At 38.3% G+C, this 72,089-nt stretch overlaps 1 protein-coding gene and 2 pseudogenes across 2 annotated transcripts; all 3 read left to right on the forward strand.

The window, feature by feature from the left end:
* The first annotated feature begins 6,791 nt into the window (after positions 1-6,791).
* LOC143600723 (ABC transporter B family member 3-like) lies at positions 6,792-27,892 on the forward strand (annotated as a pseudogene). Its single transcript, XR_013147526.1, has 11 exons — positions 6,792-7,162; positions 7,281-7,581; positions 7,676-7,897; positions 7,960-8,198; positions 8,274-8,799; positions 24,764-25,037; positions 25,121-25,899; positions 25,978-26,244; positions 26,366-26,629; positions 26,700-26,993; positions 27,128-27,892. The product of XR_013147526.1 is annotated as an ABC transporter B family member 3-like (transcript).
* Positions 27,893-30,898: 3,006 nt separating this feature from the next.
* On the forward strand, positions 30,899-34,384 carry LOC143600720 (vacuolar-processing enzyme beta-isozyme-like; annotated as a pseudogene).
* A 20,433-nt stretch (positions 34,385-54,817) lies between these two features.
* Positions 54,818-58,071, forward strand: LOC143600721 (vacuolar-processing enzyme-like). The gene is made up of 8 exons (XM_077078331.1): positions 54,818-54,991; positions 55,095-55,259; positions 56,073-56,229; positions 56,319-56,401; positions 56,501-56,688; positions 56,786-56,834; positions 57,410-57,616; positions 57,697-58,071. Exons 1-8 carry the CDS (start codon positions 54,818-54,820, stop codon positions 58,069-58,071), a joined length of 1,398 nt encoding a protein of 465 aa, XP_076934446.1.
* The last annotated feature ends 14,018 nt before the right edge of the window (positions 58,072-72,089 follow it).

Genomic DNA, 72,089 nt, shown 5'->3' on the forward strand with positions numbered 1-72,089 from the left:
AATCCAAAACATAAATATTAAAAAAACGAAAAATGTAAAACAACTATTCTCTCAAGCTATCAGAATGCTTTATTTGTAAATGAAGGCTTCTCACGCATTTGACCCAAATTCACTGGTAAAGGTCTCACCAGACCCAGATAGCTCTTAAACGGGCTATAACATCTCATTATTTTAAAAATTAATCTGATCATTAAATATTTGATATGAAAATCCTAAAAAATAGGAATACACTAAAAATTAATATCCTATTTTATTTAAAAAAGATATTATTATTAATTAAGAAACAATTTTATAATAAAGAAAATAAACGGGTAATGGGTATCACCAAATCCAGATAGCTTTTAAACCGGAATATAACATATCATTTATTTGTGAACCATTTAATCATCAAACCTCAAGTATATTAATTATTAACTTTCTTACAATAAAAAAGTTGAAATCCAAATATACATATATAAATATTAAAAACAAATAATGTAAAACATCCCCCGTAATACGAGGGATAAAATCTAGTTATTTAATAAATCAAATAAGTTCGCATTATGTAGCCTATAAACTGATTTTATATGACCATAATTTATCACACATATGATTTTTCAACAACATTATTTATAATAAGCATGATCTTTTAGATATCAAATATAACAATTAAATCGAGTGAGTAGTTTATGATAAAAAATAAATACCCAAGATACTATAGCTGTGATATAACGACTTATAATTGCGATTGGTCAAATCTCAATTATAACTAAACTAGTTTTAAAGCTCGTGTCATATACTGGATAATTTAAATTATAAAATTATAAGTAAAAAAACTAATTACATAGCGTATATGAAAAAAAATGTATTACATCTATGCTTGTATCTATAAAATATGTACATAAATTGATTTTATTTATGTCATAAAATGATTTTTTTTAAATGGACTTAATAAAAAAAATGTCCGTGCAAAAACATACCCGAGAATGCTTCTTTCTATTGAAAAATTCATTCTCGGTGCATATATCTATAATTGAAAGACTTTTGGTTATGAACCAATTTCGAAAATAAAGTTTCTCATACGATAGTAGTTCTAACCACTCAGCCTAAATACAAAAGGAGCGTTATATATTTATCAATTTACCACCCATCAAAGGAAAGTAGAACATTAAATTGTAACAATGGATGTTCTTTAAGAGTTATGTTTTTCTGAGCTACACCATGAAAAAGATTTTGATAAGTTTCAGAGGGCTTCTCGACTTTGTCATAATGACAACATAAAAAATAACATGTTAACACATTCAATTTTGTGAATATTCATTTGAGCATAGTTTTGCATGACATGCTTCCCATACAATGTTCTAATCACCATTGAAGGAAAAATTAATGTTCACATAAATATTTCAAATTTGATAAAAGTTAGAAGCATTGATAGGCATGGGGGTGGCACGTCGAAAGTGTTCGCAATCTTTTCTTATATTTTAATAGCTGAGGGAAAAATAGTCAGTTTGTCAAATCTCGAACCTTTGGATTATTTCAAAAAAATGCCCTTAAAAATAAATTTGAAACCCAAATCATGTTTAAACTTCTAACTTTCATACTTTTGACATTTTAAAGTCAACATTTTGAACCATAACAAATTTGACGATAAATCTATTTTGCATTCTCATACTATTAAAAGTACTCAAAATTTTCATATTTGACCCGTTACTAATTTTAACCTAAATGCAGTTAACTTATACTAAACAATTTATTTACCAACTTTTGACCCATAAAATCAAATTTAAGTTCCAAAAAAACCCGAAACAATTTTCATTTGAGAAACATGATTTGTTATTGATTTTTGAAATTCACCAAGTATTTTGAAATATATAGTACGTAAAATAATATGTTAATATTTATATTTATAAAAATATATAGATATTACATAAATATAGTGTAAAAGAAAAATAAATCATTATTGATTTATCTACCTATTCTAATAAAGTAAAATAAATGTGGACACTTGTCATGTTTTGGTTAATTCTCACAATTTTTTCCCTCCTAAATTAATATACCCTAATATATGTAATAAATCAATAATTATTCATTTTCTTTTACACTATATTTATATAATATCTATATATTTTTATAAATATAAATATTAACATATTATTTTTACTACATATTTCAAAATACTTGGTGAATTTCAAAAATTAACAACAAATAATGTTTCTCAAATGAAAATTGTTTTGGGTTTTTTTATTGAACTTAAATTTGATATTATGGGTCAAAAGTTGGTAAATAAATTATTTGTTATAAGTTAACTACATTTATGTCAAAATTTGTTACGGGTCAAAAAATGAAAATTTTGAGTATTTTTAGAAGTTTGAGAATGCAAAACGAATTTATCGTCAAATTTGTTATGGATTCAAAGTGTTAACTTTAAAATGTCAAAAGTATGAAAGTTAGAATTTTAAACGTGATTTAGGTTTCAAATTTATTTTTAAGGGCATTTTTTAAAATAATCAAAAATTTCGGGATTTGGCAAACTGACTATTTTTCCCTCAACTATTAAAATGTAAAAAAAAGATTGCGAACACTTTCAACATATCACCCTCATGCCTATTAATGCTTCTAACTTTTATCAATTTTGAAATATTTATGTCTACATTAATTTTTCCTTCAATGGTGATCAGAACGTTGTATGGGAAGCATGTCATGGAAAACTATGCTCAAATGAAACAAAATATTCACAAAATGGATAGGTTAACATGTTATTTTTTTATGTTGTCATTATGACAAAGTCGAGAAGCACTCTGAAACTTATCAAAATCTTTTTCATGATTTAGCTCAGAAAAACATAGCTCTTAAAAAACATCCATTGTTACAATTTAATGTTTTACTTTCCTTTAATGAGTGGTAAATTGATAAATATATCAATAAAGGTAACGCTCCTTTTGTATTTAGACTGAGTGGTTAGAACTACTATCGTATGAGAAGCTTTATTTCCGAAATTGGTTTATAACCAAAAGTATTTCAATTATACATATATGGCACCGAGAATGAATTTTTTCAATAGAAAGAAATATTATCGGGTACGTTTTTGCACGAGCATTTTTTTTATTAAGTTCATTTAAAAAAATAATTTTGTAACATAAATAAAATCGATTTATGTACACATTGTATAGATACAAGCATAGATGTAATTCATTTTTTTCATATACGCTATGTAATTTTATAATTTGAATTATCCCGTGTGTGACACGAACTCTAAAACCAGTTACATATATTAGGGTATATTAGTTTTGGAGGGAAAAAAAATTATGAGAAATAACCAAAACATGACAAATGTCCACATTTATTTTACTTTATTAAAATAGATAGATTTGAGTGACTAATTAAAATATCAGTTCTAAACAACATATCGTATTCAAGAGGTATTGTGTCAATGCCACCCTCGCCAATGACACCACAGACATATAGGCAACGCTTTTTGATGAAGCAATGAACAAACTCATAAATATCAATTGCCACGACATGATTACAACGAAAGGCTACACCTACCAAAGAATCATCCCAACTCCAATGCTTCCAGTAATAGGTGTAACAACTAACAAAGCAGATAAATATAACTCTCAAAATAGACCATTCAATTATTGTCAACAACATAAACGGTCCAGCACCAAAACAGATAGCCAACAGACAGCAGCTTCTGCGAAATAGAAGATTCCAAAAAGGCCATACGACAAACCAACAGGTACTGCTGCAAAACCGAAGACTCAAAAAAAAAGACCATATGGCAAACCGACATGTACTGCTGCAAAAATGGAGATGTTAACAAGACCATATGACAAACCATAACATTTCTTACTTAAGCTACAGATTCAGGAGCAAAGAAACAAAAGATGCAGTGAAATACATAGCTAGATAAGCTTTTGGGACGAGCGCAATCCAAGGCATACAAGACTATAATTTTGGCAGGACCTACATGTTCGGAAGATGAGTTCATAAGGTTTTGTAAAAAGTCCTTGCATTTACTTTGTAAACCCAAAAATACCCTACTAGATGAGAAAGGGCAGGCTGGTATTATGAAGCAGATATAAGCATTTCTAAGACTACAAATGCAGTTTGTTAATGTAACACCGCCATGTAGCACATATTAGCTTAACTATTATGGACACTATCTAGGATGTCACCAATTTAGATCTATGCAGGTGTTGCGTTCGTCACCATTTCATATAGAACACACGGACCTGTTGGCAACCCAACCACGCCGCAACGTGGGTGAGCCCACTAGTTAACATTTAAGAACATATAAACACATTGGTGCATGCATACTAACATGAAAGCAAGGAATCAAGTGTGTCAAATTTAATTAATTTAAGAAGCGAAAAATTGGTTAGTATTTTAGTGGTGTTGCTTAGCATCATGTACTTCGATAAGATCTTAGAACATCGGTATAGGGAAATCATTTGGCCTGATTTAATGTCGAACTCATACTTTGTAACTCATAGAAGAGAACTTCTCGCTCTTTGGTCGGATTTTATATTTCTTTTGACGCAAAATACTTTAATTTGAAAATTAGTTCCATACATGATTCGAAAGATATACATGAGGAATCAACAAAAATCCAACAGGTTATGTTGTACTTACGTTATCTAGTACTTGTTATCACTATAAAACCAGTCACAAAGATGGGTTTTCTTGTGTGTCCAATTTTGAATCTTTTGTCTAGTATGTATCATTTATTTAAAATTAATAGCTTTATTTTATATATTTATCCTACTTCGAATCCATCCGTCTTTTGGGAAAATGAGAGATCTTTTGGGAAAATGAGAGAAAGTTAAAATAATGATTTTTTCTGTACTTATTTTGTTCGGGAAGTTGGCTGATGCTAACATTAACAAGGAATTTTTTACCAAACTAGTGTTGGTGGAAAAAGTATTTACCATTTTTGTGTTCCATGAAAACTATTTACCAAACTAGTGTTTTCCTTCATTTTCTATTAACCTTTTATTATTAAATCATCATATTAGAGTTTCTTTTTTATTATTTTTATATTAGTTAACCTTTTTTTATATTTTATCAACAAAACTTTTCTTATCTTTTTTTTTATCTCGTTGCTATTCTTTTTATTTATTTCTTTTTTAATTGTTTTCAAATGTATTTATTTTTTGCTTTTATTTAAATATACTCATCAAAGTTTCAAAACTAAACCTAAAAAATAAAATTCGTAAATGAGTATATTTAAATAAAAGCAAAAAATAAATACATTTGAAAACAATTAAAAAAGAAATAAATAAAAAGAATATCAACGAGATAAAAAAAAAAGATAAGAAAAGTTTTGTTGATAAAATATAAAAAAAGGTTAACTAATATAAAAATAATAAAAAAGAAACTTTAATATGATGATTTAATAATAAAAGGTGAATAGAAAATAAAGGAAAACACTAGTTTGGTAAATAGTTTTCATGGAACACCAAAATGATAAATACTTTTTCCATCAATACTAGTTTGGTAAAAAATTCCATTAACAAGAAAATACTTTAGACAATGACTAATTTTGTTTACTTATTCTAAATCACAATAATAACAGGCTTATTAAAATGATCTTAAGGACTAACATAGGTAGTATGTCAAATCATTATTACATACTTATTGTAAAATACCAAAATAATTATTATATATATTTATTGTAAATGTTTTGGGGACCAAAGGGATAGGTAGTTTATAAAGATTTTTTTAACACATCCAAATCATACAAATATAAAAAAAGAGTATACATGGATGCATTACTTAATATCGAACGAGTCAGCTGAGAACGAAGTCTTACCACATACAGTTTATTTGACACTCACTTCTATATAATAAACAAAACAATAAAAAATATTAGGAAGCATACCTATTATTTTTTTTGTTTTTCTTACCAACCGAAAGCATGGGACCAAACAAATATAAAGTTTATAGTTGATGAGTGATAAGTTTGTTTCATTGGTACATGTTTGTTCCTTGGATGTTGAGACGTGACCAGTTAAGACAGTTTATGACATTTGAAGATTCAAACTAAAACCTATGGTTACTATTTTTTATTTTGCTAATAGTTACAATATTTAGTATAGATGGAATTGTGTCCGTTAATTAACGTAAGAGGGATATTAGGAGACCACCTTATTAATCTCGTGGTATGGTTGTCACGTTTACAAGGTTCAACCAACGTCTAGGGATGGTCTTGGTATGGGCCCGGAATATTTTTAAAAAAATATATAAATGTAAAGTTTTTTTAACCTTAAGTGGTGAGTTGGGTTAAAAATGGCTGAAAAGAAACCGATAAGCACCTAGTTTTTTTTTTTTTTTGAACAAGTCTATTAAACATTAAAGAATCTAATAAAGTCTAGGCCTAGCTAGTAATGAAGTACTACTATAACTATCGTCAATCTTTTTTGGGATTAATTTTTTTTATATAAGGGACATTTTTAGTACTCATCTTGCAGGCACTCGAAATCTCAGAGACGGCCATGTTTCTGGGAAGAAGGGCTGAAATAAACGTGGTTTTTATCATGACTCTCAGATTACTCCATGCAAATGCTAGTAATATCTTGTAACAATCTTTATATCTCATGACTTGCTTTCAACACCTGAAGATTTTTTATGGTTGTGCAAAAGAGCTGGAACGGTGAATTTGGTAAAGTATATCATGATTAATTAAATAATTTGTAGCTTTACATCTAATCTTTCACACGTAAATGACATATATATTATATGTCCACATTCAGACCTGATATTATTGATCACCTTTGAGTTAGTAATTTATACATTTTCAACTCAAATTTTTAAGAACAAGTTTTTTAATTCAGCCATTATTATTCTCTCACTTGTAAGTGATATTTAAAGCACTTGGATAGTGGCTGATTGAATAATGAATGAAGGGAGTCCAGACATGAAACCAGAAAAAAGGATGTCGTCTGTACCAGTCCCGGAGACAAGAAATAAAAATAATGAAGCAGATAGTGAAAATATAGCCCCATACCACAAGCTTTTTACTTTTGCGGATTCCACTGACTGTGTGCTTATGATCATTGGAACAATAACTGCCATTGGAAACGGGATCGCCATGCCTCTTCAGACACTGATATTCGGGGAGCTCATTGACACATTTGGAGGGAATCAAGATGACAAGGATATTGTTCATCAAGTCTCCAAGGTTTTAAAAGCCTGAATAACTTTTGAGTACTTGTATTCATTGTTTCATTACTTTTTATGAAGCAAAAGCTACAACATTTTGTGTTTTTATTTTCTTATTCTTTTGTTTATATAATTAGGTATCACTTAAATATGTTTACTTGGCTCTGGGGACTGGTGTGGCTGCATTTTTCAGTAAGTTTGTTATTCTTGTCCCACCATACACTTGCTTGGTTGTGTAAACAAATCTGTAACTATATTGTAGATGTGGTTTGCTGGACGGTGAGCGGGGAGAGGCAGGCTGCACGAATCAGAAGTATATACTTGAGAGCGCTATTGAGTCAAGAAGTAGGATATTTTGATCTGGAGAGCAAGAGCGGAGAAATTGTTGAGCGTATGTCTGGTGACACTGTCATTATTCAAGATGCAATGGGAGAGAAGGTACATAGTGGCATAAGTTAAATATCCGCATAATTTACTAGCATTTTATTTCAGAGTTTAGAAAGTTGTATAAATTAATATCCTGATCAAACAGGTTGGAAAATTCATACAACTGATTTCGACATTCCTCGGAGGATTCGTTATTGCTTTTTCACAAGGGTGGCTTCTTTCCCTTGTGTTATTATCTGCAATTCCTCCTCTTGTGATCTCCGCAGCCTTCATGACTGTCCTCATAGCAAAGCTAATGTCTAGGGGACATATGGCTTATTCTGTTGGAGCAGCTGTAGTTGAACAGACAGTTAGCTCCATTAGAACCGTAAGTGAGAATTAATCAACTATTAATCAGTCGCTCTTCATAACGACTCATGATTTATACAGGTTGCATCGTTCACAGGGGAGAAACAAGCTATTGCCAAGTACGAAAAGTCTCTTGAAAAAGCTTACAGGGCGGGGGTCCAAGAGGGTCTTGTCTCCGGACTTGGTGGTGGCATATTTATGTTTTGTTTGTTCTGTTGCTACTCATTGACCATATGGTATGGTGGCAAATTGATTATTGAAAAAGGATATACTGGAGGACAGGTCATAAATGTAATGTTGGCTGTCATGATAAGCTCTCTGTAAGTTATAGCTGCATGTGTGTGTGTGTGTGTGTATGTATGTTGTATAACTGAAATACTTGCCATGATCATCAGCTCCTTAGGACAGGCTTCACCATGCTTGAGTGCTTTTGCCTCTGGAAGAGTTGCAGCTTTTAAACTATTCAAGGTAATAAATAGGAAGTCGGAAATAGACCCATATGACACGAGAGGTATGACACTCGATGACATTCGTGGTGATACTGAACTAAGGGAAGTTAGTTTTAGCTATCCAGCTAGACCAGAGGAGAAGATCTTTAACCGGCTTTCTCTTGTTATACCAAGCGGTACAACCATGGCTCTAGTAGGAGAGAGCGGGAGCGGGAAATCAACTGTAATTAGCCTTATAGAGAGGTTTTACGACCCCCAAACTGGTGAGGTTTTAATCGACGCCATCAATGTCAAAGACTACCAACTGAAGTGGCTCAGAGGCAAGATAGGTCTTGTCAGCCAAGAACCTGTTTTGTTCAATTCAACTATTAAAGATAATATCGCTTATGGGAAGGATGGTGCAACACTTGACGAGATCAAATCCGTTGCTGAGCTTGCCAATGCTGCCACATTTATTGACAAATTCCCCCAGGTTTGATTTCATACTCATTTGCATATGCTAAATTTAAATCTTGATGTTCCACTTATAGTACGTACAACTATATTCATTACAGCGTAACCAACTTTGTTTCTGTTTGTATGTTAAGTAACCGAGTAACCACCTATGCTTGCACTATAGAAAACCACCTATGCCTACACAATAGAAAGGAAAAATTAAGGCATGTTGACCATAAAATATCCAAAATAGGCAAGAAAAGCTCACCTTTTCATATTGGTCATGGAATGAATTGGGCCAATACATATAAAAATGCATAAGCTGGTTAGACACCATCTGGGGCAACACTAAAAATCTGATGTGATAAAACCATTATGTGGCACTTATTGTAGGTCTCTATTCGGGTGGATCTAACAACGTCTTTGGATCAACCTAACTTAGTGCTAGCGGAAATCACACTAAGTAACCAAGAGGTATCGGATCTTGTGTTTATTTTCAGTCAAGGAAAGGTTAGTGAGAGAGAGAGAGAGAGAGAGAGAGCCGAGAGATATAAGAAGAGAAAAAGTGATTGAGTTTTTGCCAAAAGGTTTTCTATTGAATTATCCACCCCCTACTTCTCATGGCATGCTTCCTATTTATAGGGAAGCATGCATGAGAAGTAAAACAAATTTAATGCCCAATGGGCTTCTTTACAATGGACCGTGGCCCAACAACGTACAAAATGACCAATCGGCCCAAATACATAACTGAATCAATACAAAAGACTAAATATACAAACGTGGCCTAACAATCTCCCTCTAGTCTTTAGTATTGAAACCCGTCGGTGTCGTATATCAGGCACTCGTCCTCGGTTAGTGGAAGTTCAACAAGTCTACGCACGAACTTGTTGAAGGCTTCCACTATCCGGTCGGTATTCTGACGTCCCAAATCCTCGACAGTTCCCAGCGGCTTGTTGTAGAGCTTCCTCACATCTTCAATGTGTAGTACCATAAGCTCATACTCGTCAAACACTCTGATCTCGTGCATATCACGGCAGTGAATGACGGCCTAGCCGGTTGTATTGTCAAACTCCCAATCGATGAAGTCTCGGAGAGTGTTGGGAAGATAGGGCTCGCCATGATAAATCTCGTGACATTCTTTTGGCGCCTTGTATCTCCACATAGTGCGAGGCTCTCCGGTAGCCGGGTTTATCTCTTTTGGGTTCTTGTACTTTCGACCCTTATTCGGCTTGAAGTACTTGTAGTTGACTCTCGATTGACGCTGTAGATAAGTCGGGACCCAACTTTCCAGCGTACTTCCAGTAGCACCATGACCAAGAGCTTTCTGTAGATAGTTCAGATCAAGCTCATGTAGAGTCTTCAGCTCGTGATGACTAAGATAGATGAGGTCCCCGCTGTAACGTCTGATGGCCCAAACGCTATTCCGCTGATCGTACCTTGCGTATACAATCAGCGAGTCGTCATGATACGGATAGTTGAGCACGCGGGCAGACGCACAATTTGAGACAATGTGCGTCTTTCACTTCTTCTTTGGCGGGCGAACAATGACAGGATCGGTTGCAGGAGCCTCTGAAGCTTGAGCGGGAGGAGTATCCGGATTTGGCGAGTAGTTAATGTCATCGTCTTGTTCATTTGTTACCTTCTCCATTCCCGTTTCTTCGATGAACTCCTCAAAGCTCATACCTGCATTAATAAAATCAACGATCACACTTGTATTTTCAGTCAGAGAGATGATATCTTTATACAAGCTATCGAGTAGTGAGTCATCCTCTCTGACTTTGCTGGCTGACCGGGGTTAGCAGGGTCTTGAGCATCGTGTTGAGAGTGTGGAGGTGATTGAGTGTTATCTCCACCTCCACCTCCTGCCGCCCCGGCCCCTCCATCTCCACCACCACCGTTGTCACCATCACCATCATCATCATCATCATCATCATCATCATCATCATCATCATCAAAGCTATCATGAACTTCATCATCGTCATCGTTTTCATCATCTTCTTCATCACCATCATAACCACCACCAACACCGCTAGATTGGCTGCCCTGTTGTACTAACCGACCAACAGTCGCCTCTCCTTCAGACACCACAGCCTGTACGCCTCGCATGGTCATAGAAGGACATGGGGCAGGTTGCGAACCACCAACTTGAGAAGTCTCACCAGACTTTCTCCAAGTTCTAAACACAGCGTCAAGCCTATCCTCCAGACCATGAAATTCGTCTTCTTGAATGCCCATGAGGTCTGAGGCCACCTGGTACTTGCTCACCATCTCTTCATTAGTCTTGAGCTGTAGCTCATTCAGACGGTCTTGTTCCTTGATTCTTTCTTTAATGGCCTCCATGTCTGCTCTGAGCGTATCGAGAGAGGTGGAGGAAGCAAGTTGATTTTCCAAATCAGCAACTCTTGAGTTCGTAACTTCCTTTTCAACGTCCCACCTTCTCGTAGCATCTTTAATCTTCTTGTTTACGCTTGATCTGAGAGCACTAGCACTTGGTAAGTCTCTTTCAAGTGTAGCCAGTCTATCTCCAAGTCTAGTGTGATCGGCTCTCAGATTAGCGTTCTCAGAGGCCTCATGATTCATCAACGTTTGTAGATTCTGGATTCGGGTGTGGAAGGTGTTGGTCAATAACCGTTGATTTTCAGGAATTTCATCGCTTGCTGCCTTCTGTTCTTCCAACACCCGGATCCTTTCCCTCAGATCCGCCTTTTCCTTTTCATCCTCAAGAGCCTTTTGCTTCATATCTTTGATGAGCTTGAGGAGTGCAATCTCTCGTTCCGCCCGTTTGGCGTTTGATTCCTCCAGTGCAACGATCCTATCGAGGATAGGATCAACGTACACTGGAGGTGTCGATGACATCCCTCGGGAGATGGGTTTGGGTGAGATAATGGTGGATGGTGGGGTGGTGGTTGCTATGGGTGGTGAGGTTGTTGGCAATGGTAAGGTGATGGCTTGAGTAAGGATTGGTGGAGTTATAGTGGTGGGTGGTGTTGGTCTTATTGCAGATGGTGTGACAGATTGGGTTGGGGAAGTAAGAATGGTTTTGCTCCATAGGCTTGTTGTTTGTATTGGGGAGCTAAAGACTGATAAAGTGAATATGGATGAGGTTGGTTTTGCAGGTGGTGTTGAGGCTTGAGTTGGTTGTTTGTTGTTGTGGTGGTGAGTGTGGTAAGGAAGGTATTTAGGGTAGGAATGTTGAAATTGGTTGGTCTATTGGTGAGGGTTCAGGTGAGGATTCAGGTGAGTCATGAAGTAGGGTCTTGATTTTCTTAGCTTTGGTTTTCTTTCTGGTTTTGGTTGGTTTGTGGGCAGGGATTTTTATTTTAGTTACATCTAGGGTTTTGAGGGCTTGGGCCAGGGCTTCTTTGATTATTTTTGGTTGGTCTGAGGGCTTGTCTTGTGAGGGAGACTTGACATGAGACTTGGTTGACTTCTGGGAGTCTCCAAGTCTCCTCAAACACTTCAGGGGCGGCTGGTCTTCTTCCTCCTCCTCAAGTTCTATCAATTTTCCTTTTTCAGCCGCCTTTCTCTTCAAATCATGCTTGGCCTTTGTTCGATCCTCGGCCGGCTCATCAGATGAATCTTGACCACCTTCAGCTACGGGTTCTTCATCACCTTCACCTTCACCAGACGCCTCATCCCCAGCAGGCTCTGTCTTTTCAAACAAACCAAACTTGGGCCCAGGTCATTGTCCCGTATACTGATGACCTCTGCCCTTGGTGCTCAACAACACACCAAAAACAGATACCTTGATCTTGTGCACATGAAATGGCTCGGGGTGTGACTTCTTGTCCTTTGCCTTCTTGAATCCCAGCCTTTGAATATCTGGAATCAGATCATCTAACAACATCTACACGAATCTCGGGTACATCAACCATGTAGCTTCGCTCTTGATGTTCGCGAGCATGCACAAAAATATCCGTCTTGAGTAATTGAACTTCTCCTTGTTGGTCAATGCGGACATAATACGAACCCAGTCCGTACTCATGCTGTCAAAACCACCTCGAATGTCTGTGAAACAATGAGTGATGATGTGGAAGAGAAATCTCCAGTATGGTGACAGATGACTCTTCTCTAAGCTCTTCCATTCCGTGTCGTATCCCATCTGAGCAACGAAACCTTCTAGCTTCTTTTTGTTTCCTCTCTCATACTTGTAATCGGGCTGGTCATCAATCTTTAACACCCTTCTAATGTCATCTTCGGTGATAGTTAATTCCTGTCTGGCAACGGTTGTTGTAAATGATAGAGAATCATCAGCAACCCTGGCGAATGCCTAATAATCTAAGACCCACTTGTAGTAAATGGCTGGATTTGCAGTGATGGCATAGGCAAGGGGTGATTGCCTGAGCCCCTTGACCATAGGAGTGAACACCTTATCAGCCTTTGCCTTAGGCAACTCGAGAGCACAGAAGTTGTTATGACCCTGAAATTGAAAATCAAAAGATCATGAGAATCATCATTAAGACAAAACAAAACCAACAAGATATGTACGTAGACATTAAGTATTTACATGTTAGATAGATTAGATTTTATACTGTACAATTTAGATTAAATGAGTTAACAAGTTAATTTATAAGTTAATTAGATCATACTGTGCAAAGATCAGGTTCAAAACAGTCCAATGGACCAAACAGTTTATTTGAGTAAAAACAGATCAGTGGCACTATGTTTGAGACTCTGAAAAATTTGCTAAGTATGAGTTTTTCGCATGAGACATTGTTTCGCTTCGCATGGGGTCAAGCGAAGCGAAACAGAAAGGTGTTTCGCTTCGCATGGGGTCAAGCGAAGCAAAACAGAAAGGTGTTTTGCTTCGCATGGGGTCAAGCGAAGCGAAAAAGGGGTTTCGCTTCGCATGGGGTCAAGCGAAGCGAAACAGAAAGGTGTTTCGCTTCGCATGAGTTAAAGCGAAGCAAAAAACCCTTTCATGCGAAGGCCTATACTTAGTCCATTTTGATCCTTCCCTTTCTTTACACAAGGTCGCCTATATGCGAATTAGGTTTCTGGAAAGTTTGAACTTGAATCTCCTCTGTTTACTAGATCAAGTTGTCCTTAGAACATTCAAATAAACAAAACAAAAAAACTTAAATCTACAAACTTTATACAAACAACCCTAATTCTAATAATTAATGATGATATTCAAAATCAATAAGTCCAACAACAAATTGTTCATAACATATGAATCAATTTCATACGAAGATCAGTCATGAATCAAGCCGACGGCTCATCTGAACCGTCGTCTCGATCCACGAGAACCCAGAAACATGAAGATGAAATGATTTGTGGTGTTTTGATGTTGCACCGAAGGTGGATATTCTGGATTCAACGGCATGATTTGTGATTATAAGGGCCGGATTCTTTGAAAAATGAAGAAGATCTGGGTATGAGAGTTTGAAGATTGAGAGAGAAGAGAGTAAATCTCAAAAGTGTTTGGTGAATAGTGAAAGATATTTTAGATTTCCCTTATATATAGGGTCAGCCTATCTCGCGATAAGGTCAAAACATCATGAGTATTCACCGAAAATACACTCTCAGTCCTCGGTTTTTAGAAATATTTGCATTTTCAAACCCGAAAAACATTTACCCACCGAATCCGAGCACATGATTATTTATAAGGTTTTTCTTTTGTCGGTCCTTAACTGTTAACATTTGCACGTTCGATCTCTTTTGTCAAAACAAAATATAATAAAAGAAGATACTAAAATAAAATTAAAAATAGAATTAAAATTAAAGATAAGATAAAATAAAATAAATAAAAATTAAAATAAAATTAAAAATTAAACTATGCAGATACTTAAAAATTTAAAGCATTTTAAAGTTAAAATTAGTAAAAGTAAATTAATTTACATAGAATTTTCTTTGGTTAATTTTCAAAGAATGATCACGATATGAAATCATATTGATTTGCAAAGCCCTAGATCGCGTTTCCATTTTGAAATTATTGTGACACAAGTTCACCATTGACTATAGATATTGTCCTCCTTTTTAACTTGACAAGTGTTTTGATGCCAGAAGTGATACATTTAAAGTACAATTAGGCACGGTGCTTATGTGGTCCCCACTTAATCATACATGTTACTGATTCCATCATATCTCAGGCCTACTTTGTTAACATATCACCTCAACTTGACTTAGACCTTTCTTAGTTGATCACAGTACACTTATTAACAAACTTGACTTATTGTACACTGTACACATGACACTTTGTGCTTTGCACACTTGACTCGATCTAGAAAGATTAAAATAAGGTAGAAGTTCAGGCCATAACAATCAGGTCGGATAATACCATATTATGAAACAAAGCAAGAAAATAAAACAAAGCAGAAGACTCAGGGCCTTAACAATCAGATCTTGTATGACTATAAACGTAGAAAGTCTAAGGCTTGAGTCGAAAATAAATGAAGAAATAAATCAGAAGTTAAAATTCCTAGGACTGACTCTTTTTCTGACTTCTTTTCTTTTGTGTTTTTGACTCTTTTGTTTTTTTTTCTTGCTTTTCTTGACTTTTTACTTGACTCAATGAAAATTAAAATTGACACTGACTTTCATAAGACGACTATGATCAGGTAAAGAGAGGCTTGGGTATGACATGTATAGTTACATTTTTGCCTTCATGAATATGACTTTGTGGAGTCATGCAACTGCTTCATAATTGTATATCCACTAGTACCGGCAAGAATTTAAGTTTATATCACCTGACACTTACTTGTTTGTCAAGCCTACCTAAACATCAGTGTATGACCTTGTAGCCTTATGTTCTATTCTTTTAACGCGCTAAAATCATTACAAACCAATGTACTATCACTTTCCACTGGTCGGATCAATTTCTCAAAATTTGAAAAGTTTAATTATCCGACTCCCTCTAAGCAGGAGCTCCCTCTAAACGGGATAATTCTTTTTGAATTTTCTTAGAATTTACTTTAATAGTAGTAAAGATGAAATCAATATTATATATTAAAATAAAATCTTTTTGTTAAGTCAAGTGACTCAATTTTTGTTTTACTGAAAGTAAATTTAAAATCTTTATGGTGAGTTAAAGTTAGCTCATTTTCTCCCTCTAAAAGTGTGACATATTTGAAAAATATTTACAGTTTTAAATTAAAAGATAGACGATAAAATTTACTGAAAGGAAATCATGCCCAATGACTCAACGAGAAACAAAAATCGGGCATGACTGAAAGCTTTTGTAAAGAGATCTGCAAAGTTAAAATCAGTATGGACCCGTTTTATGTCGACAAGCTTGCGATCATAACAATCACGAATAAAATGTATCCGGATGTCAGTGTGCTTAGTCTTTGAGTGCTGGACCGGGTTTTTGACAATAGCAACGGCCGCCTCATTATCACATTTGATCGTTGATCCATAGAAATTCAAACCGTAATCCAGCAGCTGATGCTGGATCCATATCACTTGAGAGCAGCAGCTGGATGCGGCGATGTACTCGGCTTCGGCTGTGGATGCAGACACAGTAACTTGTTTCTTGCACTGCCATGAGATCAACCGATCTCCTAGGAATTGACACCCACCAGATGTGGATTTTCTGTCCAAGTTGCAACCCCCATAATCATTGTCAGTGTAGGCATGAAATTCCAAGGGAGAATCTTTTGGATACCAAAGACCCAAACGCGGTCTCCCTTTTATGTATCTGAAGATACGCTTGACAGCAGTCATGTGAGATTCTCTTGGGTCAGATTGATATCTGGCACACTGACAAATAGGGAACATGATGTCCGGTCTGCTTGCAGTGAGATACATCAAGGAACCAATCATTGACATATAAAGGTGTTGATCGACTGGTTTTCCTGATGGATCAGGAGGGAGAACAGGACGCGTAGCTATTGGTGTCATGAAATCTGTTGAGTCCTTGAATCCAAATTTCTGAACAATGTCATGAACGTACTTTTCTTGATGAATTAAAGTCCCGTCCTTCTTTTGCTCAACTTGTAAGCCCAGGAAGAAAGTCATCTCCTCTAAGGAACTCATTTCAAATCGCTTCTACATGATCTCAGAAAACTCCTTGCACAGAGTCTCATTCGTGGACCCGAAGATAATGTCGTCAACATATACTTGAACGAGAATTAAATCATCCTTCACTTTCTTGACAAAGAGAGTTTGATCAACAATGCTTCTCTTGTAACCGTTCTTTACTAAATGATCAGCCAGTGTGGCATACCAAGCACGAGGAGCTTGGTGAAGACCATAAAGTGTTTTCTCAAGACGGTAAATGTGGTCAGGATAATTTGGGTCTTCAAAACCTGGTGGTTGGCTAACATAAATTTCTTCTTTTACTTTCCCATACAAGAAAGCAGTCTTCACATCCATCTGATATACTTTGAAATTCATGTAAAAGGCATAGGCCAAAAAGATACGAATTGCTTCCAATCTGGCCACCGGTGCATAAACTTCATCATATTCAAGTCCTTCTTGTTGCCAAAAACCTTGCACAACTAACTGGGCTTTATTTCTTATAATCACCCCTTGTCATCTTTCTTGTTACGGAACACCCATTTTGTTCCGATTGGCTTCTTGTGATATGGTTTCTTCACTAGCCTCCAAACGTTTAGCTTCTTGAACTGTAACAGCTCTTCCTGCATTGCTTCTACCCAAGAGTTCTCTTTCAATGCAACTTTGTAGTCCTTGGGCTCTACCTGTGAAATAAAACAAGCAAAAAGACATCTGTTAATGTTACCAGAGGTGCTGCGTGTTTGGATGCCAGCGGTCGGATCTCCAATGATGTTCTCAATTGGATGTCGGTGATGGATTGGTAACTGTGGAATTTGTTCGACACTCTCGACTGGTGTTGCCTCAAGCTCAATGGTCAAGCTCTCTATGGGATGAAAGACTGCGGTCATATCGACAGCAGCATTTGGTTGGGGATCGTTTGCATCTTCTTCTTGATCAACCAAATGTTCCTGAGCGATGGCGCCTTCCCATAGGTTGTCGTAGAAAGGTACGACGATTGCAAGAACCGACGATGAGTCAGTGCTGCGAGAAGTTCCAATAGGAACGGTGTCATTCTACACATTCTCTTGAATAGCTTCCTCAGCAGATCCATGGATGTCATCTTCAGAGAAAGGTGTAGGAACTGATTCAACTATACTCGGATCATCAGCTTGGGAAGTTTCCGTTTGGTGGGTTTGCTGATCCACCGCTTGATTGGTCTGATTGTTTTCCACATTGTCAGCTGACATAAATGAGTCGGTGTCTGAATCATCTGTGTCTTCGACAGCGGGTATTTCAGTAGAGTCTGCTGATGTTTGCACATTGACTGCCGGAACTGGTTGATTTGCCACGTGTGGAACATTAAGTGCGGGTGCAGGTGCAGCAATCTGAATATCTGTCAGACCTTTCACAACGGCGTGCATCAAGATTGACTGATCAACATTTGTTGGAGTTGGTGCAGAAACAATAGGAGACATCACTGGTGCAGAAGGTGGTACATACATTCCTCGAAACTTCCTGAACAAGCCTTCATAATCAAACATCTAATCAGGACCATTGTGTGCATCGGTAGGGTTTAGTTCTTGCCAATCAATGTTGAAGGATTCCAAAATCACTCGGGATTTCTTGTTGAAGACACGATAAGAACTTTTGTCAGTGGAATAACCAACAAAATAGCACTCATCTGCCTTTTCAGCAAACTTTGAAGTTGTAGCAACATTTGACTAAAGCACTGTGCAAGGATCAGCAAACTTTGAAGTTGTAGCAACATTTGACTAAAGCACTGTGCAAGGACATCCGAATGTCTTGAAGAAATTAACCCTTGGCTTGTTTCCATAAAAGACTTCATAAGGTGTCTTATTCAGTCTTTTGTTCAGCAACACACGCTTCTGAGTGTAGCAAGCAGTGTTAATGGCTTCCCCCCAGAAGAATAAAGGGAGTTTGGAGTATGACAGCATGGTTCTTGCGGCTTCAACCAGTGTTCGATTTCGTCGTTCAGCCACCCCATTTTTTTCAGGAGTGTAGGGTGCACTGAATTGACGTAGAATCCCCTCGATGTGACAGAATTCGTTGATTACTTTGTTGCAGAATTCTGTTCCATTGTCACTTCTAATGCACTTGACTCGTTTCTCCGTCTGATTCTCAACCAACACGATAAATCTGATAAGAAACTGAGATGTCTCATCCTTGTGTCCTAGTAGAAAAGTCCAACTGAAACGCGAGTAATCATCAGTAATAACCAGACAATAGGCTTTTCGACCTATTGCCATTGGTTGAACGGGACCAAAAAGATCCATATGCAACGGTTGAAGAGTGGAATTTATGGAATTGACAGTCTTAGGACGATGAGGGAGTTTGTGCTGTTTGCATTTAGAGCAAGATAAACATTTTTCAACACAATGAAAAGATTTTACTGGCAAGCCCCTCACATGGTCACCTTTAACCAACTTATTCAAGTTCTTAAAGTTGACATGCCCTAGAAGACGATGCCATAAGGATGAGTCGTTCTCCGAGGCCTTGGACATTAAGCAGGAAGCAGACCGCATGGAATAATTGCGTCTCATGTCCAGAATGTAAGCGTCACTGTGCCTTGGAGTACGCAACATAATCCACTCTTCAGGGACTCTAAAGCCTGGTTTAAGAATAAGACATTCATTTTCAGTGAAAAGAGTTAAAAATAGTTGAAAATTTCTTATCACAGATCTGAGAGACGCTTAACAGGTTGTGGTTGAGCTGTTCCACAAGATTGACTTCGTCGAAGGTTAATGTGCCATTTGAGACCTTGCCTTGTTTCGTGATTTCTCCTCCTACGTCACCAGCAAAGGAAACATGTCAGCCATCGAATGGTTTAATGTCAAACAACAGGGACTCATCTCCCGTCATATGTCGGGTACAACCACTGTCCAAGTACCAAATGCTGTTGATAGGCCTTCCAGGCTGACCCTACATACATGAGCAGCTAGTTAGTAGAAGGGCCCCGAGACGAACTTGTCTCGGGAAAAGCAAACAAAAAATCACCCAATTTTATTTTATGTTCTTAAAAATATAATCTTTTGGAGAATCTGAATCTGAAGTGCAATCACTCGAGGAACTTGTGTTAAGATTTCCTCGGTTCTGAAAAGGTTTTCTTGATTGCCTTCGTTTTGGTTTGGGCTTAACTATCAAATCTTCTTTGTTTGCTTTGGTAAACGGTTTAGAGGGGATTTTAGGGTTTTCAGCTTCTGACCCTTGGCTAACCGCTTCCTTTCTCTTGGGTTTGTTGGTTCTTTTAATTTTTGAATCTGTCTTACTAGCTGAGGTATAAGTTTGATAAGACATTTTCTTAGATTGAACATTTAACTCAGCAAATGTCTGACCAAACTTACATTTAGCGTCTCTTTGTTGCTTATGCCAGTTCTTGCAATGTCTTGCAAGATGAGACGGATTTCCACACACAAAACAACATTTTCTTTTGTTACAATCATAGACATGTTGATCACTGAAATATGTGGGGTGAGGTGATGTGGTAGGGTTAACATTTTGATAACCTCTATCTGAGAACACATTTGAATGATTAGATGCAAAGTAATTTGATTGCCTAGGTTTCTGACCAGAGTAGTAATAGGTACTATCAAATTGATCATAAAATTGAGAACTATTACTGTAATCAGTATTTTGTGAAAATGAAGTTTTCTTTGAAGGCACATATTTACACGACGTGCTTGGTTTTTCCTTTTCAAAAGCAGTTTCTTGTTTTCTCAAGTTCTCAAAATTACGATCAGTTGACGAGCAACTAGAACTTGTCTGTTCATCAACTATAGCCTCTTTTGTTTCATCAAAAACTGTTTCACACTCAGAATCAGACGAAGAACATTCACTTTCATTACATACATCATTACAACTGTCTTCACTAGTGGTTTCACAAAATACAGTTTTTGATCCCGACATCAAACATCCTAACATAGATTCACAAACTTTATTACAGACAGGGTTGTTAATAGTTTTTGTTAGACCCACACAAGACTAATCCTCCATTTTGCTTAAAACCTTGATTAACCTTCCCACAATCACCATTGTTTATATCACCTGCTCCACAAGACACATTGACGTTAGATTTATCAAATGATTGGATTGGAGCAACAGTTTGAGATGCTGCGGGAACAAATGTCACATGGTTTGGTATCCTACCAACCCCGTACGCCATTTCTTCATCAGGAGAAGTATTATAGCTAAAGTGGGGCAAATTGGTGTAGTTATCATTGAATGGTGGTGGTACGGCAGTGTAATCGTACCCCAGCCCCGCTTTAACTTTAGTACTTCTCTGGGCTCCAATAAGCTCATCTAATTTCTCAGATGATGCCTCAAATATTTCGACTTGTTTTTCCTTTCCTTTCTTATCAGAAACTTTGAGTTTTAATTTCTTAATTTCTTCTTTTAAATCATTAATTATGCCTTTATAATAAATGACATTATGTTTTTCTCGAAAAATTTCAAGTCTAAGATTAGCTACATCATCGTGATGAGTTTTGATTTTTTCAATGTAGATCTTATCAGCTTTTACATATTCAGTGTTCAACTGACGAAGTTTTGCATTTTCTTTCAAAACTTCGTCTTGTAAGTATCTATAGTATGTAACCTTGTTAACACAAGCTTCCGTGCAAAGATTTCGTTTTACCTCATCAAGGTGTGATGTACTTGAACCAGCAGTAGAAGATGAAGAGGCTTCATTGTTTGAAGTGAAAACCATGCCAACCATATTCAGTGGATTCTGCAGCTCTTGAAACTGTTCGTCCCAATCCATACTAGTGTGGACCTCTGTTTGAGAAACAAGGGCTCTTGAGTTTAAACTTGAGCTGCCCTTGTATGGACGATTCCCGATTCTTGGAGCTGAGTTGTTTGGCTTTTGTTCCTCAGGCCTCTTTCCAGCAGCTTTCTCATTCTCTTCATCAGTTACTTCTGTCACATGAATATCGTTTGCTGGTTTGGGAGGATTTGTGCATTCCCTGGCAAAGTGACCCATTTCTGCACAATTGTAGCATCAAAGCTTGCTCTTGTCGAAACCAATTCGCTTTCGATTAGAATCATTAAAGCTGTCCTTCCCGTAGGTTTTGATGAAGTCGGTGGCCCTTTGCACAGCCATGCCCATCTGGTACTTGATGTCCATTTTCTCAAGATCCTTTTGATTGATGTCTTTCAAATCACCTATCTCAAACTGAGCCGGTAACAGATTCCCTTGCAATAGCTCTTCATGACAAGACAGAAAAGCTTTAACAAGTGTTATATTTGAATCATTCAGCATGGGAATGGCTTCACAATAGCTAGAGGGCTTGTTTGCTTGAGGTTTTGTTGCAGAAATTCCATGTGCCTTCAGAGCTTGAGCAACTGCACTGTCAACTGCCTTTTGAAACGAACTTGCACTGGATGGAGTTGCTGGTGGAGATGAATGCTGTTGATTGTGGGGGAACACTTGGTGAGTACTTTGGATTGGTTACAGGATACATATTCTGTTGGGTTTTGCTGACAAAAGCAGATGGCACACTTGAAGATGTAGTACTCACTCCGGCTTGATTCAGAGAATTCATGTGATTGTTCATTCTCATCTGTTCATCCATTTCAAATGATTTGATAGTGGATATCAATTCACTGTTTGTCATCCTATTCAGATTGGTGGTTCTATTGATCGTTATTGTGTTTACACTCCAACTGTAAGGAAAAGAGTTCATCAACTTGTGATTGACCTCAGTGTTGGGAATGTTAACACCTGCAGCTCCATGAGCTTCTCAAACCTCTTCACTAAATCTAGCACAGCTTCACCTTGACGATGGTTGAACATGTTGAATTCTTCCTTCAATAGTGCTTTCTTGTTTTCTCTAATTTCAGCATTTCCTTCAACCATCTCAACAAGAGCTTCCGTTAATCCCTTGGCACTTCTGTGTTCACGTAGAGTCTCAGTGATCTCATTTAAAAGACAAACTGTCAACAGCAGAAACACTTTCTTGTCTTATGCTAACTTATCCAAATCATCTTGATCATAATTTTCAGGTGCCTTAGGTTGTTCCCCTGCATCAGTGCGAGTTACTGGAACATGAGGACCCTCTTCAAAACATCTCATCAAATCAGTTTCAGTTAATGAGATAAAGTTCATGAACCTCCATTTAAAATCAATAAAGTTATCATCTAAGGTCATAAACTTAGGAGGTTTTTGAGGTGTTCCCACTTGATTTTCCAACAGCAAATAACCCTTCAATAGTTCTGAATCAGTGCTAGCCATTGTCTAAGTAGTTACAAGCCTTCAACAAGGCTTAATCTTCAAAACAGTCAACTTTTTCGCACAAAACAGCTTCAGGTGAAGCGAAACAGCTTCAAGCGAAGAGAAAGGATTCTAAGCGAAGCGAAAGAATTTTATCTTTCTGAAAGCAAATCTTCCTTAGGATCTGTTCCACCCACTTTTGTCAGTACAAGTACAAGGTTTGGTTCAATGCTTGAGCGAAGCAAAATTTTAACTTATCAATCCAACAAACTTGGAACCCGTAAACACTACTTTTAACACTTAAAATTTCCACCAAGAACACTTCTAAGACATTTTATGAAATTTTTGCCAATTCTTTTTGTATTTTTGATATTTTCTTGTCAAGAACATTTGAACACTTATTTTCTTCTTTTCAAGATCAAAACCCAAGGTTGTGATCCAAAAACCCTCAATTAGTGAGCCAAAGCTCTGATACCAATTGTAGGTCCCTATTCGGGTGGATCTAATAACGTCTTTGGATCAACCTAAATTAGTGCTAGCGAAAATCACACTAAGCAACCAAGAGGTCTCGGATCTTGTGTTTATTTTCAGTCAAGGAAAGGTTAGTGAGAGAGAGAGAGAGAGAGAGAGAGAGCCGAGAGATATAAGAAGAGAAAAAGTGATGGAGTTTTTGCCAAAAGGTTTTCTATTGAATTATCCACCCCCTACTTCTCATGGCATGCTTCCTATTTATAGGGAAGCATGCATGAGAAGTAAAACAAATTTAATGCCCAATGGGTTTCTTTACAATGGACCGTGGCCCAACAACGTACAAAATGACCAATCGGCCCAAATACATAACTGAATCAATACAAAAGACTAAATATACAAAACGGGGCCTAACACTTATCATGAACATTCTACAAAGAAGCCAATGTTGGAAATAACCCATGAGTGTGGCCTTGCGGATCATTTGAGCAACCCTTACCAATATAACATAACTAGTCCCCAACAATTACTTGATGGTAGTAATTGTAAATATTGATTAGTATAGAGGGAATTAAGATTTCCCTTTAAATGCCTTAAATAAAGAATATAAAGAGTTTTTTATAACTCAACATCATTAATTCATTATTGATCATTAGGATTAATCGTAAGAGTTATGAATATAAAAACTCCATAAGAACACCATTTGATTATTATTCTCTCTAGAGTCTAGGATCTTCCATCAGATTAAGGTACTATAACGGGAATCCATCAAAGATCACGATTCCTACAAGTAAGTTCTATTATCTTGATGTCTAGTTGATTATTCATGATTGAATCTACATAATTAGGCTAGGAGGGTGTCGACTCTGCTTGGGCTACTAAGGAGCTTAAACCACGAAGGAAGGCTCTACTTTTTCCGAGAATGCTTAGGCTACAATAGAGCCATTTCTTCAAGGTTTACACTACTCTATAGCCTAAGCACAGTTGGCACCTAATCATTCCTCTTGAGCCTCCATAGTATGTTCACGACACGTGTTAGATAAAGGTTTGCTGTGTCAGCTTTGCAAAGATTTCAGTTGCAGCCCGAATGTTACCTAGTGGTGCCTAACCAGCTTATGTGTCTTTATTGGATTGGCCATGACTAATTTTGAAAAGTGGACTTTGAATGCCTATTTTGGAGATTGGCTATAGGGCTTGCTTCTATTAGAATTGGAGTTAGTTAAGGATGCCTATTTTAGAAATTAACCCCTATAAAAAAATCCTGCTAACAAAATTTCAATGTTTTAAAATACGAGATATTGTTGTTCATCTTCTAGCAAAGCTTGTCATTTACTTAATTATATATCTGTCATCTTAAAAATGCATGTAGGGCCTAGATACGATCGTTGGTGATCACGGAAGTCATCTTTCTGGAGGACAGAAGCAGAGAATTGCAATAGCAAGGGCAATACTGAAAAACCCAAGGATATTGTTACTTGATGAAGCTACAAGTGCTCTTGATGCAGAATCAGAGAGGGCTGTTCAAGAGGCACTTGATAGAATCATGCTTAACCGAACAACTATAATTGTAGCCCATCGCTTGACTACCATAAAGAATTCTGATGCAATCGCCGTTATTCACAATGGCAAGATTATAGAGAAAGGTGTTTTTCTTATTCACCATGACAAGAATTCTGATCAAATATCTAAACTAACACTAGGTTGTTTTCATGGTTTCAATAATCAGGTTCACCCTGTGAGTTATTACAAGATCCTGATGGCGCATACTGTCAGCTTATAAGATCACAAGACAAAAACTTGGAAAGACCGCAAGGTGGAGATCAGAATGTGGAGATTACTGAGGGCATTTCTATCCTAAGCCAAGAATCATCACCTTCTTATATTATTAGTAGCGACAGAAGTAAACTAGAAGATTCTTACACGGCTACAAATGTCTCACTTGTTCGGTTGGCTTCTCTGAACAGGCCAGAAATCCCACAGATCATGCTGGGCTCTATAGCTGCTGTGGTTAATGGTGCCATCCTACCAACATATGGTTATCTCCTTTCAACTGTGATAAAGACTTTCTTTGAACCAGCTCATGAGCTTCGTAAGGATTCAGAGTTCTGGGCATTGATGCTTTTTGTACTTGGTTTGGCAAGTTTAATAGCAACACCATGTAGGACCTACTTTTTTGGTGTAGCCGGGTGTAACTTGATAAGAAGAATCCGATTAAAATGCTTTGAAAAAGTGGTTCAGATGGAAATAAGTTGGTTTGACAAGACACAAAATTCAAGCGGTATAATTGGGGCGAAGCTGTCAACGGATGCAGCATCTGTGAGAGGTTTGGTAGGGGATAATCTTTCTCTACTTGTTCAAAACGCAGCTACAGCACTATCTGGTTTAATCATTGCATTCATGGGAAATTGGCAGTTGGCTTTTATAATTTTAATATTGATACCGCTTATAGGACTTAATGGATATTTTACTATGAGATTTGTTAATGGGTTCAGTGCTGATACAAAGGTTATCCACTGTATTTTTCTTGTATAGAGATTAATAAAATATGCTGAATTTAAAGTTGTATGTATTTGGTTGTTCCAGAGACAATACGAGGAAGCAAGTGAAGTTGCAAGTGATGCAGTAGGAAGCATTAGAACAATTGCTTCCTTTTGTGCAGAAGATAAGGTGATGAAGTTATATGAAAAGAAATGTGAAGGTCCTCAAAAAGCAGGAATCAAACAAGGATTAGTTAGCGGTGCTGCTTTTGGCTCATCTTTGTTTCTGTTGTTTGTAGTTTATGCAATCAGCTTTTATGTTGGAGCTCGTTTTGTTGCAGCAGGCAAAACTTCATTCCCTAAAGTTTTCCAGGTAACTTATTCATTATTGTGTACAGTTTTACCCGAAACATCTTTTCGTTTGCTATTTTCTTTTTTTTTTTAATTTTACAATGCTTTCGTGGTGAGTGATAGTAAATTATTCTATTCTTAAGGTGTTTTTAGGATTGAGTTTGGCAGCAACGAGTGTTTCGCAATCAGGATCCTTTATTCCAGATTATGGGAAAGCTAAGACTTCTGTTGCCTCAGTTTTTGGTATTCTTGACCAGAAATCTAAAATAGACTATACCGACGAGTCTGGAGCCACTTTAGAAAACATGAGGGGGGATATCTTGTTTAGTCATATTAACTTCAGGTACCCTTGTAGACCTGGCATTCAGATCTTTAGGGACCTCTCATTTGAAATTTCTTCTGGCCAGGTAATGTTTCAACTTAAAGCTAACAAAATTGTAATAAATATTAAAGCTAACAATGCAATTTAATATAAAGACGGTAGCTCTTGTTGGAGAAAGTGGGAGTGGAAAATCAACTGTCGTTTCTTTGCTACAAAGGTTCTACGACGTTGATTCAGGGCAGATTACGGTTGATGGAGTTGATATCAGAAAGCTTAAAGTGAAGTGGCTAAGGCAGCAGATGGGTGTTGTGAGCCAGGAGCCGGTCTTGTTTAATGATACTATTAGAGCTAACATAACATATGGGAAGGAAGGCAATGCCACCGAGGAACAAGTCATAGAAGCATCAGAATTGGCAAATGCCCATAAATTCATCAGTGCCTTACACCAGGTATCTTAAAGTACTTTACTACTTCATGTGCACAAAGACTAATACGTGTATATGGACTAAGAGAGCATTACAGCAATGGGTAGAAATTCCACAATTAATTTGCAATCTAATCAATTTATGCGTGGTTTCATCAGGGTTATGATACCAATGTTGGGGAAAAAGGTATCCAGTTGTCAGGAGGACAAAAGCAAAGAGTGGCAATAGCAAGAGCAATGGTAAAGGCTCCAAAGGTATTGTTACTAGATGAAGCGACTAGTGCCCTGGATGCGGAATCTGAAAAGGTGGTGCAAGATGCACTTGACCGAGTTATGGTTCACAGAACAACGATAGTGGTAACTCACAGACTATCCACAATCTATGGAGCAGACATTATTGCGGTCATAAAAAATGGAGTGATTGCGGAGAAAGGGAAACATGAGGCACTCGTCAACATCAAGAACGGCATCTATGCCTCCTTAGTTTCTTTACACACTACCACTTGTGTTTCCTAACGTCATATCTCGTAATGCACTTTAATTTCCACTCAAAAACCTTTCTTTTCCGGTTTGAATCAGCGGATAACAACCGTGCGTGCATATTTTTTACTCCCTTCCAACATGCTATAATGTCCAATGTGTGAACAAAGGTAATTCATCTACTTGACATTATTATTGATGTGTGTACATTAGATAAACTCCTCAATATCTCAACAATTTAATATATATTCAAATATGTTTCCTCAACCTATACGGTGACAATAACTCGTAGCTTTGATAGAAAAGTGCCATATTGAGCAATTAATAATCTCTTTGTCATATAATCAACAATCCTGAGTGCAATGGGAACATATTGAGCTGTGAGATTTCGTGCTTGAACCATATCTCTACTAAAATAGAGGTCAAGTTGATGATCTTTTGCATGCTGACGAACGCTAGATTGGATACTAAGTATGTAGTATCAACATATGTCACACCATTGTGTAAGTGGACTGGCAAAAAGAACATGTAATTAATGGAACACAAAGATAATTCACCAAAACTCAATAACATTACAAGCATGGGCATGATATTCAACCTTGATATTAAAACTAGCAATTGTGTGTTATTTCATGAAACTCCAACTAATTAGGTTAGGTCCAAATAACTAACAATATCCTATGGTAGTCCTGCGATTATCTCGAGTTACTATCTACACATCTGCATGAATAGGTAGGCCTAGCGACATGAAAATATTCAACATATGTGAAATACTACTCATAATATACCTAGATACACTTAATCACAATCTAGTAGCATGTCTGATCCTGTCACACCGCCACCGCCACCAAACGGAGAGTTTTTTACGTGATACTAGTTTGAGCCTCTCGTGTTACCCGGGGGGGGGGGGGGTGTTTATTTAAAATTTTCTTTTTAATTGGTTTACTATTTTATAGTTTATAATGGTTTGTTTTATTTTTTAACGTTTTTGATTTACTACGTATATATTAGTTTATTACGTTCATCATATATTTTAACGTTGGGTTCTTTCAGTTGAGATGTGTAGGTTTTTAGATTTTTAATGAACAGACATAAGCGAATACGAACATGTTAATTTTTTAAATGAACAAACATGAATACAAATATTTATCTTATGAAAAAGCATGTACGGCTCCAGGGTCAAGCAACCCAAGCAGTAGATTTGGGCCACCACATTGATAAGGTACCTAGGCTTGGTTTATGTTTATAGGGCTTGGTAATTGAATTTCTACAAGTGTTTGAGTGGAAAAATTAACGACTTGAAAATTGAAACGACGCTCTTGAAGTTGTTGTCGATTCCCCATTCTTGCTATAAGTCTGCGGAAATCAATATTAATCGACATATTATGGGGAGGTTATTCTAATTATAGTGATGGATTTTTCAAACTGCAATCGGCTATTCAAGCATTCTATTAAATATTTATAGGATATTAAGATCAAAACAACTTCCCTCGTAAAATTACAAATCTGAAACTTGATTACTATTTTATGGAGTAATCCCCCAAATTACAGTAGCTAATTTCATCATTTTTGGGCATGCATAATATATATATTATACACGCCCAAAAATGATGAAATTAGCTATTGTAATAGGGAAGTATAGAATGAAAACTCATTTTAGTTGTGAAAACCATATGCAATATCGTTTTTTTATTGTCTTTTTTTATACATGTAATATATGTTGGTACATTTAATACAAAATATTGAAAAATCAAAAAATAATTGTTTTGCTATTTTTTAACAATTTTTACTAACTTTTATATATGTTTTCAGGAGAGAGAATAAATTATATTTATATTTATATTTTTTATTAACTTATATTATGGACCACAAGATTCAAACTTTAATTAAAAACATGTGGTTGAGAATGAGTTTCTAAAGTTTTCATAACTACATATATATATATATTCAAAAAGGGCGTCAAACTTTTACTTCAATTTAGGCCTCCCAAATGATTAAGTTGACCAAAGGGGGCGGTTGATGTAGGTGACGATGGTGGTTAATGTGTCAGAGGGGAAGTTGACGATGGTGGGTGGTAATCGAAAGTTAACCAATGATTGAGATGATAATCGGCGACAGAGAATATGTAGACGTGAGAAATTAGATTAGGGTCTGATGACGAAATAGTTTTACAAATAAGTGAGATGTTATAATTTGTTTAAGGGCTATCCAGGTTTGGTGATACCAATGACCCGTGAACATTATTGTTTGTTGATAAAAGGGCCATTTCACAAATAATGAGATGCCATAACCCGTTTAATGGCCATCCGTGTTTGATGAAACCCATGACCGCGAAGATTATTATTTGATAATGAAAGGGTATCACAAATAAATGAGATGTTATAACACATTAAAGGACTATACATGTTTGATGAGACCCACACCCAGAAATTTGAATCAAATGAATGAGAACTTCAAATCACTAGTCAAGCAATCTAGTAGCTTTAGATGGGGTTGTGAGCAACCAAATAGTGACACTTGTATAGATATATAAAAAGGAACGAATTTAATTAACAAGTTACATCTTTGACTGGTGTGTACGTGATCACATCATATTATATGGACAATATATTATGTGATATTATAACTATTTTGTGTATAATATCATGAATATTTTTGTAACAATATCATATCATATAATAATAAATATCTTTAAATTAAATGTGTACACCCATACACAAGGAGAGGATCAAGAAAAAGCTTATATTTAGAGAGAAAACTTAAAAACTCTTAAAAAATTATTTTTAATTAAAAATAAAAAAAATATTTTTAAATTTCTGTTTTTGCCATTATTCTTATATTTCCTTACCCTTTGCTCGAAAAAAATTTAAAAAAAAACCCGCTGTAATGCACATAGGTATTACTGTGCGATACCTTTGTATTACACATGTGTATTACTATGTATTTTTGAGTTTAATTGTGTATATTCAATGTTTGTGTATTATATATGTGTAGTAGTGTTGTATTATATGAAAAAAAAATAATAATAAAATAAAAGTCGATGTGGTGCACATGTGCGTTAATGTTGTATTACACATACGTACTAATGTGTATTCGATGTGTGTATTAGTCTTATATTGCATATATACAATAGTGTGTATCAAATATGTGCAATAGTGTTGTATTCTATGCAATACAAACACTTTTACATATATGCAATGCACACTATTACATATGCGCACTACACCGACGATGTTACCGACAAATTTTTTTTTTTTTTTTTTGAACCAATAACAACATATAAGAATAATGGAAAAAAAAAATTTAAAAGTTAAAAATAGTTTTTAGGAGTTTTTAAGTTTTATCTTTAAGAGGAGTTTTCACTATATCCCCACACCACACACACATGTATATATACATGTATATTTGTGACTTTTGGAACTGATAATTCTATCAAGCTTTTTGTTTAGCATGGCGAGTCACCACATGGCTTTCCATCTCATGCTGTTACTATTAATTGTGTTTCCGGTAGAATTGTCTGACGCTAACTGGGTAAACTTGTTTGATACCTTCAAATTAGTTACCCGACCAAAAGCCAATAGTACAACATGGGCCGTTCTAGTAGCCGGTTCAAATGGGTTCTTCAACTATCGTCATCAGGTTAACACTTACTGAAATTTTAATTTACGTACCTTTTATATATGTAAGTACTAAGAGGTTTCAAAAAATAAAAGCTAATGTCTGGTATTATTTTACATGTATTCAGGCAGACGTTTGTCATGCGTATCAAATCCTTAAAAAGGGTGGGTTAAAGGATGAAAACATAATTGTTTTCATGTATGATGATACTGCAAATCATCCATATAATCCTAGGCACGGTGTCATAATTAACAACCCCATTGGATCAGATGTGTACGCCGGTGTGCCAAAGGTATGAGTAAGTTATAACTAAGTTTATGTAATGTGTATACAAATTTATGTTTTTATTTTATTTTTATTTAGTTTATTTTTTTAATGTAAAAAGGTAAGTAAAAAGATAAAAATTAAACACATTAAGTCTATAAAATTTGTTAGTATTATTGTTAAGTTGAGCTTTATTCGTTAATCATTAAAAAATTATTATTTGTTAATATTTAAATAAAAGGAGTTGGTGGAAAGGTAAAAAGAGAAATTTATGTACATATATTTAGACATTTTTAGGGGAGTTTCATACATTCCTTTCTAATTAAACTTATATTAAAATGCATGATTTTTCTCAAAGTGTAAATTTTTAATTAATGCAAAGGTTCAATTCAAAAGAAGAAAATAGTAAATAAATACATTAAATGCATAGGTTAAATTAAAAAGAGAAATAATAAATTAATTAATTAAATGCAAAGCCACAAAGGTTCAATGCTCTTAAATCTTAACGCATTGTTTTAAACAAACATATATGTGATTATGTAAATTTAGAGAATGATAAATGCAATTATATCTTCTCTCTCTTTGTTTTCAAGTCCGTACTTTTTTTTTTATCAAACAACAATGTTTAGGACAAGTTTGAGATTGAATTTGAAAACAGTTTTATTGATTTATTAGTTTATTTTAAAATTCTAATTTAAAAAGTCAAGATTTGAGGCTTTTTGAAAACAACATTTTAATCTTTTCAAAAAGCTAAAATAAGAGGAACTTTTGTGTTTCCCCAACATATCTTTTAACTTATTAGTTGTTTATAAAGTTAATCAGGGCCGTCTCTGAGAATTTATATGCCTCGGCCTAGTCGAAATAAAAAGGCCCATGGACCCTAATAAGTAACGAAATAATATAAGGAAAAAAAAATATGCCTTATTTAAATGGTTTTTTATTTTGGTTTAAACAATTAAATTTTTGTATGAGCTTACTTAGTTATGATTTAGGTTGTGTAAAAACTTTTTGTATAAAAATAAGCTTAAATTTGTATCATGTGATACTAGTACCTACAACCTTTTGCCACTAGACCAAACTTGTTATTGTATAATTAGGGTAAAACATTAAATATACATATTTTTTTTCATAAAAATATATATAAAAAAAATTGTGCCCTGAAAATTAAGTGCCCCGGCCGGTCGCCCATGTTGCACAGTGTCCCAGCCGGCCTTGAAGTCAATAAGTTATTTTCAAACTCAATCCCAAACGCGCTCTTAATATGACAACTTCAAAATGTGTTAGGACTATACTGGAGAAAGTGTGTCCGCAGAGAATTTCTTTGCTGTGCTTCTTGGCAATAAAGCAGCCGTGAAAGGTGGAAGCGGGAAAGTGGTAGCCAGCAAACCTGAAGACAGGATCTTTGTGTTTTACGCCGATCATGGCAGTCCTGGAGTACTTGGTATTGGGTTACCATCTTTCATATATTCGACAACAATCAAAATGTTTAAATTCGTTACTGACTTAATTTCTTTGATATTGCAATAGGTATGCCACACTCGACCATCTACGCTAATGATTTCATCAACGTTTTGAAAAAAAAGCATGCGAGTGGAACATATCATGAGATGGTATGATACATTTTGCTCTAAACTGATTAATCTTTAGCTAATTGTTATCATTGGTGAGTATGGATATATATAATCATTTGAAATGTTAAATGTAGGTGATATACGTTGAAGCGTGTGAAAGTGGAAGTATTTTCGAAGGTTTGTTACCGAAAAATCTTAACATTTATGTGACGACTGCATTTAAGCTACTGATTTGGTCCCATTTTTAACTTTTGGTTCTTAGTGACTCTGAAGATTTGAGGCATGAAACCTTGAAACAACAATACTTGAAGGTTGGCATCATGAGTTAATTTTCTTGATTTAAATGTGTGTAATTACTACAATTAGGAGGTGAACCTCTCACACTATACGAAAACATGACCCGAACCTAACACAAAGTTTGCGGGTTTGGGATTGATATAAGCGGGTTTGGATCAGTTTCGGGTCGAACCTATTTAGTTAAATAGATCGGGTTCATGGGTTGACCAGTTTAACCCATTTATTTTTTATTTTATTTAAAAAAAATCATTTTATGTAGTACGTTAAATTGCTTGGTTCTCTTATACCAAGACTTAAAACTAAAAAGGAAATTGACATAAGATTTTTTTAATTACATGTAATTGTTTTATACAAACTTGTATTTTCTATTGTAAAAATGTATATTCAAAGTATTAATTTGTGAATAAAATAATAAATACAATTTTTCCCATCAAACAGGTCGTGTTCAGCCGTTCAAAATTTCAAGTTTGTTTCGCCTGTGAAAATGACCATTTAACGCCCCCAAGGCCCATTCTAGTATTAATTGCGAAAATAATCATCCAATTTTCTTTTAGGTGAAGAAGAGGACTTCAAATAATGAATATGATCCGTCCAGCGGATCACATGTAATGCAATACGGTACCCTGAGCATAAGCAACGAAACCGTTTCCCTTTATCAAGGTTCTGCAGCTAGGAAAATCCCCACTGAAAAATCTCAAGCATTTGACTCCATGGGTGTTATCGACCAAAGAGACGCAGATCTTTATTCGATGTGGCACGTGGTATTTATTTTCAAATATACGAAAATGCATTTGACACTTTGATATGATGGTGGATTGATGTTATCTCATGTTATATATATGCAGTACAATAATCAACAGAAGAAACACAACAGAAGAAAGGACTACTCAACCAAATCAAAGAAATAACGGCACATAGGGCGCATTTGGATAGCAGCGTCGATAAGATCAAAGGAATATTATTAGGCAGTGGACATGGACCGGTGAGAGCTGAAGGATCAGCCCTTGTGGATGATTGGGACTGTCTGAAATTTATGGTTCGAACATTTGAGACATACTGTGGACCCTTGACTCAGTACGGCCTGAAACACACTCGAACATTTGCTAACATATGCAACAATGGTGTTACAAAGAAAGCCATGGATGATGCTACAAAGAAGTCATGTAGCTCGGTTAAATTGGGGTAATGGGATCTTGGGATGGTGGGTTATAAATCTTCATCAGTAAGTGACAAGATCAGTGGTAGATATTGTTGAAACTTGATAAAATTTCATTTGCAAGAATAATGATGCTGTTATGAAAGAACTAGGAAAATTACAAGTCCAATTAAAAGTACCGTAACAATCAGGATATATTTCAAGGGAAGTCCGTATTTGCCATTAGGCCTCTAGTGGTCCTGCGTTCGAATATCTGGAGCGTCAAACTAATAATGAACTGTTGAAATTCCCTCTCAGGACTGGAACTCGGTTATTGATAAATGGTAAGCCCAATGGGAGTCAAAACGCTGTTAAAAAAAGTCAAAACGATGCAACAAGATTAAAACCCATTTCTAATAAATCCGTGTGAATGGAATTTCAGTATGGGGCATACATACACAATTAACAGCAATAATGCTAGTGCCCACATCTTTTAGACAATCTTTCTAGTTTGAACTAATTAGAAGGTTCCATTTGGAAGAGCTCAAATGGCTTAAGTGCATGAAAGCAACAATAAAACATGGAACCGTTGGCAAATGTTGCATCTCTACGTGCTTGCTGTTAATCGGACGAGCTAAGAGCTACTCATTTGTTTAATTTGCTTTTAATTTGAGCTAAAGAGTAAGTAGAATACTTAAAAGACGTGTTATGGTTTGGATAGTTAAAGCGCTACGTAGACAGTAAACTTTAAAAACAAGTGTAATGGAGGCTGTAATTAGTTAACCAAAATTTAAGAGAGAGAGAGAGAGAGAGAGAGAGAGAGAAGTTGATTAGCTTAAATGGGGTGGAGCCCACTAAAACACTCCTCTTGGGCGTTAGGAGTTTGGTGAGCATGGTTTGGAGATGGATTTTAGTCAATCCCCCCCTCCCCAAGCTTGTCATAAAACTCGGGTGCTGTTTGTTTTTCAGAGCTAAAATGTCTACAGTCTGCGAACTATATCTGCAGACATCTGTAGAAGAAGAGATGTACCAAACATCTGCAGTCTGCAAGAAGAAGAATGTTTGTTTTATAACGTCCGTATATTGCTAAAATAAACCGGTAGTGGTGTATGATTTTTGGTAGTGGGTAGTGTTGTTGCTAGATGGTGATAGTGTGATGTACGGTCCATTTGTATATAGTTTGTATGTTTAATTTAAGTATTTTAGTCGTTTATTGTAGGAACTTTGGTACTTCATACGTGTCTATGGTATTTCAGGTCACAGGTGCTTAAAAAGACTAATTTGGACATGTACAAGCACGGGATAAAGACCCGGTATGTCTAGCACGTGAAACTAGAAGCAAAAGGAGTTCGGCTGGTGAAGCCACCCATCGCACTACGCAATGGGGATTGGAGAAAGTCATTGCGCCACGCGTTGATTTATTAAATCATTTAATGTGTTGACTTTTGGTCCATCGCATTCGCGTATCGCGATGTACCAGAGAGTGACCCATCGCATACCGTGATGGGTCCCACAGACGGGAGAGATTAGGGTATTAATTATATTTCGTTTTGACGACCCTAACCGTCATAAAGCAGTTACCAGACCATTTTCAGAGCAGCAAAGGAGAAAACCATCAATTCCAATCATCTCTACTTCACATACATGATCCATAACATTGAAATCGAAGACCGACAGATAACGAATCGCGGCTAATCCTTTTGAGTCATACCCGGGATGTAAAGTTTGTAATTTTTCAGTAGTTTCCTCATGTATTATAACAACTAATTGTTATTATCTTTTGTTAATCTATGAGTACTGATGTTTAGTATGTCCGTGCCTTCAGTCGGTTTAGGTTTTTATCTATTTATTTATCAACAATTAATATTTACTTTATTTGAAGATCAAACCGAAATGCAAATAATAATAATAATAATAATAATAATAGTTTAAATGTAACATTTCGGGTTTTCCGTATCCATTTATTTTCATTTTAATCGTTGTACGAACCTTTTCAGATCCTAAACTCTATTAATACTTTGCATTATGAGTTATGAAGTTTCTTTATGTTCACTTTTAGCCCTCCATGTTTTACTTAATAGTTAATTCTTGAATATAACATAATTAGTTCATAAAGTGATCAAAGCACAAACTAGAAGGACCAAAGCTGCCAATTATCAAACTTGCTCACCTTTGAACGCCGGAGCGCCGCGCGGCGGCCCTAGGCCCGCTGTCGCGCGACGCGTTGGGATAGCTGCACATGTCAGAACATTTATTTTTGGTTCGTAAACTCGTTTAAGGCATGAAATCGTGTATTTTTGGCATATTAGCAAGAAGTAAGGACCAAGAAATCTCCATATAACTGAAATATATGTAATACCTCGTTTCTTAACCATCAAGACCCAATCTTTATGATATAATCAGTGATTATTTCATTAATTACGAGATTAGTTGCTTAACAGGCCAAAAAGCCTTTAATTAGTTCGTTTAGGCTTTTCTTATATAAACTAACCTCATTTATCTGCCACAAAACTTTACCTAAACCCTAATCTTCATCCTCCAGCCGTCACCCTCTCTGCCTCTCTCAATTCTCTTCGGTTTTTGGTGTTTCGTTGAAGAACCGTTCATTTAACGGTTGACTTTGCATGCTTAACGACCTTTAACTCGTTATATCTCATCATTCGTGCATATTCCAGGTAAGTTGTAAACTGAGATTTTGTTCATAAACATTCCCTAGTCGATAACCCTCAATCAATTTCTGAGATTGACGGTTATTGACTGGTCAATTGCTTTAAAACCCGATAAAGGGTAAAACAGTCAACATCTTTGACTTCTCGTTTTCTCACACTTCTGGTCGGATTCAACATTCGGTCCAGAAGACTTTTCTTATTGAAATTAAATTTTAAGGGTTCTGACCAAAACCCGACTCCCGACTCGAAGTTCGGATTCTGGTCAGACTCGACTCGTTTAAACATTAAAATCGACATAACTCGAGTTATACTTATCCATTTGGATTGATTCTAGCGGCAATAGTTTCGCTTTTACTTATACTTTCATACCTTTAAGTTTCAGGTTCTGTTGGATATTTTTGTTCGGCGCGTTAGTCGGAAGATTCTTCGTTTATTTCTTAATATCATATTAACTCGCTTATCTTAAGGTGAGTTTTGTCATCCCCCCTTTTTCACATATTTCAAACGTTTTGGGGGCGTATACGTACTTAAAGTATTTATATTATACATATCTTAATCATTAGCAAACGTTGTATTGTGTGTGAATTGCTAGACTTAAATTGCTAATTGATTACTTGCTTAATTTGCGCATTCGGAGAGGTCCACCATGTTCTCATAATAGTATGATCATATGACTTTTAGTTGTAACCGGCGCCCGATTCGCTTGGCACTGGTTCACTTGACACTTATTTGCTCATTGGTTTGGTTTGTTTACCGCTTTACTTACGCTTTGCTATCTTTTCATATTATATATTATTGCAAAACTAATGACTGCTCACTCAACATTATTGTTGACAAAACCTATTGTATTTTCTACGTATATGCAGGTTATCGTTTAAACTGAAGACTTGGAGTTTTGGACTACTTGATGAGACCATAGGCTTTATCAAGAATGATTTTATTTAAGTTTAAATAATGGATTATTTCTTTTATTGTTATGGATTCTTGTTTGATTGATTTGCTATATTTGGATATTTTGTTTTTATTTGGAATAAAATAAATTACTAGATATTGTCACCATTATTGCATGATAGTTACCTCGAGCTATCATGCTCACGCCCCGGCATTTCCGCCTTAGGTTGGGGTGTGACATTAAACCCTAAAAGGTTCCAAATCTCTTTCATTTTAAAAACCGATTAGTATGTCATGCTTCATGTTTTTATTTTGTTGATATTCACTATTATTCCCAAATTTTATTATATCATTATTACAACTTATATTGATACTTTAATTACAAATTTTACTTAAATCCCATCAAATCTCAAATCCGTCATGGGTCTTGTTATTATAATTGTTTCGTTAGTTAATTAATTAATATTATCGTTAACGACTAGGAACTTTTGTTGGCGTATCCCGAGGAACTTGATATAATGCTAAATATATATAAATCCCTTGTATATTTTATTTACTATTTTATTAGTTTTTGTTCGGTTTTTATTAGAATTTATATGTTACTAACATATTTATATATTATAGGTCCCGGGACTTGTTCATGGATGAAAAGAGCGAAAAACGAGCTAAAATAAGCCAACCCGTAGAACCGGAGGATCTTCTACAAATTTTAAGTCTATGGGCTTATATTTCCAGAATCTTCTATGAATTTTAAGTTTATGGGCTCAGTGTTCCAAAATCTTCTACTAATTTTAAGTTTTGGGCCTTGAAAGTTTATATAAACACCTCTAAACTTAACCCTAATCATAATCTACGAACCCCAGCCGTTTGGGACGAATTTGGGAGCTCAAAAGGAAGTCTTTTGGAGGTTTTGGAGGCTTGAAATCATATGGTGACGCGCTTATCAATCAACAATGAAGACCGCGGGTTTTATCACCTATTTTCTTCCGTTTACATTATTTTTCACCATGATTTCCTTTATTATTGGTTTGTTTGATTTTATTATGCTAGGCTAAACATTATAGACTACCTAGGCTTATGATGAACCTTTGTTAATGTTTGTGTAGGTCCCGAAACCGGATCCGACAACGAACGGCTTTGTTCTTGATAAATGCTCGAGACAGGTGCGGTAAATCAAGCGACCGAACACAAATAATATAAAGATAAAATAAATGAACGATCTCGTTGTCGGTTAAAGATTTAATATATTAATAAACGAACAGACCCAACCAAGGTGAGCTCCCCTTAGGTGGATGATTTACACCATGGAAAACACACACTAATAAGTGATATACAAGTCCTATTTATAGCAAAAGTAGAAGCCTTTTCTCCATTTAAGTCAAACACGTGCACAGAAGCTCTCGTTTCGTGTCCAGACTTTTCGCCGACATTAATTATTTTCTTGACCATGAATAAATAATGGGTTTCGTAATTTGATATCGCAAGTCACAAATATTGGCCTTACAATCACCCCTTTGACTTGTGATCTCAAAATATCGTCGAACTGTGTCTCGCATTTTTGCAAATCATCCGGATAACCGAAGCTTCTTCAATCACCCCCTCAAGGTATGATCCACCTAATTCATTCATGAAGATGTTCTCGCTTCTTTATCCATCTCGGATATTAAGCAATATAGGTTTAGAAGAGAGCTTGACGAAACACCGGGGACAACGATCAAATGACAAAGCTTATTATTTACGTGAATGAAATTATTTAAGTAACCCACCCCTAATAAATAAGTATGCCAGATACTCGTATCCCACATTTTAAGGTTGAGAACTTAAAAAATTTAATTCCCTATTAAACCCAACTTGTTCAAAAATTATCACCTTAATAAATAAGCATCTCGGATGCTTGTAGCCCACGTTTTCAGGATCCAATTATCGAATGCCTTGAAAATAACATATAAATAATATGCTTTGAACACGGTCCAATAATAACAAAACCCGAACAAATTTGACTTTCTTCAGTTAGGTCAACATGAAAAACAACTATTTCTTGAAAATATATCTTGTAAGCACATACCTGGTTCTATATATTCCAAATTGGCGGGATGTGTAGACCCAACAATAATTCTAGCAGCCATAAATCATGTTGGTCTATTATCTTTTTAGGCCCAAATAAATAAACCTAGCCCAATCAACTAAGGATTAAGGCCCAAATCTAGAACAATTTTAACATTTTGCAACCCATCAAGGAGATGTCATTTGTAACCTAGTTGCTAGCCACCAGTTAACTCACGTGAGTGATACATAGTTACACCCCAGAGATTACCAGCCGTCTATCTGAAAACGTACACCGGACATCGGTTGCCGGAAAACATATTCTGACCATCATCACCACCGCCTCTCAGATCCAACATCACCAACTCATTAGCCGTCATCCACTAAATTCCTCTGTGCCGAAAAATTGAGCTCCGACCGGTCAGCCAACACCCTCCTGCTTCTATCACCATCACCGCTGCCATGGCCACCTCCGCCATGGCGTATCACCACAGCCACCGCCTACCCGAAAAAAGAGCCACCACCATGTGTACTACCCTGCACACAAACCCCATTAACATCAGCCGTAGACCAACCTTTAGATCCGGTCTCCACCACAAGCTTCACAAAAAAACCGTATCCACCATTCATTCACCAAACTCCGTCACCCCCTTTTACCGTAACCGCTACCACCATCCTCCATACCCAACAGTCACTGGTAAACAGCCGCCGACCACTGGCCACTATCTTCATCCCACAGTTGCAACAATAAGAGATAACCGACACTCACCAAACTGAATGTCGGAGTTTGACTTTTTACATCTCCAATCTCTATAATCGTGGAGAAGAAGAACCATAAGCTCGCCGGAATTTTGGCGTATGGCGGAACGGTTCCTGAAACGCCGGATATGGCACTTGTAGATCCCGAGCATCCGGATCTACAAAGAGAAGCTTCAAACACGCTTATTTCCAACTTTATTTTCAAGATCTTCATACTTTATTTTCAAACTTCAACGGGTCTTTAACGTCTCGGTTTGGGTAATCGCGGAAATAGAACCCGAATATCAAGAGCAAACAAACCCAACAGATCTTCATCCTATTAGGTCATCTATTTTGTGTTTTTGGCTATTTTATGATTGATTTCGAATAAGATCATAGGAATACTATTATTTAATCAAATAAACCTAAGTGTGTTGCTAACTTAAATAGCTGTAAAGTGCTAGGTTATTGATAGGTCTTTGTTGATCAGGATTGCTAGATTTAGTTCTTCGTAAGGAGTACGTATAGGTTTGATTGATAAACTTTGTCTTTTGAGTCAATTGAAACTTGATTTTTAATGCTGGTGAGTGTTAAAACTTATTAGAAACCCATAGGTGGCTTCTTGAGAAGGGTCAGAGGTCCTGTTCGGGTTTTCTTTTAAGCGTCTATTTTACAATCCCAGTTCCATAACTAAATATTTTCCCGGTTAACTGATAACTGAAACTTAGGAGATTCTAGCCTGGGTGGTTGCTTGTCATCATTTGAATTAAGTCTAGGTTTAAGTCATCTTTAAGTCTTAGTGATTAATTTAATATTTTTTAGTAAAACCCCCAAATAATAATAAATAAATAGTCGTGTTTGTAGTTGAGTTTAATTAGCTAGTTTACGTAATTTAAAGAGTCTTGTGGGTTCGATATCCGGACTTACTTCGCTGTACTAGAGTCGACCGGTTCACTTGCCTGTTAGTAGTTTTAGTTTAGTTAAGAGTCTAGAACTTATTACTTAGTGTTTAGATTAGCATAATTTTAGTTAATAAATTTATAACTACTTTTAGCACATCAGAACTCAACCACGTTTATCTTAATTTTATCGTCATCTCATCTTCGTTAACCCACTCGTTAAGGTGAGTTTACATACTCCTTTTTCCATCTTTTATATTTTGGGGGTAGCATGCATACCTTATTTACATTACTTATGTTTTTGACCGCATCTATTCAAAATCAAGTTATGTTTATGTGTGATTATTGCATGCTTTAAGACTATGCTCTATGTGCTTAAGTGTTTATTTTATGTTTGGTGGTTGGTATCTCATCCTCATCTATTCTCATCTAGTATGATCATACATTTACCCAAGTACATTGATTTTGTATCAATAGGAACAGGTCCACATCTATTTAGTTGTTTACATTTTCATAAGCTTTGTAATGCTCACCATTTATATATGAATTGTGATTTACCTATTATATATATAAAACTAAAACTTATGTATTCTCACTAACATTCGTGTTGACAAACTCTATTTTTATACATGCTACAGGTTCAAGTATTTGATGTATTCAAGATCGAATATAGTTAGTTGACCTTAGGATATTTATTACAAGTTGTGATGTATTAGTTCTACTTATTGAATTTGTGTACTTGTTTAATCTTAATGAAATTAAATAATTATTGTCGCTTTAATTAGTGTCTTTTTGAGCTACTGTCCAATCAATACGTTACGCACCGACATGTTCCGTCGCCATTGATCGGGGTATGACATTACATCTTTGACTGGTGAAGAAGCGTGGATCGACTTACTTGTATACGATCAACGTTCCTCGGGTACGAGTGTGCTATATCACCGATGGTTTCCCGAGATATGAGTTCTTCCACCTACAAAACGAACAGCACCGTGAGCTTACCCCTCAGAAAGGGACAGAGGGGTCCTCTTTGGGGTAACCCTCCGGTGTGAGAATAAGATATTGTAGGAGAGGATAATCAGGATGTGAAAATGAGTAAGGACTTAGAATATATTTTCTTGCCTGGCTCCAACTGTGGAGGTGGTGTGGTATTTATAGTATTAGGGTTTCCAATGATTGGGCTCAGACCCAATTAGGGCCTTTTTGGCCTCCTCCTATTGCTTCGCACCACGTGTACTTAGGACACCTGGTGCTTTTTCATTGATTATTCTCTGACCAAGGTATTTCACCTGACCCATGTGCCATCACGTGGTGGCACATGGGCTTTGCTGAGTTGTCCACCCTTCATTGGCAGCTGTCAACATCAGCACATTCTTTATTCCTTAAAAGATACCTTCTGGAAGGTTGCCTGATGAGTACAATCATGGTTGTCCTTATTCTGATTTGGATTAGACTATTGTCTCATTTGTTGTGTGTCGCTTACGCGCAGCCTTTATGCGCCTATCCCGGGGATGCGCAAGGTCTTCTCTTTATTCTCACACTAAATGTGTGTTGTGTGCATATGTGATATGCGCCATGCGCAGATGTTTCATGCGCTTGCGCATAGGTTTTGGCTTTGTGGGTTGCCCCGCCCCGCTTGCGCTTGCGCTTTGCGCATATGTGATATGCGCCACGCGCAGATGTTTCCTGTTTCCTGATTTCAAGCCTCTTGTCGATGTTAAGGCGGGTGCATACCCCTTCAAGCCCCCCCAGTCTAATGTGTGTCTTGTCTCGCGCGAGCGAGGTAAGATAGATATTAGACTTAATAGTTTGCTTTTTCAATAGGGCTTGTTTTTTCTTTTTCTTTTCTTGTACGCGCGTTGTGCGAAATTCCATCCCTTTGGTTAAAACGAATCGTCAATGCACGTGGTTGGTTGGTGTTGACATGCATCAGAGATAGAGACGTTATGTGTCAGACCTTTCGTGTGCTCGAGGTGCTACAGTGGCCTTTCACGTCTCCTCATGCAGTGTCAGGAACACGTGTCGCGCTTATGTTGGCCTACGCCTGCGAGTGGGGGCGCGTGAGCGTAGATCTGATTATTACTTGTTTCTCTTTCTCTCCCCTGGGCCTATAAAACCAAACCTTTTGAACGGTTTTTTCTTCATCTCCACTGTCATTTTTAGAGCTTTTGCCTATCATTTACATTCTGATTAAGTGCTTTCGTCTTTGTCCCTGAATTCCGTGCTTAAAGTAACTATATTGTTCGATTCGCAATTGTATGTCTGATAACCCAGACACCACAATTTCCCCTAGTAAAAGCCGTGTAAAATCAGTGGTTATGTCTAACTTGAAGAAGACCGGCAAGGGTATTCGGGTTGCCGAGGCTTCGTCGGAGGAGGGGGGAAAGACTAAAACGGCCAAAAGATGGGACGAGATCTCCTGCAAGTTGAGACAGCCTGAGCTTGATAGTCTCATTGCTTCTCAGGGTTTTCTCCCTGAGTATGGTTGTCTGCTCCCGGCAGCCGGGCAAACGGCGACGGATCCTCCCGCCGGCTATATCTCTTTATATTCTCACTTTTTCTCCCACTGTAATCTTCGTCTTCCGATGACGAGGTTTATAGGTGCGCTCCTACAATTTTACGGGATTCATATATCTCAAGTCCATCCCTGTGGATTAGTACGCATGACTCATTTTGAGTTCACGTGCAAAGCTCAGCGCGAGGAGCCCACCCCTCAGCGCTTTCAATATTTTTATAAGCCGAAAATCCAAGATTCTTGGTTCTCATTCACACCACGCAGTCAGAAGGTTAAGTGCTGCACTGTTTCCTTCAAAAGCCTTCATGACTGGGCTGAAAAATTCTTTTATGTCAAGGCTGGTGTTATTCCCATTCGTATGACCATGCGCGCGATTACTTCCGTGCCCGCGGATGATGACGTTCTTAAGAATCCATCTGGCGCGTGGGTTAAAAAATTAACTGCTGAACCATCCCCTGCCAAGAGTATTTGCGAGGAAGCGTTGGTGGGGGTTGGTATGAGCAAGAGATGGACTGACAGCGAGACTGAGCCTGTCATCCATGTTGATGGCTCAGGTGGGTTGTTTGTTCATTGCATTAATTTTGCGCGAGTATAATTCGTTTTGCTGATATCACTTGTCTTGTTTTATGCAGAAAGCAGGGAATACATCCACGCCGCTTATGACGAGCATACAGAAGGTGGCTCTGTCGCCCTGAATGCTGGGGAAGTTGCTTTTCCTGATCGCTTCGATGATATGTTCATCCCTGTCGACTTAGAATTTTGCTTTGACAGCGATGCGCCTGGTAAGCCCTTGTATTTGTGTATAGACCCTTAAAATATCAAATTTGGTTTTAAAATTTCTGTTGCGCGTATTGTAGATGCGCTCGCTAATTATGAGTTCGAGCCTGTGGAAGAGGAAGGGAAGGTGGCAGAAGCTGAAGCGCAAAAACTCAAGCGCAAGGCTAAAGGCAAAACTGGCGCAGGGGCCAGTAAAAAACAGAAAAAAGATGACGGCTCTGTTGCCCAGAATCTTCCTCCTACTCAAGTGAAGGGACTTGGGAAAACCAAGGGTTTTACTTCCAAGTTTTCCTCGTCTTCTTTGCCTCAAGGTGTGGGCAATCCTCCAGTCCACACGAGGTATGGTGCTGCCACCTCATCTTTGCGTGCGGCGGACAAGGGAAGCGGTGCAGCGCCTGCTGTTTCGTCTTCTCCAACAGGTATACTTTGTTTATATTTTGTGGTTTTATGAGCGTGATTCCGATAGAGTTATTAATGAAGCTTTGTTCACTCAAATTTTTGTAGAGCCGGCAACGTTGGTGGCTCAACCTCAGGCGCAGCAAGGTGCCAAGGCTATGCCGAAGGTTGTTTTGAAGTCCTCTGTTTTGCCCTCAAAAAAGGGGAAAATGGACTTCATGGCGATGCTTAATTCGCGGACTGCGGTGCGCCAAGGTATTTATTGCGCTTTGATTGTCTGATTTTTTCCTTTAGTTCAAGTCATGAATCATTTCTCCTTGTTGGTTTTTTTTATAGGAATTATAGCTGGCACACAAGCTGCTGGTGGCACTGCTAGCGCTGGCGCCGTCAGTTCTGCTCCTGCTCCAACAAGTACTGAATCTCCCCTCATTGGGATCACTAAGGAGCAGGAGGCTATTTTTCGCGCTGATCTAACAGCGTCAAGACCTCCCTCACCTCCTCCTGCGCGCAGCCCTCCTCGTGAGACTATTTTTGATTCTTCCAAGTCGCAGGAGAAGAGACCTGTTATAGAGGATGATGAGGAGGTTAATTTTGAAAATTCTGATGGTGGCCGCGTAAGCCCTATAGCGCCACGAGATTTCGTGGCGCAGCCTTTTTCTCATGGGGCAGGCAGGAGCTCATCAGCTGGCGCTAATCTTTCTGCCGGTTCTCCCCAGATATAAGTTTATTTTGCTCCGCTGTGCAGACTTCCAAATTAGTGTTTAGATAATTAAAACGTTTCTTTGCGTTGCTTTGTGTTTGTAGGGAGCCGATCACATATACCGCCCGAGCTGGAGTATCACTGAAGAGAGCTCATTCCAATCCTTGGGCGTATGTGAAGACTTTTGGGCTCACTCTGTTCCTCCAGCTGAAAGGAGGTTTCAAGAGGACCGCGCTCGCGTGGATTTGCTTAATGACCAACTTTTTGCTGGGTCTGCGTTTTTTGCTGCCTCCCAAGAGCTTCGCAATGACTATATAAAGGTACGTGATGCCCTTGTGGAGGCCAAGCAAGAGGCTAAGATTTCTGCTTGGAATCTTTCTGATACCCGAGAGAAAGCTGAGAAACTCCAAGCAGAACTTAGCAAGAACCGGGCAAGTGCCAACGCTGCTTTTGTGAAGCGCGGGCTTGAGCTGCAAGCTGCGCGGGAGAAACTGCAGGTGGCAGAGGCAGATGCGGCCAAGTACGCGCGTCGAGCGCGTGACCTGGAGTTGGCGATGGAGGCGCGTGACCAAACTATTGCGCAGGTTAATACTGAAAAATCTTTATTGGAGAGTGAGGTTGCTCGCCTGAATAAAGAGCTCGATGCTGCGCGAGCGGAAAAGAATGAAGCCTTAGCGGCAGCAGCGTCTGACAAAGAAGAGCTAAAACAAGCCAAGGAAACTGTTAAACTCTCAAATCCCTGCTCTTGAGACGTCTGTTTCTTCCCTCGCGCAGGACCGTCAATGGCTGATTTCACAGGGTGTGACTCGTTGCGCTTATGCCATGAAATACTCAGACGAGTTTCAGTCCCTTGTGATGGACTGTAATGCGGCGTCGCGCTTGGTGGGTCGAGCTGAGGGGTTTAAGGATGGTTATGAATATGGCATGCTAAAGAAGAATCCATCCGATTACCCTTATCAGCTCGACGTTGTCTGCGCTAACATGGCTGAGGTGGGGGAGAAGTACTTGAATACTCCAATTCCCATCATTGAGCAGGTATTTTAACCTTAATGAGTTTACTTGACTTATTTTCATAATCTTTTGTACTTATACTGTTCCTTGTGACTTGCAGATAGCCGCGCTTGCTGACCAGCCCGATCTTGGCGCTTTAAAGAAATTACTTGATGAATGTGAGGGGACTGGTGGCAATGATGATGGCGCGGGCAACGCTACCTCTTCCAGCGGCTCTGGCGTGGCCAAAGGGCCTACTCCTGACGCTATCATGACAGAAGATGACTATATTCAAGACGAACAGCTTGATTATGGAAAGTTTGGAGATGACGAGGAGCGGGCTGCGCCAGATGCTGAGGGAGGAAATAATGATGAGGAAGATGAAGAGGCTGATATTGACATAGAGACTTGAAAAGCCCTTCTTGTTTTTTTTTTTTTTTGTTGTTTGTAGTTTTTACCTCATCATTTGTAAATTTGTAAACTTCTATGTTTCGGAATAAAATTTTGTTTTTCCCTTATTCGCATCTTGCGCATTCCCAATTCATCTCTTTATATTGCATGTGTGTGCTTGTTGAATATAAGGTATGCTTACACATTGAAACTTGAACAAGGTTGTAAGGAAATTATTTTTACTTAATCCTTAACAGTTGTCATATTTCAAGTTATTTTGCGATATTCTGAATATGCTGACACGTGCCTTGGTATTTCATTATTCCTCTTTTGCGCGATGTTATCGTGCATTTATTATATGGAATTATGAATGATTTTTTAGCCTTTACGTGTCAGTATGTGTTACTCTGCCTATATCCATTATCATCCCATGCGCGGCCCCGACCTGAGACCTTAACAACTATGCTTTGGCATGTGCTTTGCCTTAGTTGTGCTTAGGTATTTTTATGGTCCAGCTGCGCAATACGTAGGATGGATGCTATGAGTAATTTGAGCTAAGGCTCATATTATTGGGCTAAGGCCCTGACGTTTTAGAGTTAAGACTCGTTAACGCGTCTGAGCTTGAAGCTCGCGCATGTATGTTTTACTTCGTTTTATTTTTAGTTTGATGTCAATACAATGTTGTCATATTGCTCAAAATAAATAAAGGGAAGTGTGAAACATGTATGCAAAAGGTAATAGAACGCATATTAAGAGAAAATAGAGCGTATCATTATTCATAATGGCTTAAAAAGCCTTGATTACGAACTTGACAACTTTTACATGAAACATTTTATAAGTTGTGCTGCGTTCCATGTGCGCGGGATCTTCTTTCCATTTAAATCTTTTAGAGCGTATGCGCCTTTTCCCAATTCTTCCGAGACTTGATAAGGTCCCTCCCAGTTGGGAGACATCTTTCCCAGGGGTATTGCGCGACTAGCTTCATTGTTCCGAAGGACAAAATCATTCTTCTTGAAGTGGCATTCTTTCACGCGCTGATTGTAGTATTATTCTAGCTTTTTCTTGTATTTGGCTTCACTGATGATAGCCGCCTCTCTGCGTCCCTCAAGTAAATTGAGATCCAGCCTCCTTTCTTGCTCGTTATCCGTCTTACTCATCATGAGCACTCTATAGGATGGGCATCCAATCTCTGCTGGAATCACAGCCTCCGTTCCATAGGTTAGGCTGAACGGGGACTCGCCATTGCTGGTTTTGCTTAATGTCCTGTGCGCCCACAGGACATTGGGTAACTCCTCGACCCATGCATGGGACTCTCCCTCCAACCTTTTCTTCAGCCCATTCAGCAAGCTTTGGTTCGCGCGTTCCACTTGGCCATTCCCTTGAGGGTGGTATACTGAAGTGAAGACCTGATTGATGTGCAATTCCTTGAACCAACTGGATATCTTCCTGTCAGTGAATTGTTTGCCATTGTCGCTCACGATTTCCATGGGCAGGCCAAAACGGTATACGATGTGGCTCCAAATAAATTGCTTCATTGCCTCGGCTGTGATTTTTGCCAGTGGCTTGGCTTCAACCCATTTTGTGAAATAGTCTACTGCCACTACCAAAAACTTTACTCGCCCTGGCGCTTGTGGTAAGGGACCCACAATATCGATTGCCCACTTGTGGAAAGGCCATGCAGAGGTCACCGGAATCAAGTTGTTCTTTGGCCGCATGGTATTTGGCGCATAGCTCTGGCACGCTTTGCATTTTTGGATCTCTTTTAACGCGTCCAAGTACATGCCTGGCCAATAGTAACCTGCGTTCATTACCTTGGCGACCACCATGTGCGGGCCAGCATGTATTCCACAGATTTCTTCGTGTATCTCTCTGATCACATAGCTTGCTTCCTCAGCGTCTAGGCATTTCATGAGTGGTCCAAGATAAGAGCGTCGATATAACGTACCATCGAGCATTTCGTAGTTCTGCGACTTGTGTCTTATCTTCCTCGCCTGTGCACGATCGTCTGGTACCTTTCCCTCCTTCAAGAATTCCATTATTGGAGTTATCCATGATGAAGGTGTTGTATGAATTACAAAAACAGACTTCGCTCCCACTGACGGGTTGCTTATTACTTCCACCCTGACATCTTTGCCAAAATGATTGAAGCTGGTTGATGCCATCTTGCTTAGCGCGTCGGCAGACTTATTTTCACTGCGCGGAATGTGTATGATTCTGAAAAAATCAAATTGTTCGGTGAGTTTCTTCGCCTGCTCTAGATACAGAGGCATGGTGTTCTCCTTGGCATCATAAAGGCCATTGACTTGTGCTGCTACTAGGTATGAATCTACATGAGCCTCTAGCTTTTTAACTCCGAACTTGTGCGCGATGCGCAAACCAGCCAGCAGGGCTTCATACTTAGCTTCATTGTTGGTGCTCTTGAAATCCAACCTGATTGCGTAAGCATACTCATGATTTTCTGGATCCACCAGTTTGAGGTCTGCGCCGGACCCTTCGTTTTTTGAAGCTCCATTAGTGAATAATCTCCAAAAGTTTTCTTCATTATTGGCTTGCGGAGGGTCTACTTCGCGCTGAGCCTCTTCGACTTTTCCTTCAGGGATTTCTGCGATGAAATCAGCTAAGACTTGTCCCTTGATTGCTGGACAAGGCTTATAGGTGATCGTGTGCTCCCCTAATTCCAGCGCCCATTTTGTCAGCCTTCCTGAGAGCGCGGGACGTCGCAAGACTTGCTGGATGTTGTAATCAGTCAGAACTTCAATAGGATGACCATTGAAATAACTGTGAAGCTTGCGCGACGCATGCGTTAGTGATAAAACTAACTTTTCTGTGATGGTGTAGCGCGTCTCAGGATCTGTCAGCACCCGACTTACATAATAAATTGGTGTTTGGATTCCCTTGCGATCCACCAATAATACTGCGCCAATGGCGCGCTCTCCTGCTGACAGGTACAACGTTAAAGTTTCACCAGGTAGTGGAGCTGTGAGCGCAGGCAGATTTATCAGACATTCTTTTATCTCACTGAAAGCTTGCTCGGCCTCAGGCGTCCACTTGAATTGGCTTTTCTTTAAGCAATTTCTCAATGTGTTAATGAATGGGGTAGATTTGCTTGCATGGTTTGCTAGGAACCTGTTAATTGATACCAATCAACCATTCAACTTTTGAACTTCCTTCATGGTGGAAGGTGAGGGCATGCCGAGGATAGCCTCCACCTTCTCTGGGTTCACCTTGAAACCATCCTTGGTGACCATTACGCTGAGAAATTTCCCTTCTTCCACACCGAATGTGCATTTGCTCGGGTTGAGCTTCATGTTTACTTCCTTTAGGCGCCGAAGGGTTTCTTCGATGTCTTTGAGCATTTGTTTTTCCTCCCTGCTTTTAATCACCAAATCATCCACGTAGACTTCTAAGTTTTTTCAATCTGCTCGTTGAAAATTGCATCCATGAGTCTTTGGTAAGTGGCTCCTGCATTCTTCAAACCAAAGGGCATTTTTGTGTAACAGAAAACACCCTTGTCAGTTCTGAAAGCAGCCTTGTCTTCATCCTGTGGTGCCATTTGAATTTGGTGATAGCCCTTATAGGCATCCAGGAAACATTTGAGCTTAAATGGCACCACAGAGTCCACCTTCATGTCAATGTTTGGGAGGGGGTAACAATCTTTTTGACACGCCTTGTTGAGGTCCTTGAAATAAATGCACATTCTCCATGACCCATTGCTCTTCTTTACCATCACAGGATTGGCTACCCATGTTTGATATCGTATTAGGCGAATGATATTCGCGCGCAGTAGATCTTCTACTTGCTCATTCATGGCCTTTGTCTTCTCGTCTCCCATGACTTTTTTCTTTTGAGCAATTGGCTTCACGGACTTGAATGTGTTGAGAGAGTGCTGCGCCAGGTCTCGCGGAACCCCAGTCATATCGGAATGTTGCCACGCGAAGACTGACATATACGTTGTGAGCAATCTTTTCATTCTCACTCTTGTGCCATCTGATATCGTAGCTCCGATTGTGATTGTTTGTTCTGGGAATTTTGGGTTGAGAATCCATTCCTCTGGCGCGTTGTTTGCCACTGGAAGCTTCATTCTCCCCTCTCGAGGTATACTTATTACTGCGCATAAATGATCTCGGTACACAAATGTTACTCCTGTTGGTGTTGGGAACCCCAACGCGCCATGCGCTGGTGACGGTATGGCGTTGAATTGGGCAATAGTTCCTCTACCCAAGATCATACTATGGCATGAAGTGGTGGGCAAGACCAGGAAGTTGACAATTTCAGCTCGCTTGTGCTTCTCATCCCCCATAGTTAGTTCGAATTGTATCTGACCTAGGGGGTGAATGATTTCGTTTGAGACACCCGAGATTGGTGCACTCACAACTTCGAGCCTTGCTTGATCTGCTGGATCCAACTTCCTGAAACATTGCTCATACATGATGTCTGACTCACTACCGGTGTCCACCAGGACTCTTGACACCTCATAATGAGCGATGTGTGCAGTGATGACTAGAGGACTGCTGATAGACGGGCCTCCTCTGATTCTTGGAAAGATTACTTGTTGCTCGCGCCAATCTCCTTGGATTTGCGCGCTTCTCTTCCTCGATCCTTGCCCTTGCCTTCTTCATTCAGCTACACAGATTCTTTTGAATTTTTTACTGGCTGAGGCTCCGTCTGGTTGTTCGTTCTCTGGCCTTGGATTTTTAACCAGGTGAGCCAACTTGCCTGATTTCACATCTTTTTCGATCGCATCCTTCAAATGATGGCATGCATCGGTGTTGTGCCCTGTGGATTTGTGAAACTCGCAATATTTGCCACTGTTCGGTGGTCCCTTATGGAGTAATGGCCTGGGGTTTTTAAACTGGACATTCTCTGTGCTTAACACTTGCGAAGGCGTTTTGGTGAGGGGAGTCCATATTCTTGGTAGAGGTCTGTTAGGCTCTCTGCCGCCTTCCTTCTTGTCACCTTCTCCGCGATTAAGAATGTCTTTTTGGGGTTGGGGTGAACTTTGTTGCGCTTGCTTTTCTGCAGGAGAATAATTGGTTTGTTGCAATCTGGACCATACGGAGTTTTGTTTGCCCCTCCTTTCATTGTTGCGTGGCGCTTCTGTTTGATGCCCTTTATCTCTTGCTCTGTCTAGGGCAATTTGTTATTCATTTCGCGCGAAGACTCGCGATGCTTCCATAAGCTTAGCCCAAGTGGTTGGCATGCCTTCTCTGCTCACGAGAGCTCTGCGGAGTTGATCACTGCGCGCACCTTGTATAAAGGCCACGCGCAAGAGTTGTTCAGTGATGCCTCCAATTGCAAGAGATTCCTGATTGAAACGAGTTATGTAGTCTTCAATGGTTTCATCATTCCTGCGTACGCAGTGCATGATGTCATCGGGGTCGCGCGTGTGTCTGCGCTGCTGTACAAAGTGAGCCTGGAACTTTTCCAATAGCTCTTCGAACCCATCGATTTGTCCTGTCGGCAAGCTTTCGAACCAGACACGCGCTGCACCCGTGAGGCAGCGAGCAAACATGTGACACCATGTTGGCATCGTCCAGCTTTCTAAGTTTCCAGTGTTATAAAAACCTTGTAAGAAATCATCTGGATCTGTTGTACCATCGTACTTGCCTAAACCACTTGGCATCTTGGTTTTGTGTTGAATGGGAGCCTTCGCAATGCGCTCAGCGAATTTTGAATGCTTTACCAAGATGGCTGGCCTATATGGTGTGGTTACGTCCACTTGCGCTTTCGCTTGTGGGTTGTATGGTGTGTATAAATCCATATCAGCTTTGGCTCCAGGTGCTATGTGCATGTGTGCGCGAAGCTGTGAACCTCCTGCATGAGTATCTCGCGTCTTCTTCATGCTGTGCACCTCTTCCTCATCACTAATATCAGCTTGTTCGGTGTGAACGAAATGACCGTCTTCCAGCGCGCGCGTCTTTTTTGTTGTTCCCTAAATGGTTTGTTTATCAAATACGAGCCTTTATGTTAAATCGGCTAACTTTTTGTGTTTTACCAACTCATTGTATTTGTCCATTAAACGCCGTTGTTCATTTATGAGCCATTCTTTAGGGTCATTGGTTTCAACTTCCGGGCCCACTGGTCCTTTTTGTTTTGTACCAGTCAGATTTTGGAACGTGAGATCGTCTAGGGGAGTTTCAGTTTGACTATGAGGTGTTGTGTTGAAGGGATGGTTACTGGTGGTGCGCGCAGTGTCACGCGGCGCCCTCAGGACCTGATGTACCTCATTAACATCCTCAAGCTCATTATCCTCCAGAACTTGATCGTTGTTTCGAACACCGGAAACCATGGTGAAGATTTTCAGAGAGAAAATTGATGAAATAATGGTTTTGTTGCCGTTTTAACAGGTGATGGTGCCAATGAAGAAGCGTGGATCGACTTACTTGTATACGATCAACGTTCCTCGGGTACCAGTGTGCTATATCACCGATGGTTTCCCGAGATATGAGTTCTTCCACCTACAAAACGAACAGCACCGTGAGCTTACCCCTCAGAAAGGGACAGAGGGGTCCTCTTTGGGGTAACCCTCCGGTGTGAGAATAAGATATTGTAGGAGAGGATAATCAGGATGTGAAAATGAGTAAGGACTTATAATATATTTTCTTGCCTGGCTCCAACTGTGGATGTGGTGTGGTATTTATAGTATTAGGGTTTCCAATGATTGGGCTCAGACCCAATTAGGGCCTTTTTTGCCTCCTCCTATTGCTTCGCGCCACGTGTACTTAGGACACCTGGTGCTTTTTCATTGATTATTCTCTGACCAAGGTATTTCACCTGACCCATGTGCCATCACGTGGTGGCACATGGGCTTTGCTGAGTTGTCCACCCTTCATTGGCAGCTGTCAACATCAGCACATTCTTAATTCCTTAAAAGATACCTTCTGGAAGGTTACCTGATGAGTACAATCATGGTTGTCCTTATCCTGATTTGGATTAGACTATTGTCTCATTTGTTGTGTGTCGCTTACGCGCGGCCTTTATGCGCCTATCCCGGGGATGCGCAAGGTCTTCTCTTTATTCTCACACTAAATGTGTGTTGTGTGCATATGTGATATGCGCCATGCGCAGATGTTTCATGCGCTTGCGCATAGGTTTTGGCTTTGTGGGTTGCCCCGCCCCGCTTGCGCTTGCGCTTTGCGCATATGTGATATGCGCCACGCGCAGATGTTTCCTGATTTCAAGCCTCTTGTCTATATCTTGTGAGTTGACCCGCCCCGCTCGATGTTAAGGCGGGTGCATACCCCTTCAACTGGTGTGTACATGATCACATCATGTTATATAGACAATATATTACGTGATATTATAACTATTTTGTTTATAATATCAGTAATATTTTTGTAACAATATCATATCATATAATATTAAATATCTTTAAATGCATACACCCACACACATGTATATATATACATGTATATTTGTGACTTTTGGAACTCATAAATTCTATCAAGCTTTTTGTTTAGTATGGCGAGTCACCACATGGCTTTCCATCTCATGTTGTTACTATTCATTGTGTTTACGGTAAAATTGTCTGACTCTAATAGGGTAAACTTGTTCGATACCTTCAAATTAGTTACCCGGTCAAAAGCCAATAGCACAACTTGGGCCGTTCTAGTGGCCGGTTCAAATGAGTACTACAACTATCGTCATCAGGTTAACACTTACTGAAATTTTAATTAACCTTTTATATATGTAAGCGCTAAAAGGTTTCAACAAAATAGAAGCTAATGTCTGGTATTATTTTACATGGATTCAGGCAGACGTTTGCCATGCGTATCAAATCCTTAAAAAGGGTGGGTTAAAGGATGAAAACATAATTGTTTTCATGTATGATGATATTGCAAATAATCCATATAATCCTAGGCGTGGTGTCATAATTAACAACCCCAATGGATCAGATGTGTACGCTGGTGTGCCAAAGGTATGAGCAAGTTATGACTAAGTTTACGTAATGTGTATACAAATTTATGTTTTTATTTTATTTTTATTTAGTTTATTTATTTTTTTAATGTAAAAAGGTAAGTGAAAAGATAAAAATTGAACACATTCAGTCTATAGAATTTGTTATTATTATTGATTTGATTATTAAAAAATTATTATTTGTCAATATTTAAAAGGAGTTGGTGGAAAGGAAAAAAGAGAAATTTATGTACATATATTTCGACATTTTTAGGGGAGTTTCATACATTCCTTTCTAATTAAACTTATAAAAATGCACGATTTTTCTCAAAGTGCAAATTTTTTAATTAATGCAAAGGTTCAATTCAATAGAAAAAAATAGTAAATAAATACATAAAATGGATAGGTTAAATTTAAAAGAGAAATAATAAGTTAATTAATTAAATGCAAAGCCACAAAGGTTCAATGCTCTTAACGCATTATTTTAAATAAACATATATGTGATTATGCAAATTTAGAGAATGATAAATGCAATTATATCTTCTCTCTCTTTGTATAAGTCCGTACTTTTTTATCAAACAACAATATTTAGGATAAGTTTGAGATTGAAAACAGTTTATTGATTTATTAGTTTATTTTAAAATTCAAATTTATAAAGTTAAGGTTTGAAGCTTTTTTAAAGCAGTTTTTTAATCTTTTCAAAAAACTAAAATAAAAGTGGCTTTTGTGTTTTCCAAACACATTTTTAACTTATTGGTTGTTTATAAAGTCAATAAGTTGTTTTCAAACTCAATCCCAAACACGCTCTTAATATGATAACTTCAAAATGTGTTAGGACTATACTGGAGAAGCTGTGTCCGCGGAGAATTTCTTTGCTGTGCTTCTTGGCAATAAAGCAGCCGTGAAAGGTGGAAGCGGGAAAGTGGTAGCTAGCAAACCTAAAGACAGGATCTTCGTGTTTTACACCGATCATGGTGGTCCTGGAGTACTTGGTATTGGGTTACTATCTTTCATATAATATTCGACAAAGATCAAAATGTTTAAATTCGTTACTGACTTAATTTCTTTGATATTGCAATAGGTATGCCAAACTCGACCATCTATGCTAATGATTTCATCAACGTTTTGAAAAAAAAGCATGTGAGTGGAACATATCATGAGATGGTATTATACATTTTGCTCTAAACTGATTAATCTTTAGCTAATTGTTATATATCATTGGTGAGTATGGATATATATAATCATTTGAAATGTTAAATGTAGGTGATATACATTGAAGCGTGTGAAAGTGGAAGTATTTTCGAAGGTTTGTTACCGAAAAATCTTAACATTTATGTGACAACTGCATCGAATGCGTACGAGAATAGCTATGCCACATATTGTCCACCTTTGATTAAAGGGTTTAGCACTTGCTTAGGTGACTTATACAGTGTTTCATGGATGGAAGACAGGTAAGTTTTCAAGCAGTAGATGTTTGCATACTATATTTTGCTGTAGTTTTTTTTAAGTTACTGATTTGGTCCCATTTTTTGACTTTTTGATCTTTAGTGACTCTGAAGATTTGAGGCATGAAACCTTAAAACAACAATACTTGAAGGTTGGTATCATGATTTAGTGTGTGTAATTACTACAATTAGGAGGTGATTTTCTCACACAATACGAAAACACGACCCGAACCTAACACAGAGTTTGCGGGTTTGGGATTGATATAAATGGGTTTGGATCAGTTTCGGGTTAAACCCATTTAGTTAAATAGATTGGGTTCATGGGTTGGCCTACTTAACCCATTTATTTTTTTATTTTATGTTTAAAAAAATCATTTTATGTAATACGTTAAATTGCTTGGTTCTCTTATACCAAAACTTAAAACTAAAAAGGAAATTGACATAAGATTTTTTAATTACATGAAATTGTTTTATACAAACTTGTATTTTTTATTTTAAAAATGTATATTCAAAGTATTAATATGTGAAAAAAATAATAAATACAATTTTTCCGGTCAAACGGGTCGTGTTCTGCCGTTCAGGTTCACATGTTTTAAGTACAGTACGGGTTGTGTTCGGCTTCGTGACAAATTTTCAAGTTTGTTTTGCCCTTGAAAATGACCCGTTTAACACCCCCAATGCCCAATCTAGTATTAATTGCGAAAATAATCATCCGAATTTCTTTTAGGTGAAGAAGAGGACTAAAAATAATGATGGTGATCCGTTCAGCGGATCACATGTAATGCAATACGGTACCCTGAGCATAAGCAATGAAACTGTTTCCCTTTATCAAGGTTCTGCAGCTAGGAAAATCTCCACTGAACAATCTCAAACATTTCACTCCATGGTGGTTATCGACCAAAGAGACGCAGATCTTTATTCGATGTGGCATGAGGTATTTATTTTCAAATATACAAAAATGCATTTGACATTTTGATATGATGGTGGATTGATGTTATCTCACATTATATGCAGTACAATAAGTCAACAGAAGAAACACAACAGAAGAAAGGACTACTCAACCAAATCAAAGAAATAACGGCACATAGGGCGCATTTGGATAGCAGCGTCGATAAGATCAAAGGGTTATTATTAGGCAGTGGACGTGGACCGGTGAGAGCTGAAGGATCAGCCCTTGTGGATGATTGGGACTGTCTGAAATTTATGGTTCGCACATTTGAGACATACTGTGGACCCTTGACTCAGTACGGCCTGAAACACACTCGAACATTTGCTAACATATGCAACAATGGTGTTACAAAGAAAGCCATGGATGATGCTACAAAGAAGTCATGTAGCTCGGTTAAATTGGGGCAATGGGGTCATGGGATGGTGGGTTATAAATCTTGATCAGTGGTAAATTAGAGGTAGGAGCTTTGTTGAAACTTGATAAAATTTCATTTGCAAGAATAATGATACTGTTATGCAACAACTAGGAAATTTACAAGTCCAAATTAAAAGTACCATAATAATCAGGACATATTTCAAGGGAACCATATTTGCCATTAGGCCTCTAGTGGTCCTAGGTGCGAATATTTGGAGCGTCAAACTAATAATGAACTAATGAACTGTTGAAATTCCATCCTAGGGCTGGAACTCGATTATTGATAAATGGTACGTCCAATGGGAGTCAAAACGCTGTTAAAAAAAATCAAGCCCCTCATGGTCATGAATTTATACAAGATTAAAACCCATTTCAAATAAATCCGTGTGAATGAAATTTCAGTATGGGGCACACACAATCAATAGTGCCCACATCTTTTATACAGCCTTTCTAGTTTGAACTAATTAGAAGGTTCCATTTGGAAGAGCTCAAAAGGCTTAAGTGCATGAAAGCAACAATTAAAACATGGAAAAGTTGGCAAATATTGCATCTCTATGTGCTTGCTGTTAATTGGACGAGCTAAAGAGCTAGCCATCTGTTTTGTTTTTAATTTGAGCTAAAGAGTAAGTAGAATACTAGGGATGCAAACGAGTTGAGCTGAGCCCAAGCTCGACCATGCTCGAGCTCGGCTCGTTTAATTTACATAGAGCTCGAGCTCGAGCTCGGCTCATTTCAAGCTCTGTTTCCAAAGCTCGAGCTCGGCTCATGAATAGATTTTCAAGCTCAAACTCGGCTCGGGCTTGGCTCGTTTACCATTTATAAATTAATTTTTAAATAATATAATTATTTTTTTATATATTTTTTCCATTATAATTTTCTGTATAAAATAATACACATTATTTAGTTATTTTTATGTATTTTTTTGATAACATTATATATATTAATTAATAATTATTAAATATATATTTTAAAAAATTATATAAATGCAGGCTCTTTTAGGCTCGCAAGCCGGCTCGAGCTCGATAAGTGAAGCTCGGGCTCGTTTATTAAACGAGCTTACTTTTAGGCTCGAGCTCGGGCTCGGGCTCGATTAAGCTCGGCTCGTTCGAGCTTTTTAACGAGCCGATCTCGAGTAGCTCGCGAGCAGCTCGGCTCGTTTACACCCCTATAGAATACTTAGAAGACGTGTTATGGTTTGGATAGTTAAAACGCCACTTAGGTAGTAAACTTTAACTAAATAGCTCAAAAAACAAGTGTAACAGAGGCGGTTAGTTAACCAAAATATATATATATATATAAATTGATTGGCTTAAATTGGTTGACCCCACAAAAAAAAGTCCTCTTGTGGGTTAGGACTTAGGAGTTTGGCGAGCAGGAGGGTAATAGAGTGGCACCTCGGGGTGTCACTTGGTCTTGTACTCTTATACTTTGGTAATTGGACTTGTAACCAATAGAGCTAAAATGCAAGTAGCCATCAGGTATAAACACATCATGGTTTACCGATTAACTAGCTTTGTTATTATAATGTTCTAGAATCGTAATGAATATCATATTATATATCATATTTTACCAAGTCTCCATTGTAATCTTTATACTTAAAGAAATTTAATTATAGTCATTTAATAAACATAAAATTGTGTTCATTGATAATTTTTTTAATTTGAAACAAATATTAAAGGAATTTGATTTCGATTTGAGAAAAATATTGGATCTTAAACAGAGAACCGATTATCATTTAATCCCCTCAAAACTTCAATAATATCTTATCTAAGATTATTTAACATTTTATTATTCAACTAGTGTAATAAACGTTTATATATATATATATATATATATATATATATATATATGGGGGATGGATCATGCGAGAAGTGCGAGAAGTCGATCTCAACTATTGATTATCTCTTATTTGTTCAATGCATTAATTACTCCTAAAATATTCTTCACATTAATTCTTGTAAAAAGTTACAAATTTGAATTATCTATTACCTACATATAAAAAAAATGTATATGCAGGTAAATTGTATTAAATTGATCACCTACACAAGTAACATAATAATTTACACATAGCTCATATTCAATTATACAAATTGTTAGTTATTTTTATTTTATCAAAATGTAAATTGCATTTACCAACACAACTTATTTTCTCCTACACTAGTTTTGTTTCTTTTATTTTTCACCAACACATAACTAATATTAACCTACACATAGATCGTATTCACTTACACGGCTTGCTAGTTCATTTTGTTTTCACCTACATATAAATAATATTCATCTACACATAACTCGTACCTGCCTACACATAAAAGATAGATTATAAAATAATTAAAATTATAAAAAAATATAATGTGTTCCTACGTTGCGAATATTTTACAAGTTTAGGTTAATACTATTAATTGTATGTGATATCATGAACAAGGTTCGTTTGTGTAGGTTAATATTCTGATATGTATAGGTAATACAAATGGGTAGGTTATAACATGAAGTAAATTTGTATATGTAGGTTATTATTGTGATTTATGTAGGTTAACATGAACTAGTTATGTGCACGTATATAAATATTGTGATCTGTGTAGGTGATAACATGAAATAGTTTTGTATGTGTAGGTTAATATTATGATTTGTGTATGTATTTGTTTTTATGATGGTTAATATATTTATATTTTTTATAGTATAAGTATGATGGTTTTGTTTTATGAATTGTTTAAAGATTAAATCAAATTAAAAAATAAAAATAAGTGTATAATCATTTATAACTTAACATTAATTAGTATTAATTATCAAAAGAAACTCCTAAACTTTTTATTAATATACTTCTACAATTAAATAATCCAAAATTAAAAAGAAAACTTATGATTGGTCAGAATCTCTTCTCGCACTTCTCGTACTAAAAACACTTATGAAATGAACCAAATTCTATCCTATATATATATGGGTTAGGTTATAATAGAAAGTATAGTTTTTGTAGGAAGGATAGGAAGTAATCTTGTCCATTGATTTTGTACATGGAGGGTTGAGATTAGTTTATGGGGAAATCAAATGTGAACATAAGGGAAAGGGTATAAAAGGAATAACACATTTGTTGACTTTCTCTCTCCACATGCAAGGCATATGTCAAATTCCCCCATCATTTTTAAACGTCCATAACTTTTTTTTACGACGTTTTTATTGAAAAACAAATTCACCATAATAACGAGTGTCTTTTTATCTTTTATTTGAGTACCATATTATTATATAAAATTGAAAAAAAAATAAGTGGGTTTTTACAAATTGTGTTTTATAAAATTGTGTTATACAATAGTATTTTTCATTGTGTTTTTTCCGTTGTGTCTTTTCCATTGTGTCATACAATTGTGTTTTTATTGTGTTTTTATCATTGTGTTTTTTATAGTGTTTTTTCCACTGTTTTTACATTGTGTTTTTCATAGTGTTTTTTCAAACTTTTCCGGCGAGGTGGTGGCGGTGGGTTACGGTTGTAGTGGCGGTGGACGGTGGAGTGGTGGTGTTTGTAGGAGATAAGTGAAGATATAATTGGGTTTTTGAAATTAATGTAAGTGGGTTTTGATATTAAAGTGTTAGACTAAAATACCCTCCTTTCTAGCCTTCTTAGAAAAATCAAACTTCTTATTTGAACCTAACCCATATATATATATGTGTGTGTGTGAAGGGTTCCATTGAAAACCACATTATAATTGAGAACCATAAAAACCAACATCCAACCTTTGATCAAATTTTGTCAATGACCTATATCAATGGTGATATGACTGTAATTATGGTGAAGTGTATAGACATATTTTTAATACAAAGGGGCATTTTAGGAAAAGAAAAACTAACTTCCTACTTTAATTTTTGTTTCTCTCTCCTCTCTATATCACTCTCTTTCCTAAATGGTTTTTTTCTCTCTCGTAATCCACTTTAATCTTCTAACTACAGTTAGAAATAAGTGTGTGGTCATATGTGATTTTTCTAGTTTTTATGTTAATGTAACATAATGGCCAAAAAGAAAACAAATCTTAAGATTTGAAATGAAATACTAAGTTACTTATAAGAAACTCATTCATGAACATATACATATAATTATGTAAAATAAAATTCTAGAACTACATGACATAACAAATACATTAAATAATTATGTAAAATAAAACTACATGACATAAAATTAGGTTTAATCGATGCAAATACAAGTGAAATGTTACGTTACGTATATGTACCTGCGGTGTTACGTATGTCTACCAGTAATGTTACGTATATGTGTCAACAGTGTTACGTATGTGTAGCGGTATTATTTATGTGTACCAACAGTGTTACGTATATGTATCGACGGTGTTACGTATATGTACCTGTGATCTTAGGTTTGTCTACCAGTAGTGTTACATATATGTACCGCCAGTGTTACGTATCATCGATGATCGACTGAACTCCGATGACACCGGCATGCTCGTCGAACTACGCTCGTTCATATCAACGATGAACAACGAGAACAAGATCTGGCAATTTGCAGTGGCGTCAAATTCATTAACTCTTCATTCGGATCGTCCTCGAGAAACAACTCACGGTGTGTACGCTTAGTTAAGGACTTAATGAATGGAAAACAAAAATTCTAAACAAAATCCAGTTAGCAATATTATGGTCCTGAAAATTAAATTCGATTCAAGAACATCCATTACATCAGGTCGTTATAAAACAAAAGAAATATATGAAAAATAGAAGAGGATGAAATTAGTTGGATTGGAATTAACTTTTAACTTCTGGCTTTCATGAAACTGATGATGAGATAAAGTAGGAATTTGATATATAGATTGGTTTATTCCAAATTACTAAAACACCCCTTCAAAAAATAAATAAATAAAAATGTAGCAAATTTTGTGATTGGTCAAGAGAGGTTTTCAAAGTTTTTAACTTAAGGAGTAGTTTTCATTTGAACCCTCCCCTATCTATAATATATATAAACGAAAACCCTAAAATCCTATGTGTCGCAATGTGGTCGCTCCACTCTTTTATGGAAGCCACCAGATTTCTTGATTTTTAAATGGAGGTCTTTCATTGATTTAACCCAAATTTATGGATATGGGTCTTACCAAAACCAGATAGCTCTTAAATGGGTTATAACATCTCATTAAATTAAAAATTAATCTTACCAATTATTTGATATGAAAATCCTAAAAAATCGGGATATACTAAAATTTAATATCCAATTTAAAAAGAAAAAGATATTATTTATAATTAATAAACAATTTTATAGTAAAAAAACATAAACGGGTCATGGATCACCAAATCCAGATAGCTTTTAAATGGGTTATTACATATCATTTATTTATGAAACCCTTTTATCATCAAATTCTAAGTATATTATTAACTTTCTAACAATAAAGAAAATTAAAATCCAAAAACGAAAAATGTAAAACAACCATTCTCTCAAGCCATCAGATTGCTTTATTTGTAAATGAAGGCTTCTCACGCATTTGACCAGAATTCACGGGTAAAGGTCTCACCAAATCTAGATAACTTTTAAACGGGTTATAACATCTGATCATATTAAAAAATAATCTCATCAAATATTTGATATGAATATCCTATAAAATAGGAATATACTAAAAATTAATATCCTATTTTATTTTAAAAAAAGATATTATTTATAATTAAGAAACAATTTCATAATAAAAAAAATAAACGGGTAATGGATATCACCAAACCCAGATAGCTTTTAAACAGGATTATAGCATATCATTTATTTATGAAACCATTTTATGTCAGATAAATAAATCTGATTATACATTTAAATATTAGATTATTTATGCTGCTTATAAGAAAATGTAGAAACGTCATAATTTCAAGAGAAAAAGGGTGAAGCCTACGGTGCCATCAAAATCATTACAGTTGACTTCGTATTCCTCCCCTGGCATTTATATATTTATCCAACTAAAAGTGTAATATCAAATATACCATTATATTTAGGGAAATTCGCAAAATGCTCCATTAGTAGAGAAAGATTGTATTTTTGTGTAGTTAAATAAAAGTTTTCATAAATGTCTCTTACAAACACATCTTTGACGGCGTGTTAGGTCTTAACGTGACTTTCATGATTTGTTAGCCTTCAACGCGTGTCTTTCACGACCTGTTAGCCTCTAACGCATCTTTCACAACATGTTAGTCCTATTAATTGTGTTTTTAATATTACATTATTATAATTAACTTTACTCATATTTAGTTTTTTAATAACTTGTAATGCATAAAGTTTTATAACATTCCAACTATACTGTTGAGACTTACTTATTTTCATTTATGTGTTGGCATAAATTTTACTTAAAACGAGACTGGTCAAATTTTATTAAACATTTATTGAGTATTTCGATATCAATTTGGCACTCGGTTTTGAGTAAATTTTATGACAACATGTAGAAAAAATAAACATGTCTCAACGACATATTAAATTATATATAAATTAATACATTACAAGTTATAAAAGAAATGACAAATATGTATTAAATTAATTATAATAATGTAATATTAAAAAAACAATTTGAAGAGGTATGTACCCGCCTCAACACCGAGCAAGGCGGGTCAACCCACAAGATAAAGACATTATGAAGGCACAAAGCCAAAACCTATGCGCATGGCGCATACAAAACATGCTCAGGCATCATATGCCCAGGCACACATATGCTCGCGCATCACATATGCGCGCGGCGCATCAGCGCGCGGCGCATATCACATGCCCGTGTATATCGCATCTGCCCAGGCACACATATGCTCGCGCATCACATATGCGCGCAGCGCATCAGCGCGCGGCGCATATCACATGCTCGTGCATATCACATCTGCGCATGAAATATCTGCGCGTGAGAATAAAGAGAAGACCTCGCGTATCCTCAGGATGGGCGCATATCACACGTGCGCATAATCAACCTCGTCCTTATCCAAATCAGGATTAGGGCAACCTTGATTGTGCACGTCAGACAACCTTCCAGAAGGCATCTTTTTAAGGAGAAAGAATATGCTGATGTTGATAGCTGCCAAATGAAAGGTCGACAACTCAGCATGACACATGTGTTACCACGTGATTACAACCAACGAGAAAGCGCCAGGTGTCCCAGAGGACACGTGGCGCAGTGCGATTGGAGGAAGCCAACGAGGTTGAGCCCAACCGGTGGTAACCTTAGCACTATAAATACAGCATCAACTCCACTTTGATGACACATTCATACTCAATCATTGACAGTTACAAGCAGTGATAACACATTCAATCATATTGAATCACATTCATTCACAGTCAGTTACATACAATCACACAGTCTCACAACCAAAGGGTATTGAGCAATTAAGCAATACTCTTGAGATTCTCTGACACACATTATTATCTTCTCCACAAATATACTGATTCTCACGCCGGAGGGTTACCCCAAAGAGGACCCCTCTGTACCTTTCTGAGGGGTAAGTAACGGCACTGTTCATTTTGTAGGTGGAAGAACACTGATCCAGAAGAACCATCGGTGAAATAGTATAATCACACCCGAGGAAAGTAGATCTGCTACCAGTGAGTAGATCCACGTTTCTTCATTGGCGCCATCCACTGTTACAAACGGCAATCAGATCTCATCAGATCTATAAAAAAAAAAAATCAATCACCATGGTTTCTGGCGTTCGTAACGTTGATCAAGCTCTGGAGGATATTGAACGTGAGGGTGTTAACGACGGACAGCAGGTTCTGAGGGTACCGCGTGATTCTACGCGTACCACCAGCAACCGTCCCTTCGTCACAACCCCTCACGGCCAGACTGAAACTCCTCCAGACGATCTCACGTTACAAAATATGGCCGGCGCGAAGCTGAAAGGACCAATGGGTCCAGAAGATGAAGCAAATGATCCGAATGAATGGCTCATAAACGAGCAGCGGCGTCTGATTGAAAAGTACAACGAAATGGTCAAGCAGAAGAAGCTAGCCGACCAAACACAAAGGCAAGCTTTTGATAAGCAGACTACAAAGAGGCCGCGCGCGCCGGAAGAATGACATTCTGTTCACACTGCACACACTGAGTTCAGTGATGAAGAAGTGCATAGCATGAGGAAGACACGGGATACTCATGCAGGAGGCTCACAGCTCCGCGCGCCTGTGAACATGGCGCCTGGAGCCAGAGCAGATCTGGATCTGCACATGCCGTACAGCCCACCGGTCAGAGGGCAAGTGGACGTAACCACGCCCTACAGACCAGCCATCCTGGTAAAACACTCAAAGTTTACTGCGCGCATCGCGCAGGCTCCCATCCAGCACAAGACAAAGATGCCAAGTGGTCTGGGCAAATATGATGGCACAACAGATCCAGATGACTTTTTGCAAGGTTTCTATAACACGGGAAACCTAGAGAGCTGGACGATGCCAACATGGTGTCATATGTTTGCTCGCTGCCTCACGGGCGCAGCGCGGGTATGGTTCGAGAGCTTGCCGACAGGGCAAATTGATGGGTTCGAGGAACTATTAGAAAAGTTCCAAGCCCACTTCGTACAGCAGCGCAGGCACACGCGCGATCCTGATGACATCATGCACTGCATACGCAGGAATGATGAAACGATTGAAGATTACATCACTCGTTTCAATCAGGAATCCCTGGCAATCGGGGGTATAACTGAGCAGCTCATGCGCATGGCCTTTATACAAGGCGCGCGCAGTGATCAACTCCGCCGGGCTCTCGTAAGCAAAGATGGTATGCCCACCACGTGGGCCAAGTTAATGGAGGCATCGCGGGTTTTCGCGAGAAATGAGAAACAGATTGCCCAAGATAGGGCAAGAGAAAGAGCGCATCAGGCAGAATCACCGCGCAGCAAAGAGAAGAGGGCCAAACAGAACTCTGTATGGTCCAGGTTGCAGCCAACAAGTTTTTCTTCCGCGGAAAAACAAGCGCAACCAACCTCACCCCAGCCCCAAAAAGAAGTTCGTAATCGCGGGGAGGGTGACAAGAGGGAGGGCGGCAGACATCCTAGCAGACCTCTGCCAAGAATATGGACACCCCTCACTAAAACACCTTCACAGGTGTTAAGTACTGAGAATGTCCAATTCAAGCCCCCCAAGCAGCTACACTACAAGGGACCGCAAAACAGTGGCAAATATTGTGAATTTCACAGGTCCCCGGGCCACAACACCGACGCATGCCATCATTTAAAGGATGCGATCGAGAAGGATGTAAAATCTGGCAGGCTGGCTCACTTGGTGAAAAACCAAAGAATAGAAGATGAGCAACCGGAAGGAGCCTCTGCCAGTAAGAAATACAAAAGAATCTGTGTGGCTGAGGGGGGACGACAAGGGCAGACGTCAAAAAAGAGAAGCGCGCAAATCCACGGAGATTGGCGCGAGCAGCAAGTCATCTTCCCAAGAATCAGGGGAGGCCCTTCAATAAGCAGTCCTCTCGTCATCACCACACACATCGCTCATTACGAAGTGTCAAAGGTCCTGGTGGACACTGGAAGCGAATCTGACATTATGTATGAGCAATGTTTCAGAAAGTTAGACCCGGCAGACCAAGCGCGGCTCGAAATTGTGAACGCACCAATCTGTGGTGTCTCAAATGAAATCATACATCCCCTAGGCCAGATTCAGTTTGAACTAACTATGGGGGATGATGAGCACAAGCGAGCCGAAGTTGTCAACTTCTTGGTCTTGCCCACCACGTCATGCCACAATATGATCCTGGGTAGGGGAACGATTGCCCAATTTAATGCTGTACCGTCGCCAGCGCACGGCGCATTGGGGTTCCCTACACCAACAGGCGTAACATTTGTTTACCGCGATCATTTGTGCGCAGTGACAAGCACGCCGCGGGAAGGGAGAATGAAACTTCCAATGGCTGACAATGCGCCAGAGAAGTGGATTTTAAACCCAAAATTCCCAGAGCAAACGGTCACAATTGGCGCTACCATTTCAGACGAAACGAGATTGAGAATGAAAAAGTTGCTCACAAAATACACGTCGGTTTTCGCGTGGCAACACTCCGATATGACGGGGGTCCCGCGAGACTTGGCGCAACATTCTCTTAACACGTTCAAGTCGGTGGAGCCAATTGCTCAGAAAAAGAGAATCATGGGGGATGAAAAGGCGAAGGCCATGAATGAGCAAGTGGAGGACCTGTTGCGCGCAAACATCATCCGCCCGATCCGATACCAGACGTGGGTAGCCAATCCTGTGATGGTAAAGAAAAGCAACGGGTCATGGAGAATGTGTATTGACTTCAAGGACCTCAACAAAGCATGTCCGAAAGACTGTTACCCCCTCCCAAACATCGACGCAAAGGTGGACTCCGTGGCGCCATTCAAGCTCAAATGTTTCCTGGATGCCTACAAAGGCTATCACCAGATTCAAATGGCACCACAGGATGAAGACAAGACTGCCTTCAGAACCGACAAGGGTGTTTTTTGTTACACAAAAATGCCCTTTGGTTTAAAGAATGCGGGCGCAACCTATCAGAGACTTATGGATTCGGTTTTCAGTGAACAAATCGGAAGAAATCTAGAAGTCTACGTTGATGATTTGGTGATCAAGAGCAGGGAGGAGAGACAAATGCTCAAAGACATCGAGGAAACTCTTCAGCGCCTAACGGAAGTTAACATGAAGCTCAACCCGAGCAAATGTACTTTCGGCGCGGAAGAGGGGAAATTTCTTGGTGTAATGGTCACTAAGGATGGTTTCAAGGTGAACCCTGAAAAGGTGGAAGCCATCCTTGACATGCCTTCACCATCCACCATGAAAGAGGTTCAGAAGCTGAATGGTAGATTGGTGTCAATCAACAGGTTCCTAGCGAACCACGCCAGCAAATCTACTCCATTCGTTAACACTTTGAGGAATTGCTTGAAGAAGAGCCAATTCAAGTGGACGCCTGAAGCTGAGCAAGCTTTCAGTGAGATAAAAGAATGTCTCATAAAGCTGCCCGCGCTCACAGCTCCACTTCCTGGCGAAACCCTTACATTGTACTTGTCAGCTGGAGACCGCGCCATCGGCGCAGTATTATTGGTGGATCGCAAGGGGATCCAAACGCCAATATACTATGTGAGTCGGGTACTGACAGACCCTGAGACGCGCTATTCCATCATGGAAAAGTTAGTTTTGTCACTAACACACGCGTCGCGCAAGCTTCACAGATACTTCAATGGTCATCCGATTGAAGTTCTGACAGGTTACAACATCCAGCAAGTCTTGCGACGCCCTGCGCTATCCGGAAGGCTGACAAAGTGGGCGCTGGAATTAGGTGAACACACGATCACTTATAAGCCCCGTCCAGCGATAAAGGGTCAAGTTTTGGCGGATTTCATCACGGAAATCCCAGAGGGAAAGATTGAAGAAGCTCAGCGCGAGGTAGACCCTCCGCGAGCAAATGATGAAGAAGATGTTTGGAGGCTATTCACTGATGGAGCCTCCAACAGCGAAGGGTCCGGCGCAGGCCTCAAACTGGTGGACCCTGATAATCATGAATATACTTATGCTATTAGGTTGGACTTCAAGAGTACCAACAATGAGGCTGAGTATGAAGCCCTGCTGGCTGGTCTGCGCATTGCGCGCAAGTTTGGAGTTAAAAGGCTAGAGGCCCATGTTGATTCTTACTTGGTAGCTGCTCAGGTCAACGGCCTATATGACGCCAAGGAGAACACAATGCCTCTATATCTAGAGCAGGCAAAAAAGTTCGTTGAGCAGTTTGACTTCTTCAGAATCATACACATCTCGCGCAGCGAAAACAAGTCCGCTGACGCGTTGAGTAAGATGGCATCAACTAATTTTGATCACTTTGGCAAAGATGTCAGGGTGGAAGTGATGAGCAACCCGTCAGTGCAAACGCAATCGGTCCTTGTAATTCATACAACCCCTTCATCCTGGATAACTCCAATAATGGAATTCCTGAAGGAGGGGACGTTACCGGATGATCGCGCACAGGCGAGAAAGATAAGACACAAGGCGCAGAACTATGAATTACTTGATGGTACATTATATCGGCGCTCTTATCTTGGACCGCTCATGAAATGCCTGGATGCTGAAGAAGCAAGCTATGTGATTAGGGAGATTCATGAAGGAATTTGTGGAATACACGCTGGTCCGCGCATGGTGGTTGCCAAGGCAATGAGCTCAGGCTACTATTGGCCAGGCATGTACTTGGATGCGCTAAAAGAAATACAAAAATGCAAGGCATGTCAGAGCTACGCGCCAAACACCATGCGTCCAAAGAACAACTTGATTCCAGTGACCTCCGCATGGCCTTTCCACAAATGGGCCATTGATATTGTGGGGCCCCTGCCGCAAGCGCAAGGGCGAGTGAAATTTTTGGTAGTGGCGATAGACTATTTCACAAAATGGGTTGAGGCCAAGCCACTAGCAAAAATCACAGCTGAGGCGATGAAGCAATTTATCTGGAGCCACATCATTTGCCGTTTTGGCCTTCCTATGGAAATTGTGAGCGACAATGGCAAACAATTCACTGACAGGAAGATATCCAGCTGGCTCAAAGAACTGCACATCAACCAAATCTTCACTTCGGTCTACCACCCTCAAGGGAATGGCCAAGTGGAGCGCGCGAATCAAAGTTTGTTAAATGGGCTGAAGAAAAGATTGGAGGGAGAATCCCATTCTTGGGTCGAAGAGTTACCTAATGTCCTGTGGGCGCACAGGACATTAAGCAAAACTAGCAATGGCGAATCCCCGTTCAGCCTAACCTATGGGACTGAGGCTATGATCCCAGCAGAAATTGGATGCCCATCCCATAGGGTACTCATGATGAGCAAGACTGATAACGAGCGCGAAAGAAGATTGGACCTCAACTTGCTTGAAGGGCGTAGAGAAGCGGCTATCATCAATGAAGCCAAATACAAGAAAAAGCTGGAAAAATATTATAATCAGCGCGTTAAAGAATGCCACTTCAAGAAAAATGATTTTGTCCTTCGAAACAATGAAGATGAAGATAAAAATTTCCTAAGGGCCTGCTTTTATAGGCCCAGGAGAGAGAAAAGTGGTAACTGATGGGATTTCACGCGCCCCCACTCGCAGGTGTAAGCCAACGAGGGCGCGGCACGTGTCCCTAACACTGTTGAGGGGACATAAAAACGTAACGGACCTGCCACGGAGCAGAGACGCGCCCCCACTCGCAGGTGCTAACCAATGCGAGCGCGACACGTGTTCAAGACAGCTGTGTGAGGGGACGTGAAAGGCAACTGTAGCACCTCGAGCACACGAAACGTCTGACATGTTTACGGCGCACGTCACCACCAACTAACCACGTGTTCGACCCTTCGTTTTCAACCCTTCGTTTTCAACCAAATGGATAGAACTTCGCGCAACGATGGAAACAACCAATAAAACGACAAAACCCCTTTAAAGACCACATCAGTAAGTCTAATATCCATCTTACCGCGCTCGCGCGAAATAAGACACACATTAGACTGGGGGGGCTTGAAGAGGTATGTACCCGCCTCAACACCGAGCAAGGCGGGTCAACCCACAAGATAAAGACATTATGAAGGCACAAAGCCAAAACCTATGCGCATGGCGCATACAAAACATGCTCAGGCATCATATGCCCAGGCACACATATGCTCGCGCATCACATATGCGCGCGGCGCATATCACATGCCCGTGTATATCGCATCTGCCCAGGCACACATATGCTCGCGCATCACATATGCGCGCAGCGCATCAGCGCGCGGCGCATATCACATGCTCGTGCATATCACATCTGCGCATGAAATATCTGCGCGTGAGAATAAAGAGAAGACCTCGCGCATCCTCAGGATGGGCGCATATCACACGTGCGCATAATCAACCTCGTCCTTATCCAAATCAGGATTAGGGCAACCTTGATTGTGCACGTCAGACAACCTTCCAGAAGGCATCTTTTTAAGGAGAAAGAATATGCTGATGTTGATAGCTGCCAAATGAAAGGTCGACAACTCAGCATGACACATGTGTTACCACGTGATTACAACCAACGAGAAAGCGCCAGGTGTCCCAGAGGACACGTGGCGCAGTGCGATTGGAGGAAGCCAACGAGGTTGAGCCCAACCGGTGGTAACCTTA

This window comes from Bidens hawaiensis, unplaced genomic scaffold, assembly GCF_021521415.1.
Source record: "Bidens hawaiensis isolate Kalapana, Puna unplaced genomic scaffold, B.hawaiensis_p1.1 tig00054833_1, whole genome shotgun sequence".
Classification (NCBI taxonomy): domain Eukaryota; kingdom Viridiplantae; phylum Streptophyta; class Magnoliopsida; order Asterales; family Asteraceae; genus Bidens; species Bidens hawaiensis.

Coding starts and splice junctions, on each gene's coding strand:
- LOC143600721 (XM_077078331.1), top strand. CDS start 54,818: ATGGCTTTCCATCTCATGTTGTTACTATTCATTGTGTTTACGGTAAAA. Junction 54,992..55,094: donor ACTACAACTATCGTCATCAG/GTTAACACTTAC, acceptor ACATGGATTCAG/GCAGACGTTTGCCATGCGTA. Junction 56,402..56,500: donor GTGGAACATATCATGAGATG/GTATTATACATT, acceptor TGTTAAATGTAG/GTGATATACATTGAAGCGTG.